A 72089-nucleotide genomic window follows, 5' to 3' on the forward strand; every position below is an offset into this window, starting at 1 on the left:
TCATTGTAAATGATCCGGAGCTGCTCCAAACTTTAATGTAATGGAATTGGGTTCTACCCCATCCTTCCACCAAGATTGGTGCAAATCGCTTCAGTAATTTTTGCGTAATCCTGCCAACAAATAAACAGACATGGGTGAAAACATAAACTCCTTGGCAGAGGTGAAAATAAAATATTGCATTTGAATTTAAAGTATAAACTAAAAACACAGTTAAAAACAAATGCCAATAATAAACATGTAAAAAAAACATTACAATTGCAAATTAATTCTTGTATTTTTCGCATTCTATTTTTGATTGATAGAAATGTATTACTGACCAGCTGCTGACCTCATACCCTGTGAATCCTGCCATCTGTTCCTGCTTCAAGCAGAAAGCGACAACTGGCCAATCAGAACTCCTATTACTGCTTTGTTGGTCAGACCTCATTTAATGTTTTGAAACTGCAAACATGTCTTTGAAGTTAACACAAATTAAATGGAAACTAGAAAGGTTAAAGCAGGGGGCACATTAACTGTGAGATATAAAATGATGAAACGTTTTAAAATTAACTGTGCAATTCAATTTTTAAAAAATACTATTAGTACTCTAAAGGCAATAAGAGAATATGATTCTTATTTGCCAAATTTAACGATATTTTGAATAAGTCATGTGTCATTGTTAAATTGATTGTAATTCAATTTAAAATACATCGGTGCCACAATCAAGACTCCATAATCATCCAAGTGTAAACATTCAGATGGTGACTAATTAAAGTAAAAATCATCATAAAGTTTGTTAATAAGATCCACCATGAGCTTCCAGAACAGCGTCATTGCTCCTTGTCACAGATACTCCAAGTGTGGAACTCTGTTACATGGATAAACAGCATTCTAATACATAGACATAGGTTCAGTTAAGTTGAGATGTGGGGAGTGTGAAGGCCATAACATTTGATACATGTCATTCTCATACTCAACAAACCATTCAGTGAGTTTGTATTACTTGTATGGAAACATCTGACCTGTTGACTTGTTGTTTTTCCACTCCTCTAATGAGGATTTTCCTTTACTTGTCACCATCTGTTTGTTATCTACTATTAATCTCTCTGATTTTCCTAACAACAGGTTTATGCCTTGCACATTTGGTTGAAAAGGATCTTGACTGAATTGTAAAAAACTCCATGCCAGTCTTGCGTCAAAGTTGATTTCCCCTTTAAATAGTGTTTCCCCTTGCAGTGTTGAAAAGTACTTTTAATGAAGTACTGCACTACCTTGACCAGCTACACTGATGCATTAATAATAATGATTCAATAAAATATATTGTATGAGGTAACACACTTTTAAGTGGTCGTTCTGCATAATAGGTGCTTTTACTTTATATACTTAGTGGTAATTAGTTGTGCTAATACTTAAGTACTTTTACTTCGGTATCATTTTGAATGCAGGACCTTTCTTTTAATATTTTTAGATTGTGGTATTTCTACATTTACTTAAGAAAAGAGTTTCTCCTGCCACCTCTGTCTCATAGTGCTGGCTGGGATTAGGCCTTCATTTAGATCAACATAAGGGATAGGTGTTGCAGCTACCACTAGTTGAGGTGAACAAAAAATACAGCTCACCAAAAGCTACATCTTTTTGCATGTGTCTACAAGTAAGGGGTTATGTTAAAACAAGAAGTGGTATCAATACAGATTTGGAAGAAGGTTTGTTACTGCAAAGAAAGAGGAGGAAACATTGTTTCATAATCCATTCATGTGCTATGGAGTTTCTGTTCTCTCAACAGGAATTGAAATGTGAGGGTAAGAACTGCCAAAACTAAAATGTAGCGCTAAAGTTAGTGATGCAAATGAAGCCCTATGCCAGCTGTTGACAACTACATTCAACAAAGGGATAGTTTTTTTCAGCATTGTTTATTTTAAAGTGTGGTGGAAACACAAACCTATATGTTTTCCACATTTTTTGTTTGTTTATTTCTTTCCATTCATTTCAGAGTAAAATATAAATAGTGTTATAACACTAGTTAATGATCATTTTTCTCAACAGGAAGTGAGAGATAGATAACAGAGTCACAGCAGCTAATGTTAATACTTATTTGGCAAAAAATGACACATATGTGAAAGTATGTTGTTGAAGATTATCCACAAATGATATACAGTGGACTTTTTCATTTATAGCTGATTGAAAGTTGTGTTACTGTGGTCATCAAAAGCCATTTCTGTAGACTGCCACCTATGTGTGTTTGTGAGAAACAGATCCGTTCTGGTGAAAATGCTGCAAATTACGGTATTTGTTCATTTAAATGAATTTGATTATTTACCTGCGTTGTTTATCTGGTAGGTTTATCATGCTTCTTGTTAGCACCGTGCACTGTATAAATAGTCTGCTGCCTGAATGATGATTAGTAGTCTTGATCACTAATATGGTTTAACTGAAGTCAACTAGACCGTGCCACTTTAATTGAAAATCTAACTGACATGATAGGGGTCTTGAGGTGGGTCCTGCTTAATGAGCTAGTATTGACGCTCTGTATTGAAGAGGGCCCTTGTGTTAAAACCTAGGTTTAAGATCTCCACTATTTCTGTACTTTCTGTACTGTACTGTACTGTACTGCAAAGTTCCTTTATGTAAACAATGTTGGTCAAAATGTTTAGATGTTTTGTCTGTATGGCAGTGGACCCTGAAAATTTTCCTTATATCCACATTTCAGTTTTATCATACATTTTCTCTGAAGCTGAATGTTTACTGTACTAGAGTATTATTTTAGTCTAGCTAACTGAATGCTATTGTGTATCAAACTGAATTCTATTCAGATGTAGATTTCAACAGTACAAGGTTTTACATTACACATTGCACTCACATTTCCAAAGAAATTGTTACTTTAGTTTTATTTCAGTAAAGTAACTATTTTACACCACAGTAAACAGAAAATTTACACAGCACTATAATATAATACAATATGATACAAAAATACATCAGGACAAAAAAGGAAAATAATGTATACCCTAACACTGTGACACAGTAAACCTGGAACGCTACACTAAAGACTCCAACTCACTGGATGTCCTGTTGCTTCTGTCTGTCTGACCACAGATTTTCATTGACATCAATCTGATATTTCCCTTTATGCCACCATCATCCCCTGCAATGTTTTGCTTTGATGTCATCACAAGTATCATCCATTGCAGCAAGCAGAGACATTTGGTCTTGAGATTTGTGATCATCATCATCCACTGTGGCCTGGTGGCCAATAGCATTTCAGCCACATCTCCTGCCATTGGACAGATTGAAACCAGCCTCATCCACACACACAAGGGTGCAGGATTTCACTTCCTTCCAGCTCCTTTATTCTCTATAATACATAAACAAAATATCAAGTCCGTTTTACTGTAGAATCATACAGTTCTGTGTTCTTTGTTCTTCTCTGCGATTTCAGTAAGTATATACAGGCCATAATGAAGGAAAACCCATAACACTGCACAAAATACTGGCTGTAGTCCACACCACTGATTTACCTGTACATACTGATATCACATCTCCTTCACTCTGTCACAGTTTCTCTCAAATGGTACCTTGTACAATTGTTTCATCGTCATCTGATGTCTTTTCAACACTAACATCTATTGTAGAGTTTGGTTACAGTTGATATTTTGAAAGTCTCCATTGTCCTCTGTTAGCTAACAGACAGCTGTATGCTAACGTTACTCTTTGTTAACATCAATTCTTTTTTCATCTCAGTGGGTATTTGCCAGTTAAACGATGTGTGAAATGTCTGCATTTACAGTTTAAGTTAGTTAACCTAGTCATTAAAGTCATAGCTGTAATGGCTGTACTTATTTTGATAAGTATTTTTCATGTCCTGCTCTGCTCTCTAGGTCATGTTTTTCTTAGTTTTGTCATTTGTTGCAGTGTTTCCTGTTTTATTTTGGTGTCACTAACTGCTCCTCTCGTTTCAGATCCCCACTTCCAGCCCTTGTGTGTTTTTCACCTTTGTGATTGTCTGCCCTCTCCTAGTGTATTTAGTCCCCGTGCTCTCTTCCCTCTGCGCCAGTTCGTCTTCATCCTTTTTGAAAAGGGTTCAAGCTTTCTAGTGCTAGTGTTCCCGGATTTTGTTTGTTCATAGCCTGGGGTATACCTTGGCTATTGCCCAGCCCTTTTTGGATTTTTTTGCCTGGCTAGTCCTGCATGCCTGAACTGTGTCCTGAGTCATGTGTTTGAGTCCTCCTACAATGTGTCTCAGTAAAAACTGGACACGAAGGACTCAGCTGACTCTGCCTCTATGCAAGCTTACCTCAGTTTGTTGTGGAGTGAGGGAGATTGATGAAGGCCACAAGGGCTTTCAGTCCTCCATTAGCAGGCAGGTGAGCCATCTCAACGATAAGATGCAAAAGCTGAGCGCCTGCCTTTATTCCCTGGATTCCATTGCTCCTGCTGTCGTGCCATCTCATGCTCCTGTTTCTGCTCCTGTTTTTGAGCCACCACAAGCTCCTGTATCTGCTCCCCTGCCATTTTCTGTTCATTATCTGTCCAGACCGGAGAGGTTTTCTGGTGACACTGACAACTGCCTCTCTTGTACAGTGTGGGCTGCACTTTGAAATGCAGGTCGCTGCATTTCCCACTGAATGAGCTAAGATGGTATGCCATGTTTTTCCCCTTTCAGTTGTCAGATTGTCTTCACACTATTAGTAAGGCAAGCTTTCCAATCAGTCCTATTTAAGTATTCCATGTGTATGATTTTTTTTTTTTGGGCTGTTCCTTGCTTGTATTGTTTGCTACACTAACTGAGTCTGTTCCTTGGTTCAAGTCTGTTACAAGGAGTGAATATAACTAAATATATGTCAATTTTCAATGCTATAATTGTTTTCCTTTTAGATTTTCTTTTTCAAGAGTAAAGAAATAAGTGTTATTTTTCTCTTTACACTAGTCATTTTGTCCTTGCTCTAATAAAGGCCCCTTTCACAAGATCTACAGTACTCTATTTGCTTTTTCCAAATAAACTTAAATAAAAGCGAATTGCACATGGTCTATTATCAACATGCAAAGACAGGGCTGGATAAAGTAAACTAAAATCCCGCAGCTTTGGAAAGAAGGTATCTACTTTGAATTAAAACTTGTTTTACTTTTCCAATTTTAGGAGAGAAGTTATTTTTAATTTTACCAGGTGCCAATTTACATAAAAGATTTGACAGATTATTTTAAATTAAAAGCACAAGTACTGGGGACAGAATTTGCTGAATAATGTATGTTGTTTTTGTTTGACTTTATCCTGAGGTCCAAGGTTTTGAAAAGATTTTCAAGATGTAAAATTTTGGGAACCTGTGCAGGATTTAAAAAATATGAAGAGTATTGTCGCTTCACAACCTTGTCTTAATCCATTGTTAAAGACAAATCTGAGAATGGTGCAACCCTGATAAGGAGATATTACTATTGATATTATTGTAAAATGTACTAAATGTGTTCTGAAATTGTGACCAAAACCAAAGTAATGACTCTTATAAATAAAAGACTGTTTTAAAGTATAAAGGCCCTCTAAAAATCAAGGGACAGGATAAAGGCCTCTTCATTAACAAAATAAGAGTAATCCAGTAAATCTAAAACAAGGCAAAAATGATAAGAAATGTGCGGATTTTTCAGATATCCTGATTGCGTAATATAGATTGTCATTTAAAGATTTTTTTAATCTACTAGGATATAGAGATTACAATTTATAATCTCATTTCAACAATGTGATTGTTGCCAATTATCTAAGTACAAGTTCTTTATTAGGTCTGGGAATTAAAATAATGACTCCTTTTTTTCATTGAGTGTGTCTTGCAGAGAGGCAGGCGAGATCAGCACTTGCTATGTGTCTGTTAAGACAAAATACAGCCAACAGCCGGTTAATTTAGCCTAGTATTAAGACTGGAAACTGGAAACACTAGATTTACCCTTTCCCAAAGGTAACAAAACCCACTTACCAGAACCTCTGAAGCCCTCAGCGAAAAAGCAAATTAACTATTAACACAGAATCTTTTGGTAGTATTTGAGTTTAGTAGAATTGTGTCTTTGTAAAAGATAGAGCTTGATTGTATATGATACTTTAGGCATAACAACAAGGAAGTTGCATCCTTAGGCGTATATTCCTGTGTATCGCATCAGCAGGCCAAGGAACAGGATCAACATTTTTTTCTTAGGCATTACCTTAATGTTATAACAGGAAAGGGGGTTCTATCAATTAACAAATAACTGCTGTTTTCTACTTACCAAAAACACTCTTTTTTCACAGTTACCCTCAGTTATTCAAATTCAATTCCTTACAGATAATCTTTTCAATTGCAGCTCCAAAGTAATGACTGAATTTTGTTTAATGTCTGAATGATTAGGAGAGACCTGTCTGGGAGGTGTCTGTTGTATGCCACAACATGTCAGCTGATGAGAAGTCAGTCTTAATGGTGTCTGCAGGTTCACCCTGCTGCAAATGTTACTGTTGAGTGGGGGGGGTTCCTCTGGCAGCTCCACCAGTAAGCTTTGGAGATGTACTCTTCTCTGCTGTTCTCAAGTCCACACAATTTGTCCTATACAGAGTCCCATCCACATTGATGAGATATGACCTAGAAGCCACTTGTTGAATCACACCCCTCTCCTCCACCTTCTGGTTTTATCTCCTGGAAAAGGCTTCATCCTAATGTCCTGTCCAATGGAAAGCTCTTCAAGGGCTCTGGTCTAGGACCTGTCGTACCAGAGCTTGGCTGTTTTACGTCTGAGTCTCAGCTTCTCTGACACAGATGTGATTACCTCAGGCTCTGGTAGTTTATCAGATACAATGAGCAGGAAGTACTTTTCCTGCATATTTGAATAAGCCCATACTTAATATCTGCCATGGTCATGTGGGTTGATGTGTTTGACATCAGTGTTTCTTTTTGTTGTCAATCCATTCCAGTTTCATCCATTAGCAATACTGCTTATCCTTGAGGGTCAAGGTGGAGGCTGGTGCCAATCCCAGCTGACATTGGCTGACAGGTGGGGTACAGGTTGCCTGTCAAACACAGGGCTGACACATAGAGACAGATAACCATTCATGCTAACATTTACACCTATGGGCAATTTAGAGATACCAGTTAACCTAACTTTCCTCCTTTTAACTCATTTCTGTGTCTGTGGGGTGACACATATACTGCATTGCCCTCACCTCCTCTAGGTCAGGTCTCAGCCCCTATGCTGTCAAATTGTGTCCATGAAATCTGACTTCTTTAGCTCTAAACTGCAGTTTTTGAGGCTAGGTCTCTGTGTGACCTCTCTGCAGCTCTCCATAAGTGCAATAAGATGTGTTATTATCCTGTATGGCTTTGCCATCCATTTCTCCAAAGCCTGCTATGGGTTCCACCCCACTGAGGCCTGACAACAGCTCATGCTGTGTCCACTTATATATTTCTAGGGCCACAGATACCTGAAAGGGCAGCTTCAGCCATTGCTTCCTGCCCAAGGTGTCCAGAATGTGATAAGGAGGCTGCTCTCACTGTCCAGTTTGTACTGCAAAAATGCATTATGGGTCTCTACAAGGGTGAAGAAGCGAGCTTTTGGCAGTTTGTAGAGCACATCAAGGGTGGGCAGTATGTAATGGGACCTCTTTAGTGCATGGTTGAGGGGCTTGGGGTCAATGCAATCAGTAGGTTTTGAGACAGGGACTAAATAGCCATCTCTTTCATGTACTGTATATATAGTTGCGCCTTCACAGCTTCCTCAAAACTGGAAGCCTTCTATCCCCAGTGACACGAGCGTGTACTGAATTACAAGCATGCTCCTTCCGCTGCTAGAACAGTGTATTTCTCTTGCTTAATCCTTACCAATATACACAGTCCTAAATTTATTTCTGACACTGTAGCCAAACTTTCTCAAAATCACCCATCTCTTAACTGTTTGCCCTTTACCGCCCATGATTTTTTTTTAAGATTTATTCCCCAGTAAAATTGATCAGATTAGATACAGAATTAGTTCCTCATCTCCAACTTCTGCAGAACCAGGTTCTCAGTTTCAATTTGCTCAGTCATCCTGTCATCCATTCAGTCCAGTTATTTGTTCATACATGTTCTAATTCTCCTGTCATTTTAGATCCTGCCGCTCCCACCTGCCTGTCTTTCCTGCAGCAGAATCACCTGACCTACTCACCCTCCCCACTCACCCACTCACCTGTTCCCAATTCCCTCATTAGATCCCTAGTATATGCACCAGTCTGTTTATATTTGCTCTCTGCCAGATTGCCTTGTGCCATGTGCCTTAGCTTTCCAGTGCTGTTCTTTGCCTGCCTGTTATGATCATGATCGTGCTTTTGACAATGCCTGTGGGTTTTATTTTATTAGATTTTATTTTGCCTCAACCCAACCCTTTGTACTTTGTTTGGATGCTTGTGTAGCAAGGGCGGTAAGGGGAGAACAGGGGAAAGACTAACAAGGCCACCTGGGGAATTACACCTTGGGAAATATTGCCTCACAAACATTGAATATTGTTTTGAAAATTGATGATAAGGCAGACAGACTCATTGTTGACACAAGAGAGAGACATGTTTTCACAATAAACCAAATATTTTATTGAAATAATCCAAATAATCAAATAGGCAGTGACTGAAAGCTTTTTGGGAGGAAGGAATAGTAATAACCAAATGAAAGTTACTAAGATCCAATAAGGAGAATAAAAATAGTGCTTTATTACAATTGTAGCTAAAAGGGCCCTAATACAAAATCTGGAACCACAAATGAACACTAAAGTATCTAAAACTGTCAGTTCAACATAAACTGAGCAAAACTGGGGAAAATGAGGTGAGGCCACTTGTGGAGATGCGCTCTACATTGAGGAGTGCTCAGGGTACTACCGCTTACTCACCTCAAGTGCAACACAACAATCTTCACAGCAAAAAATGGTGCAATCTACATTTCTGTCCAAGTGCTTTTACTCACTTGCATAAAATGTAGGAACTATGCCATGGGTGCCTAAACTCCCAACAATATGGCACTCTGCTTCACTGACAGAGAGGAAACTAATAGAAAAGAATCACAAATAAACAGCAAAGTTGGTTTGACAATACAGGCAAAAGGATGACAACTCAAGCAAAACAAACCATAAGGCCAAACAAAACAATAAGGAGCAAAACAGCAGCACCTAAAACTACAAAGGGAGAACAGGAATTACCTGGGCTCACCATGCCTCATACTAAGATGATACATTTTGATGTTGTGACCCTACTCACCACCTCTTGTATGGGGCATTAACACATGGGATCACTCAAAAATGGTGGGCTGGACAACTATGGATTCAGATTCCTTCTCTTGCACAAACTCAGTGTGGCTTTTGACACAATAGATCATTAAATACTCCTAGACCGATTGGAAAACCAATTTGGCATCTCTAGCCTAGCTCTCACATGGCTAAAATCTTGTTTCAAAGAACACAGTGTGTTTCCTATAATAATACTACAGCTAATATTTTCTGATGCGGCATTATTAAGTACCTAAGGGCTCTGTCCTTGGCCCTCTGCTTTTCTCCTTATATTTCACCTCTTGGCCAAATTATACACAGTCATAGAAATTAATTTCACTACTATGCCTATGATACTCAGCTGTATGTGCCTGTAAAGCAGATACCCCTTCTCAAATCATTAAATTAGAGGCCTGCCTGCCTGCTCTGACAAGCTGGATGTCACATGATTTTTAATAGCAGGAAATTCATTCTTTTGATGAGCACTTTAAAGACCAAGACCACCTTTCTTCACCTATGTAACATTGCTAAAATTCAGTCTTTTCTGTCCATGGCAGATGCCGGGAACCTAATTCAGACATTTGTGTAATCTGGATTTATTTATTGTCACATTTTGTTTTCAGGACTGCCACATGCTAAAAGTACTAAAAGTCTTCAAATTGAATGACTTAATGGCTCAATTTTGGACCCAAAATTGTAGAACTCCGAAGCAGAAGCAATTTTCAAAGAGGATGTATTGTTAACAGTTAGATGTTTGAAAGATGGTTTGTTTTTACCAGAGTCCTTTGTAGGTGAGTGGCTGGTTCACAGGTGGAGCATTTGGAACAGAACTGGTGAGTGGTTAAGGAGAGCTGGAGCAGGTAGAAGAATGGGATTAGTGGCAGAGCTCGGCAGGCGGAGATACAACCATTCACCGTGGAGTGCAGGAAGCCAGAGCATGTAACAGAGCTTGAGCGAAAGTGGAAGTGATGATCCAAACAAAGTTGGAGACCAGGACAGAATTTGTAGCAGAGCCAGACTTGAGGGGAAGCAAGGAGAAGCTTGTCTCCCCAAGGGGAGACAGGCAACAAGACCAAAGCTGGATGTGGCAGGAAACTGTGTGAGAATGGAGAGGTTAACCTGGAGCAAAGGGGGACGCAGGATCAGTATCATGCAAACAAACACAAGGGACAAGCTCACAGGGCATGTGGAGGCTGCAGTTGTAACATAGCTACTTCTTAATCTCCTTCACAAAAATTCCTGTGTACTGTGTCCTTCCTACTGCTTCAAAGCACATTAATTGTGCATTATTGCTGCTCATTTCAGCCAGTTGTTGCAAGTTTTGGGGCAGCAGGGGGGCGTGAATAAGATAATGCCCCCCCAAAACAAACTTTTTGTGCCGCTAATCCAGAGGGCATACTCAGCTGGGTGCAATCAATGCTGACGCGTAAAGAGGTGTGTTCAGTTAAGCTCATGATATATCAATAGGAACTGTCGGCGTAAGCGTCAGCCCTCGTGTGCAGCCCTTCTGCAGCCTTTTTCCTATCATACCCCCTTCCTGTGGAATAATCTCCCTACTGACATCAGACTGTCTGACTCCGCTGAGGCCATTAAATCCAAACTTAAAACTCATCTTTAACTTTCAGTTAGTGTTTTATTCTGGGATTACTTCAGGCATTGTACCTGTTACCATTCTCTTGCCGGCAGATCGCTCTCAGGCTCAATGAATCTGTTAAATCTGTTAGTACATACAGTAGAATCCATGTGGTCCTGTAAACTTTCTGAAGAACCACTGCATCTTTATAACAATTTGTTTGATATTCCCTCAAGCATCCTGTGAGGTGTCCTTGCTATGTTTTGGATTTGGATACAGATTTCGTCCCCCTGGAATACCTGTCTCCTCCTTGTCTCTCTCTGTTCGTGTTTTTGTTTCATTCTCCTCAATAAGTGAATGGTGAGCTTGGTTTTGCCTCTTGTGTGTTGGGTAGTCGGTCCTCTTTCCAGGTCTTCATAGTGGAGAGGAGGTTGTGTGGCTCAGGTTCTATCTGCTGGCGGCACCTGGAAATTGCTTGATGTCATCCTGGATCATTTTCTTCATATATGTTTAGAATCTACAATTTTGTTATCCTGATAGTTCATTCCATTAATCCACTTTGTTGCTCTATTCTGTATCCAGTACAGAGTATTGTCAGTATTGTACATGTGTGTTTGTCCTAGAAGAGTGATTCCTCAGTTGCTCATCCTGAGGTTTCTTCCTTTTTTTTTTTTCCCTTCAATTATAAAACTTGACCCCTTTACAAATTGTAAAGTCCCTTGGAACAAATTTGAGATTTGTGATATTGGGCTATATAAATTGAATTTGACTTAACTTGACATAAGAGCCCCAGGATGTTGGGAGGGCAAGAGTGCACTGGTGCCACACTGTCATCTAGGTCAAAGTGGACCTCCCCAGGCAGAGCTTCAATAGGACCATTGAAGATGTAATCATGTTTGGATCTTGGTGAAAGGCTTTGGTTTGTTATGGGCCATTTTTAGACTTTTGTGAGGGATTGTGAAGTGCATCAATCCAAGACGTTCACTAGTTGAGCTAGAGAGGAGGGGTCTTTGTTTGCTTTTAACCATCTCAAATTCAAGTTTATGTGTCTTCCCCCTAACCTCTTACGCTGTCCTGAATATGCCAATGGAGCATAAAGTCTCAACAGTAAAGAATGAGTTTTGTATTGCTTGGCGAGAGTTTTTTACATTGGGCACCAGTCTTACTTACTACCACATTTAGATGTTGTGTGGCTCCATGTTGGTGATTTTGTGGCCTGCTAGGGTGAGACTGCCTGGGTGTGATTGTGATGGGTGTGATTGTGAATGTGCCCATGTGGCGTTGATGTTTTCCTCTAGTCTGTTCTGCATTATAGCTTTAATCCATATATTTTCATTTCTGGTACTCTGCAGATCTCTGTGGCTGAGGAGAGTGTCAAATCCTTTTCTATTCGTTGGCATCTAACACCCTCATTGGAAATGCCAAGAACTATTCTATTCCTTATTAGTTTATCTTTTAGTACACCAAATGGCTGCTCTTTTCCTCAGTCTGGTCACAAAGGTGTCAGTGCTTACACCGTCCTCTTGTTACCTCTTGGCACAAAGCTGTTTTTAACAGAGAGATTACATGAGTACATGACAGAGAAACAACATATGAGTCGCTAACAATAAACAAGGTCTGATAGTACTGTAGGGGTTGCCCTGCCCATAGCCTACATTACCCATAGTTCCCTGCTTAAACTCAAAGATAATCTCCACCCAGTTTATCATCTCTCACTGTAACAGTATTGGGTACAGCTGTACTGCAAGTGGTGATGCAATTTTGCCCTTAAAACTGCAGTGTAATCAAAATTCTTTCTCTCTAGCAGTGCATTCCACATGCATAAGAGATACATTACCCTTCAGGAAGAAGAACAAAGGTCAACAAGGCTATCCATTTGCATGTCCTTCCTCTTGGGCAGTTGCAACTTTTACTCCAAACCGGTTAATTACTCTGCAGCCTATGCAGTTTCACAGAAAGATAAGGCAACCAGATCCCTTTTCATTTCTTAAACATCTACAAACTGTAAGTTAGATTCCTTCAAGATCATCTGACCACCAAGGATCTGCAGTTGATGAGCTGTGGTGGAAAAGAAATGTGCCTGGACCTGTGCACCGCAGTGTTCACCAAACAACAAAAGACGTACCACTAGTCTCTACACAAGAGCGATTCCCAAGTGAGGCTGCAATCTGGCAGTGTAAGTCTCAGTGGTTTATTTAGTTAACACAACGTGTTGTTATTTGAATTAATCTGTGATTTAGGTGTGCACTCTCTGATTCACGTAGAATTTGGTCCTATACTGCTTGCTCTCTCTCATTCACTCCCTTTGTAGTACCTCTGATACTTGTACTACCTCTGATTCCCGTAGAATTTGGTCCTATACTGCTTGCTATCTCTCATTTACTACCTTTGTAGCTAGGTATTGCATACTCGAACTCGCTTTGTTTTAATCTCCCCAACATAGGGACTTCAGTGCTAGTTGGTGGTTGGATGAGATTTGTTGGGTACAGGCGTTTGGAGTAACCCTAAATTCGAAATCCTTTGTCTCTCTAAATCACATTGGCTCTTTCCGTGGGCAACCCAACTCGCTTGCACCTAGCATTTGTGTATTATACTTAGACACACACCTCTCACTTGTGCGCTGGGACACAGCCTCTTTCCCTCTTTCCTTCTCCACCCTTCAGTACGCAGCTGCACACACACACATATCATACGCTCACCTTTAGTGTTAATTTTTGTCAATGAAAACTATGACAAAAAATATTTTGTTGACAACCTTTTTTTTTTTTTTTTGCAACGACTATAACACTAAAATTAAATAAAAAGTAACCTTTGAAAATTAGAACTATGATGAAATGTATTACATTCATTTTATCGTTGCATAAAGACTAAACAATAATGTGAAAGATGAATGAATGGACATTTTAATGCAAAATCTTATTCAACAACTGTAACTTCTGATTAGTAAAACTGTTTCCTCCTGTTAAGAACATTATTCAGCCGCTTTACCAGTTGCACGAACGTAAGAAACACCTTCCGAAGTTATGTCTCTGTCAGTAGACAAACTACAAAAACATGCAGGCAGCAGCACACCAACATTTAGCCTCTGAATGACTCACTGCTCTGCAGTCAACAGCAAAGATAGCGACAGTAAAGCTAGGTTAGCAGGAACAACTGTACTAAAATTAGACTTGAGACAGTGGTTCTGATCAGAGACAGTTTGGGAATGCTAACTGGATTTACTGAGGGGGGTCAGTCTGTGTATTAGTGCAGGGCAGAGTGACATGGACACCTTGTAATAGACACTTGTAACCATGATTACTGTACAAAAAGATGGAAATAGCTGTAGCTTCAAACTGCTTAGAAGACATAATTAAAAATGCATAACGAAAATGAGACTGATGTATCAGTGACAAAAACTAGACTAAAATGTCTTAAGTTTTTGGTGACTAAAACACTTTGTCAAACACTAAGACTAAAACTAAATGAAAATCAGGTGCCAGAATTAACACTAACTCACACACAGACACACACACACTCTCACTCTCTCTCTCCTTTCTCGCTCTAGGATCCACTCTACTCTTACACTCATTTATTCTTTTGCCTACACCAATACTTGCACAAAGCCTCACTACTTCATATCACCATTTGCGCCTTGATTATTTAAACACTAATAATTTAACAGGATTTTCCATTTATTTTGATTATTTTAATTATTTATTAATTAAAATTCCAAAATTTATGGTTAATGATTTGTGAGACTGTTAATTTATTAGACTAATTTTATGAGACAGATTTTACAACCCTCTTGCATCTACGGTGTACAGTACGGAGGATCTGCATGTGGACGATGATGACAGTGACTAATATCTTAATGCTTTATATTCTTTTGTGGAATACCAGGGGTTTTATTGCAAATGGCCAGGAAATAAAGACATTTCTAGACACTTTTAAAGACAAACAATAACTGATGTGTTATAACCAAGAGACTTGGTTAAGAGCCTTGCCTTGATTTTGTAATTCCAGGGTATGAAAGTGCGAGAATACATACAGTAGGTCTGATAGATTAGGTGAGGGGTGTGCAATATTTATTAAATCATGACTTCAGTAAAGGAGAATGATATAAGTTTGAATCTTGAATGTTTGGCTGTGGAAGCTTGGAATAGGGAGGGTTCAATAACAATTATCAATTTTCATAATCTTTGCAAGCATTTGTTATTGTCGAAGTTTGATGAGATTATGGAGAAGGTAAGATGTCCTATTTTATGGGTTGGGGACTTTAATGCTCATAACCCTTTATGGGGCAGTGACAGCAATAGAGCAGTTTTAGCAGAATTCCTGGATATGTAAGATCTGGCAGTGATAAATGTTGGAAGGCTGATCAAGTATCATATTTTAAAGAGTACTTGTAACCATATAGTATTATCAATTGCTTTATCAAATCTCAGCCAGTATTGGAGAGTGGGATGTTATGGACACACATACACTAGGTAGATCTCATTATCCAATTTTATGCAGATTTGGTAGAAATTTGAGAGTAGAAGTGGAGGAGGGACTTCTCAGATATAAATTTTCTCAGGCTAGATGGGGGGAAAGCTATAGCTTTAGTAGAAGAGAGATTGTGTGGGCTCTGAAGATAACTGGAATGCATCCATGAATTCTCATTCATAAAGCAGCCAACTCAACTGTTCCTCTGAAAAAGAATCTCAGGTCCCTTCTGTTGGTTCTCTTGTGGAATAAAGACTGCAATAGCTGTAAGGAACATATAGAAATATATAGCGTATAATAAAATATCCAATCCTGTGTTATGAAGTGCAGTATAAGAGCTTAAAGGCAGTATCAAGAACAGTTTTTCAAATGCTAAAAACAGTTGGAGGAGATTTTGTGAAACGCTGGCCCTGATACTCCTTTAAAGCACCTGTGGTTAGCTATACACAGAATGTAAGGAATCTTAAATGAACTTCTATACCAGTTTTACAGAATGAAGATGTGGAAGCAGTATCCAACAAAGGTATTGTTCAAGCAGTGTACAGTTCTAGGGTCCTGGGAACTGAGAGAGTTATGAAGAGGAGCAAACTGATGTGAATGAGTCAGTGTAAGTTGGACAGGAGTTTAGAAAATGACAACCCAATTAATGTGTTTTTCACTATGAGAGAATTGAGGGTTGCCATCCCTACTGGAGCAGACATTACTCCTGGGAGAGATGGGTTGTCTAATGAATTATTTAAACATTTTGGATTATTTGGTACTGGAAGAAAATCTGTCAACTCAGTTTGGGCAGGGGGTTATCTGCCAGCAAACTGGAAACATGCTGTTATAGTTCCAATCTTGAAACCAGCAAATGATGCATCTAACCCCAGTTCATATCAACCTATAGCTTAAACATCAGTGCTTTGAAAAATCATGGAACCGATGATTACCAACAGGCTTGTTTATTTTTATTTTTTTTTAGAAAGAAAGGTTTTTTTTTTTTGCTGATGATCATAATGGTTTTAGATATGCAAGGTCAACAATGGAATCAGTTGCAGTTTTTAGATCAAGATATTAAAAAGACATTTGTTGATAAAGAAACAGTAGTAAATGTATTTTTAGATATCAAGAAAGCTTATGATTTGTGGAAGTAAAGACTAATCATTAAAATTTATGATTTAGGAATTTGGGGCAGAATATTCAATTGTATTAAAGACTTTCTAATGAAAGGGACAAAAGAAGTACAGGTTGGTGAGATAAGCTCAAAGATTGTTGAAGTAGAAAATGGAACTCCACAATAGAGCATTATTAGCCCAGTCCTATTAAATATCATGATAAATGATAAATTTGGAAATGCTGGAAGAGGATTTGGACAGTCGTTACTTACAGTGAAGGCACCATTTGGAGAAGAGGAATAAATGCATAATTTAGACTAAATCAAGTTCAGAGGCATTAGTTTCTGTAGAGGAAATGGCAGATAAATGTGGCTTTAAAATCTCAGCTGTGGTGTTAAATGGAGTGGCTCAGCAAAGCGGGTCATCCACTAACCAGAAGGTCGGATGTTCGATACTTGGCTTCTCCAGTCCGCATGTTGAAGAGTCCTTGGGCAAGATACTGAACCCCATATTGCCTCCGATGTATGAACTGTGTGAATGTGTGTGTGTGTATAGAAAAGCGCTGTTTGTACAGAAAAAGCATGGTATGAATATGTGTGTGAATGTGGCAGTAATGTAAAGTGCTTTGAGTGGTCAATAAGACTAGAAAAGAGCTATATAAGTGCAGTCCATTTACCATTTACCAAAATACTGAGAAGTCTAGCTGAATGTGACTGGGGGGCAGAGATGGAGACTATGCATTTAATATACCATGCAATGACAAGATCTGTACTTGATTATGGATTTTTTGTCTATGGCTCTGCTGCTAAGACAGTGCTTGGGATATTAGATATTCTGCAGCCAAAGGCACTGAGACTCTGCTGTGGGGCTTTTCTAACTTCTGCAGTTCCTGCGCTGGTTAATGAAATGGGAGAAATGCCCTTAAGCTTGAGGCCGATTAAATTGGGACTGTAGTACTGGGCAAAACTAAGTGGCTACAATAACAGCTTCCAAGCTAAGTGTCTTTTTCAAGGACATGGGATTCTCCTGGCAAGAACGAAAAGAGACCATTTTTCAAATGTATAAATCAGTGGGCCAGAAAACTGATGATAGAGCAGGAAATATAGCAAATCATATGGGTTGGTTATACGTTTTTGGCTAATTCAAGAACTGGACTTTGATTTAACCTTTCTACAAAAGAGGGATAGTATTGTGACAGATTTCAAAATAGTGCAATATCATAACATAGAAATGGGATCTTATTTTAAAATATTCACTGATGGTTCCACGGACCCAGAGAGTGGGACAGGAGGGTCTGGGGTGTATGTGGCACAGCTTGGAATTAAGATTGATCAGCGTGTCACAGATGGAATCTTTGTATTCACAACAGAACTATTAGTAGTTCTTTCGTCATTGTGGTGGACAGAGGACACAAGACCAAGAGAAGTTCTGATTTATTTCGAGTCAGCAGCTGCTTAGAAGGCTTTAAGAGGGGGGAAATCAAAAGCTCAACCTGACCTTACTTATGAGAGTATGTGTTTTGTTTTGTCACCTTGGGCTTTGTCACCTTGGGCTGTCTTTGCTCTTGTTTTTGTGTTTTTTTTATGTTTGCTTATGTGTATCATGTTATACTCGGGAGTTAACTTTATGAAACTGACAATACAACCTTATGACCTTTTTTCCTGGGTTTGGAATCATCCAATCGGCCAAATGAATCTCTGCAAATTTCCATGCTACCGCTGTTCCTAATAGCTGTGGGAATCAACCTGTTCAGAATTGGATCGGATCAGTAATTCAACCCCCCCAGCTTGCCGTTGTCTGGGGAGTTCCTGCTTAAGATGCCCCCAAATTCATCCTTGGGGACTAATCACTGCTCAATGGACAAATTAAGATCTATGCCACATGCATACAAAAGACCCTAGATAAGTGTTATGGTTCAGTTTCTGGAGCCTATAGGTAACCGAGCTGAAGCTCTATCAGTCCTCGCTGGACTAAGGGGTGGTCCCACTGTCATGGCAAACCTCAACCATCATTCCCTTCCCCAAAAAGGACATGGCTTGCTCCCTCAATGACCACAGGCCTATTGCTCTTACATCTCTGGTCATGAAGGTCCTAGAGCAGCTGGTCACATCATGTCTAGTACTGGTGTCATCCTAGACCCTCACCAGTTTGGTTACCATACTAGAAGGGGGATGGATGACGCTAAACTGCTGCTTCTAGACACCATACACAGTCCATTGGAGAAGAGCGTGCCTTAGCAAGACTTGTGCATTTTTCTTCTACTTTAAACACCATGCAACCTGTCATCCTCACCAAGAAACTGGACACTCAGTTAAATCTAGACCAAGGATTTTTTAAACAAACAGACCCCCAGTCCTTACTAATGGCATTTTCTCAAATGCCACTGAATGAGCCTAACCTCTTCCTATGAGCAGCAGGTCAGGTCAAAGGCCCATGCATGTCTATGTATATGTAAGTTCTCTGTCTGTTTTTTATTTATTACCAAAATCAAATTTCCTTTGTGGATTAATAAAGTTGTATTGATTGATTGATTGACTGTGACATTATCCTGTGTTCCTGGTCATGCTAAATAGCAGATTCTATAGCAAATGTCATGTCCTGCTCTGCTCTGCTTCTTAGGCTATGTTTTTCTTTTTTTGTCATTTGTGCAGTGTTTCCTGTTTTATTTTGGTGTCACTAATCTTTCCTCTCATTTCAGATCCCCACTCCCTGCCCTTGTCTATACCACCCCTGTGTCTCATTGTCTCCCGTCTCCTAATATATTTATTCTCTGTGCTCCTTTCCCTCTGTGCCAGTTCATCTTTGTTCTGTGTGATAAGCTTTCAAGCCTTCTTCTAGTGTTAGTGTTCCTGGTTTTTGTTCTTAGCCTACTTTTTCAACCTCTCCTTTTGCCCAGCCCTTTTTGATTTGTTTGCTTGTTCTGTTTAACTGCCTGTGTACCAACCTTTCTCCTAGTAAAGACATTGATCTTTTTGGAACACAGAACTCTCTCCTGAGTCATGCATTTGACTCAGTTTGCCTTGTGGTTACCACTGTCAGGACGAACTGGCCACTATGGACTCAGTGGAGTCTGTGCAAGCTGCCATCAAATCTAAAGGCAGACAGATACAACAGCACAAAGAGCAGCTTACCTCTGGTTGTCATGGTGTGAGGGAGATTAATTTAAATTCATTTCAATTTCAATTTTTATTTATATAGCGCCAAGTCATAACAGCGGTTATCTCAGGGCAATTTTCATATAGAGCAGGTATAACCGTACTCTTTAAAGTTATATTTACAGAGACCAAACATTCCCCCTTAAGCAAGCACTTGGCGACAGCAGCAAGGAAAAACTCTGTAAACTGGCAGAAACCTTGAAGAGAAAGAGAGGGAGAGAGGGTGGGGGGAATAGCACAGTACAGGTACCACGTAAAGAAGTATAGTAATAATGAGACTAATAATTATAATAATAGGGTGAATAATAAGAATAAAACTAAATATAATAATAATAATGATTATCATAATAATCGTAGCAGTGGGTGTTGAGCAGGATCATGGGGGCAGTAGGTGGTTTGCAGTCACAGATCCAGACTCTACAGCACCAGGGGCAGAAATACCTGCAGAAAGCGACAGAAGGAGAGAGGACAGAGACAAGGAAGCAAAAAAATACAGGAGAGAGAAGAAGCTGAGTTAGTAACAAGCATTGACGGGATATGAATGCATATAGATGGACAGTAGGAGAGAGGAGCTTGGTGCATCATGGGAAGTGTAGATGAATGAAAGTGACGAGGGCTTCCAGTCTTCCACCGGCAGCCAAGTTGGCGATCTCGATGATCAGATGCAACAAATGATTGCCTGCTTTGATTCCCTGTGTTCCATTGCTCCAGCTGTCGTGCCATCCCATCCTTCTGTTACTGCTAAGGCTATCGAGCCACCACAAGCTCCCGCTTTAGCCCCCCTGCCATCTTATGTTCCTCATCTGTCCAGAGTGGAGTGGTTTTCTGGAGACAACTGCCGCACCTTCCTGGTACAGTGTGGGTTGCACTTTGAAATGCAGGCCGTTGCATTTCCCACTGAATGAGCTAAGGTGGCATACATCATTACTAACCTGGTCAAGCCGAGGCCTGGGCGACGGTGGGATGAGCCCATAGTGGCCATCACACCTGTCTTTAACTCCCTCCTCAAAGCCGGAGTTATTATGCCATGTGAAACTTCTCCTGTGCGCACACCAATTTTTCCTGTCAAAAAGATTAAAGATGGTGGCCAGCCAGATGAATATCACTTTGTCCAGGACTTATAAGATCTGAATGCTGCAGTTTTAGCACCTGCTCCAAATGTTTCAAATCCACATACAATCCTGTCTCAAATTCCGCCAGAGAGTAAGGGGTTTTCTGTTGTTGATTTGGCAAACGCATTTTTCAGGATTCCATTACACAAAGACAGACAATTCTGGTTGATGTTTTAATTTGAAAGCAAATTATATATGTTCACACGTTTATGTCAAGATTACTGTGAATTTCCAACCATCTTTAATGCAGCATTAAAGGCAAATCTTGAAACTCTCATTTTGCCTATGGGTAGCAACCTACTGCAGTATGTTGATGATTTGTTCACTAACAAAAGAAGTATGCACACAAGACAAATTTGCTCTATTGAAACATTTGGCTGAAAAAGGCCATAAAGCAAGCTTCTCAAAACTACAGATGGTTCAAACACTAGAGTGTTTAATTTTTTTTATTGAGGCACCATGAGCAGCTATTGCCTCATGGCAAATGACGAAGTTGAACTAATACCAGGAGCATCTGATGCATTTTGACGGCCTAAACACAGGGCTGAAAACCACACCAACATTAGGCTTGCCTGACCAGATGAGACCATTTACCCAGACAATCGATGAGAAGATTGCTTATATGATGTCAATACCATTACAAAAAACATGGGGGCGATAAAGACCTGTAGCTTCTTTTTCATCCATACTTGAATCTGTAGCTGCAGGCTTACCCAGATGTCTCAGAGATGTAGCAGCTGATGAGATGGCTGTTTTAGACTCACGCGACACTGTGGGTTACTCTGACTTGACTCTGCTGGTTCCAAATGCTGTCTCACTCATCCTCTTGGAACAAGAAACATCACATTTGTCAGCAGCCAGATGGTTAAGATACAATATTGTTTTATTAGAAATGCCTAACATTACAGTGAGAATATGTACTGTTCTTAACCCTGCTACTCTTCTTCCCACTCCAGGAGATGGTCAGCCACACAAGTGTGTTCACCTAAACCTGATTTGCCTCCCTTGTGAACCCTGACCTGGAACTGTTTGTGGATGGATTGGCTTCCAGTAATCCAGAGACAGGCAAAAATCAAGCAGTTTATGCTGTTGTGAATCTGTTTAGACACTCACATTTCAGAACCATTATCCGCCAACCATTCTGCACAAGCAGCAGAACTGAAAGCATTGATTGAGGAATGCAAACTGGCAACAGGTAAAACAACAATTTACACTGACAGTAGATATGCATTTGGTGTTGTTCATGATTTTGGCACACTGTCGAAACAGAAACTTTTTAACCTCATCTGGCAAACCCATTGCACATCACCAACTTGTCTCTGCATTGCTTGATGCCATCCAGCTCCCAAAACAGTTTGCTGCGTGTAAATGCGAAGTTCACGCTAACTAACCCTTGACTCCCACAGCGGACTTGCAGGAAATACAGTGGAGAGCATCTGCTGATGATAGACACTCTGGAAGAGAAGTAGCTGCACATACACTGATGCCGTATGTTTTGGACCAAACAACAAACCCTGTTTACCTAAATATCTTTTTCCTCACTATGCTAAATTGTGCATGGGAAGGAACATGTGTTGAAAGGGGGGATATAAAATGAGTTTCAAAGATATTGGTTCACAAAAAGATTCTTGAACTTCTCAGAAAAATCATGTCAAAGTTGTGTGATTTGTGCTACTTACAATAAAGGCAGAGGTATCCAGACAGACCAAGCAGCCCACCCACCAACAGATAAACCATTTGACCATCTACAAATGGATTTAATTGAGTTAACACCAAGTGAAGTGAAAAAATATTTTCTTGTCATCGTTGACATTATTTCTAAATGGGTTGAAGCTTTCCCAACAGCTAAAAAGGATGCAGTAGCTAGGATTTTAGTTACTGAGATCATTCCAAGATGGGGAATTCCAGGCAAAATCAGCAGTGATAATGGTACCCCGTTTGTCAGTGCTGCTCTGAAGAGCATTGGTGAGTATTTTGGCATTGACATAAAACAACACTGTGCTTACCATCCAGCCAGTGGTGGTGCTGTTGAGAGAAAATGGTACCCTAAAAAACAAACTTGCAAAACGTTGTGATGACACAGGACTGCCTTGGACAAAAGCATTACCAATTGTTTTGATGCAAATGAGAGCAAGAATAAGACCATGTAATGATTAAGTCCTTTTGAGATACTGTTTGGCCAACTACTCAACACAGGAATTGGATCTGTTCAAAGGCAACTCCCAAGGACAAGCCAATGTGAAGATGAAATGTGTTTTTGTACAAACCTGTCCTCTGTGCTTTGTAATGTTCACAAGCAGGTGAAAGCAGCCCTACCAACGCCAGCTGAAACACCATTGCATGACCTTAAACCTGGCGATTGGATTGTGGTGAAGGACCTGAGGAGGAAGAATTGGAAAGCTCGAAGGTGGAAGGGTCCACTCCAAGTGCTATTGATTGTGTGTTGTGAGGGAGGGAGAGTAACCCTCTAGGGCCCACTTGTCTCCCGAGCTTCAAGAAAAAAACACTTGAGGATTAGGGTGCTAGAGTGTTGAATAGCTGACGGTATGATGGCACCACCTGGGCAGCCAAGGCCGTGGCACCTGTTGAGACAAATGGGATGTGGGCTGCGAGGGGGAATGTGCATTCTCCTCCTCATCGCACTCATCGTTGTCGTTCTTATACTCATCACTGGTGGCATTGCCCGCCAGAAGAACGACACGATGATGTCACCAACAATGCTTCAGCCCCAGCCAACACACCAGCTGCAGTTTCCCAATCATACTGAAGTGGAAAATGACATTCTTCCCTTCTGAGCCTGACCAAGGAATTTAAGGTAAACATGTGGTATGAATGTGAATGATGGCTACTGTTAATGATTTCCAGCTTGCATCATGCATAAGTAATCTATGAAATATTGTGTTACTCATATTACCATTGAAGCATGTCCTTGATACAATCAATGGCTACCTATAACCTGGAGATTTGTAATCTTGCAAAAACATTATCTTGCATTTTATTAACTCTTCTAAATCCTTGGATGAGTCTTTTTGTTGGTGTTATTTTATGTCTTAAATGCTAAACTGACCACAGAGGCTTTAAGGTTGATGTTATTTGTACACCATGTGGCTATTGCTTCATTCTTACATATATCCCATAATTGCTAAGGTTAAAATTTTCTTTTTGCTTTATGCTCACGCAAATGATGAATTAAACTTACGGAAAGACAAGAGTTAACTCTTAGTACTATATAGTACAGAAGAATTGCCACCACAGGAAACACTTATGGTGGGTTGATTCTCCAAAACAACATGTGGTTGAAAACTAGTAACAATGGAGAAGGAACACTGCATTTTCACAAACTCCAGGTTTTAGTGTTTGGGCTGTGGAAGGTGGTGTTCTTTGGGCTAGCAAGCTGCAGGGCTAGGAGTGCTTTCCAGAATGGGTTGGCTGGGCTGCAGTCCAGAGATCAACAGAGTGCGATTGAGTAGAAGCTTGATCCACCTGGTCTCCAATCTGTGCCACGTGTGCTGACAAAGTCCGTTAATTTCCATAACCTCATAGAGAATCTCATAATGCTCATAATGTCCAACGAGTTACTGTCTGCTGGGTTCATTGTGGCCAGATCGTTCTGTCACAATCAGAAGAGGAACCCAAATGCAGGACATAAAACTCAGAGTTTAAATCATCAACAGGGAGTTTTTTTGCTAGCTCAGCTGTGAGATTAGAGGAATGAGTGGGGGTTTTGGGCAAGGGGCTGAGGCAAGTGGACAGCTGGAAGAGATGGAGCTTTGAGGGGATAGATAGATACAGATATCTATATAGAGATAGATGGAGATATCTAGAGAGATATATATATATATATATATATATATATATATATATATATATATATGTGTGTGTGTGTGTGTGTGTGTATATATATATATATATATATATATATATATATATATATATATATATGTGTGTGTGTGTGTGTGTGTGTGTGTGTGTGTGTGTGTGTGTGTGTGTATGTGTGTGTATGTGTATGTATGTATGTGTATGTGTGTGTATGTGTGTGTATGTGTGTATATGTGTACACACACACACACACACACACACACACACACACACACAACATAGATTTACAAATCCCATTAAGTACATCAGAGGTCAACGTAATAGTTTGGAATAAAGCAGTAGAAGAGTGGCAAGGGAAGAGGAACACTGAAACAAGGAATAACTTCAGCAAAATTAATTTAACAATAAAATATTTAGGTAGGTCAAGGAAAGAAGAGGTCATTTGCAACAGAATAAGGCCAGGTCATTCAGACAGCACACTGAGAGTAATAAGAAAGCATCCAACTGGTTTATGGGAGCACTGCCAAGAAAGACAACATATAAAAGGAAGAACTGAGGAAGTCTGGGGCTCAGGAACTCAGCATTAAATCTTTCATGAACCTACCAAGTCGGCTGAGGAGAAGAGTATTCTCTGAGTTTCTTAAACAGATTGGATTAATGGGTAGGATTTAAACGCTGATCCATACTCTGCAGAAGGTGGCGGTAATACACCTACTACCCCGGTTGCCAACTGCCGTTAAAAGCCAAAGAAGAAGAACAGAGCTTAAATGAACTCATCACCAAATCCAAATATTTCAAAGGAATACAAAAGAAATGCATGTTTAATTTTATTAAATACTTTACAGAAATAAAGGAACAAAAACAAAGTCTGACTCTACCTGAGTGATCCAGTAAAGCCAAAATCAAACGGATTATTACTAATGTCCTGTTTTCATGGACCCTGTTTGTTTCACTTTAGTTAACCCCAACCACTGGAGGTCGATTACATTACTTGATTTTCGCTCAAAATTCATTGCGTAGCTAGAGTGCTTTCCAAAAGACTGAAGGAAAAAAAATTAAAGGCTACCATTAAAAAAAACATTCTATGTGACGCCATTGCTGTGCGACGGATTTATAGTTGACATAAGAGCGAAAAATCTTCAGTGATATGGCTCGTAGTATCTCTCGTTTCCGTACAGACTTTTAAAAATCGAAATAAATTCTTCTTGTCAATTTCACGTACCTCGTCGACTGTAATCGAACGTTTCCCTTAAGTATTTGCGTTTTTCTCTGAACCGGAAGACCTAAAAGAAATCAAAGTTCGCAAGGAGGTGACATCTGCCTGCTCCACACCTGACTTCATTGAATGAGGTTTAACACCAATTAGCATTTGTTTTGGTTCAAAACCATACAATACTAAACGCGCCCACCTTTCAGTCAGAAGCAGCTGGACACATACAAATCTGCGGCTTAACGGTAAGCATACAAATGCAACACCTAGCTATGTAAGGAATACATAAGCGGGGCGTTTTATTTTGTTGTTGCTAACATGGTATCTGCCTAACTAATGCTTAGCTAGCTGACGACAACATGGCTAACCAGCTAATGTGTTCAACGGAAAGACAAGAGATCACTGAAGCATTCTGGTTATTCCAGATTGTTCTCAATGGTGATGCTTTGGCTTTCCATAGTTACCAACAGAGGAAGGTTTGCAATCAGTGTGAATTTTCTTTCGGTTTAAGTGGTGAAACTGACGGTGATGTTTGGCTAGCGCTCATTGCACGCAAGATAGCCCTGGTGTGGACTATTTCCTGCATCGAAAATAATTGTTCTTATCATATTGCATTTTTATGAAGGGTCCTCTCTTGCACAGGACAAAGGCCGCATCGAAGTATTCACTTTTATATATGCTAATTTGCCCAGCTTCTCAGTTATTCCCATAGCTGGGCGTTGGTACATTAAATCCAGTCAGTCTAGCTAGCAGGCTAAATTACATACCGCACTCTGACCAGGTGCACATGGTAACAAGAGTCCCGGTGCTGTTCAACTCTATTTTCATTAGCTAGTAATACCATACGTTTTCAACTCCCATTAAAGCAGCTCTTGGTTGTGTGAATTAACATACGTTAATGTTCTGTTTGAAGGTCTTGGGTTATTAACACTGCCTGTTGTATATTTCATTGAAAACTAATGTCAGTTCCGGCTAGTTGTGCCAGTTGCAGCACTGTCATTGGAAGGCATGAGTGGTGCTTTGATGAGGTGTTTTGTATACCAAATGGACTGTGTAGCTCAGTGAGTATTGCAGGATTAGTACCTTGCTACCTTATATCCAGCAGGGGGTTGCATCTTCAAAGGGACTTTGATCTTCTCACAGTTGTTATTGTGTCTTGAGAGTGATTAAAATATTGTCCTGGAGTCAAACAAATGCTTAAATTAATCATTTTCACATACTGTGCCACTTTACTCTTCCTTTTCACTGGATATATGCTAACTCTGTAGTTCTAACCTGTGGCAGGCTAGGGCAGTGGCTGGCACAGTCTGTGGGAATTTTGAATTTAAATGTTGGTTTCAACAGTGGCACACATGTTGTCATTCAGTAGACAGTTGACATCTTTCACATTACAAAATAAATTTGAAGATGCAATTAATTGCTGGATAACAGGTAAAATATTTGGGTCACAATTTCCCCAAGGTTTACATTGGAAGCACTGATTGGAAGCAGTGACTGAATCACGGAGTAACGTCTGGAATGCTGAGGTCATAGATAGGGCAAAAACTTTACTAGTGTTAGGGCCTCACCTATACCATAAATTACTGCAACTTGGAAAATGGTTTACAACGTGACAGTTGAATTTAAATTATTTTCACCTAACCTCTTGCTTTATTAAATTATATTTTGTCAAATTAGGCATGTGATATTTCATTGTACAGAAATGCAGTGATATACATGGTGGATTAGAAATATGGCTCAGTTAAATCTAATGAACTGGAAATGTGACTGGTGTGGAATGAGAGTGGAGCACTGTGGAGCAGCTGTTTTCTAAGTAGTGTTCTCTCTTACTCCAAGATAACTAGCAAGCTGCATTTATATAGAAAGTAATGTGGCTTGCTCTGACCTCTGAGGCAGTTTTCACAACACTGGTAGAGTTCCTGGCTGACCTTGCTGTGACAGCAAGCAGGTACTGTGTGACGCCTCAGACTAATTTCCAAATTTACATCAAAATTCAGTTTCTCAACCCAATGTGAGAGTTGACTATATGGTTACAGCCACACTGAAGACCGTGTTTTTTGTTTGCAGGTGACGACCTGGCGCAGGTTGTGGGTTGTCCGTGGATAATGCGAGACAGTGGCGGTAGCCTGGCCCAGAACTGCTGGCAGGGAGACCTGGGTCTGACTGCTGTGGGGCAGGACGACACAGGAGGAGGTAGTCATATTACTTGTGGTTAATGATATGTTAGGTTTGTATTATTATGAATAATAAGGGTGCTAATGTGACAAGCCTGGTCATAAGTGACCAAGGGTGCCTTCTAATGAAGCATTTTGGCAGCACTTTACAAGCATTTATTTTTTGCAGTTCAATTGTTTGGAGCAGGTACAAGCAATACCAAACTATGTGTTTCCTCTTCCAAGTGAACTGCAGTGCAGTTGGTTGGCAGTAAGTGCATACTGTGATGAAGTAATAGGAAACCACCTTAAAACAACAACATTGTGGGAACAGTTAGAAGGAACAGCATAAGGACATTCTTTATTTTGTAATTTCAGACAGATATCAGTTCATTTCAGTAAATCACCATGATCAGTTCACTTGCACAGGTGAAGAGAATTCGTAAGGTGCTGTTGCATACAATTCAACTATGACACAAGAAGTCACAATGTTGACCAATAGCAAATTGTCTTGGCAGTGCAGACCTTTGAAGGAAAAGAGAGCCAGAGTCCAAAAGCTATCATCATATCAGTGGTGGTCAGGGCCAGAATTAATGATTATTTTATTATAATGAGTAATCTGTAGGCCATTATTTATTTATTTATTTATTTATTTAGTTAGTTAGTTAGTATTCATTTATTCATTGTTTGGTATAAAAAGTGATAGTAAAGAGTGCACAGTGCTCATCACTGTTCCCTAAAGGCCGAGATGATGTCATTAAATTGCTTATGTGGCATATTGAAAAATCACTTAAATGATTAATTGATAGAATTTTTTGATAATGATAATATTCTGTCAGTTTTTCTGTCTGTCAGCTCATCGAAAAATTGGTTCATTGTTCCAGCGCAAGCTTTGTTCTGTAACAATGCTCTTTTAGGTTTGCAGTCAGTCATGAGACAGGAGTGGATGGTGCATTCCCTTTAATTAACTTTGCCCACTCATTGTCTGGTTAGCAATGGGTCATCTTGCTTCCATCACAACCTAGTTTGCAAAAATGCCATAAGAAATTTCACGGGCTCAATTGCTGCTCACATTTATCTGTTTCTTCAGGTTATCGTTACTGGAATGAATATTATAAAATTAAAAGCCCAATCCAGTATCGAATTTGCTTACTGAAGCTGAATGCTTTCAAAGTACTTATCAAATCTAACTAGGCTTCGCTTTCATAATTTTCAAGTAACTGAAGTAAAACTGAAGTGATCAGTAGATTAATCATTTAGTATATCGACAGAATAATTATCAGTAGTTATTTTGATTACTGATTAATTGTTTATGTTGATTAACAAGCAAATATGCCTAAGATTTCCTAATTCCAGTTTTTCAATTATGTGGATTTACTGTTCTTTGATCTATTAACTCTGTTCTGTTGATGTCAACGTGCAACATTCTATTCATTTGTTTTTTAATTAAACAAAGTGCATGTGTTAAGTGAAATAATGAGGTATATATGGTAGTATTTGGTTAAAATTGAAGGCTTTTTGGGTCAAAATTGCACATGTTTGCAGATGATATAGTTAATCACTGCTCGTTTTTGTGTTTAGGTGGGATTCCTGGAGACCACCTCATAGTCCCAGTGTCAGGCAACAGTGTACCCAGTCCCATGCACCTCAGACTGGGACAGAAAGAGAAAGTGTGGACACGGGAGTATTTAGATGAGGAGGAGGAGGATGGGATGGGTGGGATTGAGGCAATAGGTGACGAGGAAGAAACAAACAATCTGGATGGGGAAGAGAAGGGTGAATGTAAGGGCAAGGATTGGGATAAAAATGAGGAGGACGAAGTGGAAGAGGAGGATGAGGTGGAAGACGAAGGAGACCAAGCAGAGGTGGAGTGGGAGATCCCAGACTTCCCCTTCCAGTCTACCCAGCACCCTCATTCACATCATCAACAACATTATGGACCACAACAGAAGGCAGAAGAAGGTGATGATGTTACTGTAGAGGGCAATCTCACCCAGGCCGAAGCAAGGGACTTGTTCAGGTCCCACCTCAGCAGGTACAGGGTTCTGAGGAGGCTCAGGCGCTGGCAGCGTTTGCGATCCCAAGGAGGCCTTGGTTTTCGGCTCACTCAGCACTGGAAGAGCTGGCGCCAGCGGGCCCAGTGGGTATGCTTTCTAGGGCAACGGTGGAGTCGGAGAGGGCAAAGGTATAACCTGTACGGCAAGCAGAGGAGGATAAAAAGATACCAGCAATCACCATACACTGATGGAGAGGATGACAGCAACGATGAGAGGTTCACAGAGTCTGACAGAGGTACTGATGTACACTACATTTACTTCTACAGAAGGCTAGTTGATAAAAATAAAAATGGCACACATATATTTTTTGATTTAAGAAATTATTTAAAAACCCCACAATTACTATAACAAAATCCCATGAAAAGACAAAAACGAATAATGTGTTATTCAGACTTTCAGTATTTTTTTGATTTTTCTACCCTGTCTGTTACTCTATGGCCTACTAGCCTACTTAAAAAAAAAAACAATCATAAATATATAGTTTTATTATTAAAACAGCTGGACACTATAGTCCTGTGTTACTTGAACAGGAAAAAGTTTGAAGACTTTGAATTGGTGAATAAGTTGATATATTGGTGCTCTAGTGAGTATTTCCTCTAGGATGGTGTATGTGGGAGTGAATCAAAATAAACTACACAGTGTGTGTTCATGGTAATGAAGGAACATGCCACTCGGTGCAATAGTGTGTTTCATTGAGGTGTTTCATTTTTGTACAATAATGGAGCTGGCACATACAATACTTGTTAGTAGAATACATTCATTGTTGGTTTGGCTCTGCACATGGGATTTATTTAAAAAAAACAAAACAATATAAATAAATTTTACTTATTTCTTGCCACTTCAGAAATCAACAAAATATGTGATTTGCCCAGCGGTGCCCAAACTTTTGCAAACAACTGTATGTCATGTCTGCTGTTTTACCACAAGTTAGTGCATTCAGTAGAGACAAGTCAGCAAAGTGTTTCCTTTATCTTAGCAAGGAAGTGGAAGCAGAGAAACGTTAGCTGTCACAATGCCTTTTAAACCTTCGAATCTGTCTGACATAAGAAGAAGAATTTGGAGTTAGTTCTTGACCAGTAAAAGAAGAGCATAATCACGACACGCGTGTCTTAAAATCCTGTCATTATTGTGGGGTTGGCAGCTTTGGTAAAGTCATGTCCTCCTTCTCAGACTTCAGTGCTTTCTTTTCACACATTTTAAGTTGGGCTGTCAATATACTGAGCTGCACCTTAGTTGAGTTGAAGTATAAAATTGTACAATATTTTACTTTCATCAGATTGCTTTTTTTTTTTTTTTTTTTTTTGAAATTAAGTGAAAAATATTGATATTAAGTTCAAGAATCTGCAAAAAACGTGTGTATGTGCAATCTCTTTCCTTTTCTCTGGCAGATAAGCAGATAAATGGCTGCTCTCCAGACAAGCAAGAGGACAGAGGGAGACGGGAAGTGGATGTCAAACCAGTGGAGCTGGCCCTTACTGAAGAACACATGAGTTGTGCGACTGGTATGGATCAGAGACTGAGACTAATTAGTTCATGTTCACTTTCAGTCAGATAATTAAAACTGCTATTTTCATGTTTAACAGGATTTTGTCATACCTTTGTCATTCTGTCTGAAATGATTTTTTGCCTTTTTAATTTCATTAGATGCTTGAATTATGCAAAAAAAAAATACAAAAATGTTAAAATGAAAGAGTTGGTCCTCTTGCATGGACACCATAGTATGCTTGTCTGGCTTATTGTGAAGAAAATTATAATGTCTTATGACTTACTTCTGTCTTGAGGTATTCTTGAAGAGTCTCTACAACAGTATGGCAGTTTGATCCCCATCCACGTGGATGACATCGTGGAGAAGCTTCAGGATATCTTCAGTGAGAGCTTCTCACAGCCACACAGGTCAGACACAGTGTTGGGTTCAATTCAATTAAATTTTATTTATATAGCGCCAAATCAAAACAGAGGTTATCTCAGGGCAATTTTCATATAGAGCAGGTCTAGACAGTACTCTTTATAGTTTTATTTACAGAGACCCAACATTCCCCCCTAAGCAAGCACTTGGCGACAGCGGCAAGGAAAAACTCCCTTTTAACAGGTAGAAACCTTGAAAAGAACCCAGCTCATGGTGGGCGGCCGTCTGCCTCGATCCACTGGGTTGAGAGAGAGAGGGCGGGGACATAGCACACTAGAGTTACCACATAAAGATGCATAATAATAATTAGACTTATTATAAAACTAATAACTATAATAACAGGGTGAATAATAATAAAAATAACAATAGTAATGATAATCATAATGATTGCAGCAGTTGGTGTTGAGCAGGATCATGGGGGCAGAAGGTGGTTTGCAGTCACAGATCCAGACTCTCTAGCACCAGGGGCAGAAATACCTGCAAGCAACAGGAAGCAACAGGAAGAGAAAGGAGAGAGAGACGAGAAAGCACAAAACCACAGGAGAGAGAAGACACAGTGTTAGGTTCAATTCAATTCAATTTTATTTATATAGCGCCAAATCAAAACAGAGGTTATCTCAGGGCAATTTTCATATAGAGCAGGTCTAGACAGTACTCTTTATAGTTTTATTTACAGAGACCCAACATTCCCCCCTAAGCAAGCACTTGGCGACAGCGGCAAGGAAAAACTCCCTTTTAACAGGTAGAAACCTTGAAAAGAACCCAGCTCATGGTGGGCGGCCGTCTGCCTCGATCCACTGGGTTGAGAGAGAGAGGGCGGGGACATAGCACACTAGAGTTACCACATAAAGATGCATAATAATAATTAGACTTATTATAAAACTAATAACTATAATAACAGGGTGAATAATAATAAAAATAACAATAGTAATGATAATCATAATGATTGCAGCAGTTGGTGTTGAGCAGGATCATGGGGGCAGAAGGTGGTTTGCAGTCACAGATCCAGACTCTCTAGCACCAGGGGCAGAAATACCTGCAAGCAACAGGAAGCAACAGGAAGAGAAAGGAGAGAGAGACGAGAAAGCACAAAACCACAGGAGAGAGAAGACACAGTGTTAGACCACTTCAGTGTGTGTTCATATGTTTTGTAAGTAATGGAGGAATTGGTTGGATAAAATGATTTACCAAGGTTCGGGAATTGTACCGGCTAGTGCTGGGAAAAAATTAATTAATGGATTAATTCATCTGTTCGTTTTTTGATTAATTACCTTACAATTATATAAAACAGAAAAACTGCCCTCACAAATGGCGAACTATTAGTCCTTTTAAAATATTGTTTCCTTGATTAAATTAATAATAATTCTGGCAATATTATTGGCCATTTATTTAAAAAAAAATGCAAAATTGTTCAACCAGTGTTATACAACTAATGATATATACTGTTACAGAATGAAAATGTATTGCGGTTCGCTGATGTGGTCAGGCCAAAAACGCTATAAAGCTCTATAAACGCGGATGTCTGTGACTGACAGAATGACTGAGTGAGTGATGAAGTTACACCATTGGTCAGCTGAATGCCACGTGACTGAGTGCTGAAGTTACACAATTAGTCGGCCAGCTGAGTGTTGGAGTTTTCCCGATTGGCCTTTGCTCTTTCAAAATAAATTGGTAAAAAACAGTTTCTACCTCATCAGTAGGGTTGTGTTTACAGGCAGTGTTGCCAAATTAGCGCTTTTGTAGCTAGATTTATTGACTCTTATGACCTCTCCAGGAACTTTTTTTCACAAAAGCACTCAGAGACAAATGTAGCAACTTTTTAGACAAACCTTAAGTACTTTCTGTAGAAGAGGATCGCCAGTAATTCCCCACTAGCCCGAGGTTGGGCTTTCCCTTCGCAGGCACACCTCTCCATGCATCTCTTTCAGTTGCCAGCACAGCAGCTGTATTAATGTGAATGACCTTCTGACTTTATCTCTGAGTGATCGTTTTAGAAGTAAATATAGCCATAATCCTCGCACAGCGGTTGTCTCTAGTCTACAGTCCTGGTTGAAATTATTGGCACCCCTGAATTTTAGAAAATAAAACTCACCTGTGCTTAATTTTCAATGTTCACATGACCTGAAATAACCAATGAATGATGGTTTTACTGCATAAAAAGGGGCTGATTGTTTTTCGCAATGGCTAAGAGAGCTGTCTGAGAGCATCAGAAATACTGTTATCAAAAAACACAACAATTCCAAAGGCTACAAGGCAATCGCCAAAGATCTTGAAATCCCAGTTTTCATAACGTTATCGAGAAGTTTAACAGTCATAAGACAGTTAAAACGCTTCCATGATGTGGTGCTAAGAAGAGACTCAGTGAGAAAAGTCTGAAAAGGTTGATGCCGATTGTGGGGAAAAAACACCATGCAACACATCTAAAGAGCTTCAGGCTGACCTGGCGCAATCTGGAGCGGTGGGTTCAGACCGTACCATACACCACACATTAAACCAAGTAGTGCTCAATGGGGAAAGGCCAAGGAGGTCACCACTATTGAAAGGGAGGCACAAAAAGGCAAGACTAATGTTTGCAAAAACTTTCATAGATAAGCCACCGTCTCTCTGGGAAGATGTTCTATTGACAGATGAAACCAAAGTAGAGCTCTTTGGGAATACATCGCATCAGTTTGTTTATAGGCAACGAAATGAAGCTCAAAAGGAAAAGAACACCCTACCTACAGTAAAACATGGTGGAAGTTCTATCATGCTGTGAGGCCGCTTTGCTGTCTCTGGTTCCTTGAGGCACTGAATCTTTTAAATGAATGATGAAATCAGAAGATTACCAAGACCTTTTAGGGAGAAATGTGTTACCCAGTGTCGGAAAACTAGGTTTGAGGCGAAGGTCTTGGGTCTTTCAGCAGGATTACGATCCAAGCACTCATCCAGCAGCACAAAAGCATGGTTGCAAAGGAACAGATGGACTGTTTTAAACGGGCCAATAATGAGTCCAGACCTAAATCCCATTGGAAAACCTTTGGAGAGAGTTGAAATCTGCATGTGCAAAAAGGACTGCTGCAAACTCAAAAGAGCTTGAACGCATAGCGATGGAAGAGTTGCAGAAACTACGAGCAGTCAGGTGCAAGAAGCTTCTAGATGGCTACAACAAACGTTTAGAGGCTGTCATTGTTACCAAAGGTTCTGCAGCCAATGTTTATGAAGGGTGCCAATAAATGTGTCTGGGGTACATTTTGTGTTTGTTATTTCAGTATTATGCAAATTTGTTTTTTTAATTAAATTTGTTCCGTAACCTTGGATATTTTATTAAAATATTTTGATTATACAAAATTGGTTAAATTGCCTTTTATTTCTGAATATATATACACTAAATTCTGTGCTATGCTGATGATTATAAAATCAGGATTTTAGCAGTGCAGAGCAGCAGCTTGGAAATGACTGCTGGATAACATGTAGTCTTAATGGACTATGTTTGATTTGTTCTTCATTAGGAAAGCAGTGGTCCAGCACCTAATACAATCCTTCCAGCGTTCGTCAGGATCAGCCCTGGCTAAAACATTCAGAGTCAACTACAAACGCCATGTTCTGACTATGGATGACCTGGGCACTCTATATGGACAGAACTGGCTCAACGACCAGGTACAACATTACAAACTTCTAACTCTTTGTGCTTAGCACCAAAGACATTTTTCATATATGTCATTTTTACTTATCATAGTAGGAAAAGAACAGGTGAAACAAAATTCTTTAACAATGACTCAGTTCCATCAAGTGGCCAATTAGCATCATGGCTGCAGGATTTTGCATTGTTAAATAATACTAAGGATGTGCATAGAATGAATGTTTTGCCACCTGATCCTCAAGACTTTCAAAAATGTGCTTTGTGCTTGTCTGGAATGCAATAAAGTGCCAAAAGTGTCAGCTCAATAAAAATGTTTTCCTCAAATTAAGAGAGATCCATTGGTAGCTCATAAAACCCAAAACTTGAGAATAAAATACATGTCTCTCTCTCCTTTTAGTAGCAAGAATTGCCGGGGAACATAAAAATTAAGTATGCAGGAAAGCAGTATTAAGTAATTTATGCATATACTTTTAAAATTACCGTTCTTTTGGCTTGTTTTGTGAGTTTGTATTGTATTGAAAGAAAAACTTAATTAAACTTAATTCAGTACATCTTGGTTTACTCCCAAGTCCCTTGTTTGAGTCACCCTTACTTGACCTGGAAATTGTTCTCTTCCATCTTCAGAAGGACTTTTTAGTGCTCTATTTCTGCTCTGAAGAGCGAGAAGCAATCCCTGAGGAAGTTTGGAGTATTTTATTAGAAATGTTTTGGTGATTGTACTACAGAGCTGATCGCTGACTACTCTGACATTGCATTACAACATATGCAGACAAATAACACAACATATTATATTACTCCCAAGTTTTAGATTTTGTTTTCTGATTCTGGGTCAAAAATGGATAACTTTAGGTCTGATTAACAAAAGAACCGCAAACAATTTTCTTCATTCATCAGGAGGATTTTCCTTTCATGACCTGTTCTTTTCCCTCTCAGTCTGTATCATGGATAATGTTATAGACAGGGAGAGGAGGATCTGTTGTCTTTCATCAATAAAAGCATTTTAATTTTCAGTTGTTTTCATTCAGTCACAGGGCTGAAAATCTCTGTGCGTTGAGTAGAAACTTTAGTTTGTTGTGGGATATATTTACATAGTTTTGACTTAAACATTTGTATTCTATTTGTGGTGGTAGCCAGCTTCTGCCCTAGCTGGCTCTACTACAGCAGCATGTTGGCTGCTGTCCTCCTCCTCCTCTCCTACATCTCTCTTCATAAACTACAGCTATCCCTTCCTAGTCCCCTCTTCCTGGTTCAGCATGGGTTTAAGCCTGGTCGGACTGTTAAGCTTTCCCACATGCTTTCTTAAATTTTTAGGTAATCTGTTTTACTAATACCTCTGGCCCAGACTATCTTAGCGCCTCCTCAGGATGAACCCTTTTGAGTCTTTTAAAATTTCAATATTAATCTGGATTGCAAATGCTCACTAATTTGAAAATTCTTGTGTACTTAAAGAGGTTTATTTACATATGGCATCTTCCTTTGTTTCTTTTTCTTTCAGGTTATGAACATGTATGGTGACCTGGTCATGGACTCTGTGCCAGAGAGGGTAAGGGAAAAAAAAAAATCAGATTATTAAAGGGGCTCTTTACTGATTTTTACACATGAAGTTTAGTTAACTCATCCTGTGAAAAAAGTAGTATAATGTTTTTTGTGGCCCTGAAGGGGGCTTTCCAGAGTCTTAAAAAATAACACCAATGATGCCATCAGGGTTCTCCCCACTCAGGCTTGAAGGGGGAGCGGGCTTAAGTTGCATGACAATTCATCGTTTCTTCCAAAATAAACATTAGTGAAACACAGGAGGAGATAGGCAACAAAAGCCTCCTTCAGGTTTTGAACCAATGGCCTTGCATTCACAGGATATGTGTTTTTGACAATGCTCCATTCTTCCTGAACGGTGTTATAAGTAGAAACGTTTTTGATTGCATACCTGCATGACTTTGGTTTGCCATAGAATAAAACATTGCAGCTGTTAAAAGAGCTAAATTCTTGGTTATCTACAAAGATCTTCTAAAATGGCTTGGACAGAATTATTGTTACAAGATAATCTCCAAGCAGTCTGATATTCCTGTGACCACAGTTGCTAATGTTATTAAGAAGACTAAGATCCATGGGACCATAGCCCCCGTACCTGAACGTGGCTGCAGGAGGAAAATTGAGCCCAGATTGGACAGAAGTACAGTTGAAATTGTAGAAAAAGAGCTAAAGAAAACTTCAAAATAGATACAAGTTGACTTCCAAGTACAACAGTGTCTGGTTGCACCATACATAATTTTCTGAATGGAAGTGGGCTCCATGGAAGAAAACCCCACTTTTGAAGGAGAGACATAAAAAAGCCCTACCCAAGTTTGCTAAAATGCATGTTGAAAAGCCACAATGCTTCTGGGAGAATTTCCTGTGGACAGATGAAACAAAATTTTCGTTACTCACATAAGTTCTATGTTCACAGAAGAAAAAATAAAACTTTCAAAGAAAAGACCATCCCTACTGTGAAACATGGAGGAGACTAAGTTATGATATGGAATTACTTTTCTGCATCTGGCACAGGATGCCTTGAATCTGTGCAGGGCACAATGAAATGAGAAGATTAACAAGGCATTCTGGAGCAAAACATACTAGCCAGTGTCAAAGAGCTTTGTGTCAGCTGTAGGTTATGGCTTCTCCAACATAATAATTACCCAAAGCATACAAATATACATCTATAGGCACCCAAGAATGGATGAGAAGAAAAAGTTTGACTGCTCTGAAGTGACTTGCTATGACTCCTGATCTTAATCCAACTGAACATCTATGGAAACAGCTGAAACTCGCAGCTGGGAGTAGACACTCATCAAACCTGAGAGAACTTATAAGTTTGTTCAAGAAGAGTGGGCTAAACTACCAGCAAAGAAGTGTAGAAGTCTCTACGAGCCTAAAAAAGCCATTGATTACAGTAGTGATTATGAAAACCTTTTGCTACAAAATACCAGGTCAAAGGGTCCCATATTTTTGTCCATGTCAATTTGATTTGTTGTATTACATAAAATAACATGTTGCATTGAAAAAGCAACCTGTCTGTTCTATTGAATATGGAATAGAAAATAGTGGATGCCAATTACAATTTTCTCTGAATTAAATTTGAACTTATTTCAGAGAAAATTTGGGTTTTTCTTTTTGAAGAGGAAGGGTTTGTAATTTGTCCACATCTGTATTAATTTCAGTGCAATACTTTATTAATTACCTGTAAAACTTACCATTATGAATTATTTTGCTTGTTTTCAATGTGTTACACTGAGTTCAAAAAAGGTTGAACAATTTTTGGCGCGTTCTATGATTTTACTACCAAGTCGAAGACAGAAACTACAGGAAGTCAGGGGAGACAGAGAGAGCGAATGACATCTAACAAAGGTCCCTCGCTGGATTCAGATCATGTGGTTGATAGCCTTAATCCCTAGATTAACAGGGCTCCTCTCAAACTGGGTGTCTTTGTTTACACAGGCTGAATTGTAAATACAGCAGAGGTCTATGAGAATTAATATAGTGGAATATTTAAATATTCACCAAAATTTAAAATGTACAGGTAAAACTTTGGAAAAAGATCACACAGGATTGTGACCAAAGACAGCAATGTTGTCAAATATTTTCATGATGTTTGACATTTAGCAAATGAGCACATTTGTACAGTATATATTACGCAGAGACATTTAGGGCCCTATTTTTGTGCAATGAAAATTGTGCATATTTTTAGGTCTTGGGCACATGAACTGTGTTGGCCTCTCCAAGCTTATCTGGTACATGTACGTGCAGCAGCAAAAAGTGAAGAAGGGTTGCCTAAAGTTGAATATAGATGGGACGGTATGGAGATTTAATAAAATACCCTCTTAGCCAGGTACGTTGGTTCCATTGCTCTGAAACAACTAATGAAAACTATGGCGAAAAATATTCGTTGACCACTGAATTTTCATGACAAAAACAGGACTAAAACTAAATAAAAAGCAACCTTTGAAAAGGATAACTATGAAGAAATGTATTACTTTTTTCGTCAACGAATAAAAACTAAATGATAATGTGAAAGATGGACGAATGGACAGGATATAATGCAAAGTTTTATTCTATAACCCGCATCTGTGAAATCACACACCGTAGCTCCTGATTAATAAAACTGTTTCCTCTGCTGCCCAAAATATCTCTTGTTCAGAAGATGATTTAGCCACTTGACCTGTTGCACTACCATTAATAAGAAACACCATGCCGAGTTATGTGTCTGTCAGTAACGTTATCTGATGTTACTTGTTCTTGAAAGAAATAGATTTATGGACTAAATTCATCAGCAATCCACTGAGAATTAGACAAGAGGTGGCAACAAAACAGCTGAGACAAACTACAATGCAGGCAGCACACCGACGTTTATAAAAAGGTAAGCTAATGTAACTATCAAGTACTGTGGATGTGGCGGTAACATAAACGTTACTTTCAGTCAGCTATCTTTAGTGTTGCTATCAGGAGGAGTGAGTAAATTCCAGGATTAATGTTGGCGGTCCATTTAAACCCTCGTCTAGATGTTCGCTAAACAAAGTTCACAGTTTTATTGTTATCCGATATGGCGTCTCCTCTCAGACTAAACCCAGAAAATGAACAGTATTTTGGTGAACAAGTGAGTGAATCCAGCTTCGGAACGACTCACTGCTCTGCAGTAAACAGCACAGGTAGCTGCAGTGTTGCTAGGTTAGCAGGAGAGTAGATTAGGGAGAGCAGTGCTGTTCAAGCAGACAGTGTTTGGAAATGCTAACTTGATTTACTGAAGTGAATCAGTCTGTGTATTACTGCAAAGCAGAGGGACATTGACACCTTTCGAGAGAGACCTGTAACCATGGTAACATGTCACTGACGAAAACTAGACTAAAATTTCTTTAGTTTTTGTTGACTAAAACTAGAACAAAACTGACAAAAATCAGATGAATAAAATTTGTCTATAACCAGTACACATTTTTGTCTAAAGACAAAATCAAAAACAGCTGCCAAAATAATACTGGTGGATGGTGCAGGATGGCATGACTTGAACTCTTTCTGTAGAAGAGTCGCCAGTATTGGTTGGGCCTTCTGTCGGGCCTTCCCTCCGCAGGCACACCTCTTTGTCTCATTCAACTGACCGCGTGGCAGCTGCATAGACGTGAATGAACTAACTTTCTCTCTGCGTGATCATTTTACAAGGGATACAGCTACACACGTGTACTCAACACTACAGAGGACATTACACATTACACGTTACATTACATTCACTGTCATTGTTTATTCATGTCCTGGAGACTCATCTTAACCTTGACCATTGTCACTGCAGGTATCATGGCCTTGTTAATGTCATTAGTAGTAACACCTGTTTTGATCTGCCTTAAAGTTGCTGTTTGATATGTCCTGCTAGGAGAGGACAACATGGCTGACAATGGCTAAGAGTTAATCAGTCTAATTAGGGAGAGGGGGGAAATACACAAACCACTCTGTATCTCTGGACAAACAACCGCTTATAAGCCCAAACATGTTATTGAAAATGCCCCTTACAGCACGAAAACTACAAGTCCTATGGACACATTTTCTTCCCTGTGAACGTCACAAGGCTTCAACAAAAACATGAATGTATGTGTACCTACTGTTTGCGGTATAGGAGCTCTTGCAGTTTTAAAACTGCCATGATCTCTGTTTTTTGGCTGGACCACAACAGTCGGGCCAGCCCTATAAATGCGAATGTCTGTGACTGACTGACTGACTCAGTTATTGATAAAGTTACACCACTGGTCAGCCAAATGCCATGTGACTGAGTGCTGACTTCCCCGATTGGCCATTGCTCTTTCATATGAATTAGCGCAGACAGTTTCTATGCATCATGAGGGATGCGTTTACAGGCGGTGTTGCCAACTTAACGCCGTTGTCACTAGATTTACCAACTTTTCACACCCCTTTCGCAAGTTTGTTTTCACAAGAGCCGCTAGTGACAAAATCTAGCAACTTTTTGGACGAACCTTACCTACGTTCGTTAGAAGAGAGTCGCTAGTATTGCCTGGCGAGCACGAGGTCTAGCCTTCCCTCCGCAGGCACACCTCTCTGTGTGTCTCATTCAACTGACTGCCCTGGCAGCTGTATAGACATTAATCAACTTCTAACTTTCTCTCTGAGTGATCAATTTACAAGTAAATATAGCCAAAATCACAGCACAGCCGTTGTCTTAAACTTATGTGTATACTGATTTTGTCAGACAACGTTGCGGTTCTAAAATCAGGATTTTAGCAGTGCAGAGCAGCAGCTTGGAAATGGCTTGGAAGTGACTGTTTCTAAACAGTGTAGTATTAATGGGCTGCGTTTCAATCACTATTTCATACTTATTCTGTTGTCTGACAACAGAAACAGAAAAACATGCAAATGAGAACAATTTTATTAGGAATTTGGATTTATTAAGCTACTGTATATGTGAGCACTGAGAGTAGGAGAGAAGCAAAAAGATAACCGGTGGTCCAGCCATATACTAAGTTTTTATCTAGTTTTGACAAAAACTTCAGAGCTCAGTTTAACATGGCAGTCTAGGGGACTGTCAGCACTTTCTGTCCTCACAGGCAATTTTATCGAAAACAGTAAGTCATGTCAGAATAAGAATAACACTAGGTGAGATAGTACACATTTCTCAACGTTTTTATATAGCAATTGTCCATGAAGTTTAGAAATTGCGGGAATTGAAAGAGGCTTATTGAAAATTTTCAGGGATGGCATGTAGAGTGTGGGTGTAATGTCATGCACTCTAGCTCTGAACATTCTGCGTAATACACCCATTATAAAATCTGAAAAGGCCTTTAGGGAAAAAAAAAATACAGCCAACAAAAAAATAAAACCTAAACTGCTATTTCATAAAAAATGTAATAGCTATAACAATACAAATTTAAACCTAAAAAGTCTGAGGTGTTGTGACCCATTTAAAATTTCAGCCATGTTTCTACCCATGTGAAGTAATGTGGCTTCACACATAAGGCCCATTTCAGCGCACACCAGGGCCATACCGATAATTAGTACAGTGATGATAGAAATGAATTTTAGAAAAAATAGTTGAACCTATTTATATGACTGTATCAGCGGCGTTTAATTCGTAAAAGAATAAAACAAGAACTGCTAAATTGTTATTTTTGTGGGCTTTTCCTTTTTCTTTTTTTTTTTTTTTTAATCTATTTTTTATATTAAGGTCAACACAGTGGACAGCAGCACATAATAGCACTGAGCTCTCCTGTGGTAATTCTCAAATTGGAGGCTGCAGATTTATCTATGTGTTCTGCTGCCTTCTGAAGACTGCAGGCATTTAATGAACTCAATGAGAAGCTTTCATACTGCAAAAGCAGTCATGGAAAACAGATACTGTAAGAATCACCCATATTAATTTATAGATAAATGCAGACTGATTTACTGACGGTCCTGCAGTAACCACATTAAAAATGATATTTTGATGCCAATGTAAGCACATGTAGTGGCTGTAGAGAGTTACATTTAAAAAGTTTTATTTACATTTTTAGCATTGTAATGGATTGTATGGATTGTTATAGCATTTGTTCCCAGTAGTTTGTATGCTGCCGTTTATAATATAACCTGATTGGCAGCAGATTGACGTTGCACCAGAAACCGAGGTGGTTCTGAGACATCTATTCTCAGTCCATGAAAATAAGAACCTTATTGTCACTTTGTCCCAATTTTGGACATATTTTAAAACATTTCACAACATTTCCTCTCCAGGACGTAAATCAATGATGGTATCATTCTAACTCCCTGAACTTTGATGAGTTTTACTAAAAACTAAATTTCTGCAAATTTTTTAAATTATAGAGTGATCAACTTAATAAGTCAAATTTTATGGTCCAGCACAAAAACCCTGAGAGAAGAGAGAGGACAGGGAGGAGAACAAGGGGGGGGGGGGAGAGAAGCCCACAACCTGGACGCTCATGTGCTTGATGGAACAAACAAGAGTGTTAGAAAAATGTAGTAGTTTTTAGAAAGTTACAGTAATCTCATCAGCAGGACCACATGGACTCCCCTGTATACAATTCAATTCAATTTCAATTTTATTTATTTAGCGCAAAATCATAATAGAGGTTATCTCAGGTCACTTTTTATGTAGAGCAGGTCTAGACCATACTCTTTATAGTTATATTTACAGAGACCCAGCATTCGAACATGAGCAAGCACTTGGCGACAGCAGCAAGGAAAAACTCCCTTTTAACAGGTAGAAACCTTGAATAGAACCCAGCTCATGGTGGGCGGCCGTCTGCCCCGACCGACCGGGTTGAGAGAGCGACAGAAAGGGGAAAAGGGGGGGGGGGGATAGCACAGTAGACGTATAAAATAAAGATGTGTAACAATAATGAGACTAATGAGTGTGGGGTGATGGGGTGAATACTAGTACTAATAAAACTAAATATAATAATAGATAATCATAATATTTGAAGCAGTGGGTGTTGAGCAGGATCATTGGGGCAGAGCGTGGTTTGCAGTCACAGATTCAGACTCTTTAGCACCAGAGGCAGAAATACCTGCAAAAAGCAACAGGAAGAGAGAGGAGAGAGACGACAAAGCACAAAACTACGGGAGAAAGACGAAGTCAAGTTAGCATTGATGCCATGTGAATGCGTATGGATGGAGGGGAAAAGGAGGAGAGAGGAGATTAGTGCATCATGGGAAGTCACCTGGCAGTCTAGGCCTATAGCAGCATAACTACGGAATGGTTCAAGACAAGCCTGAGCCAACCCTAACTATAAGCCTCATCAAAATGAAAGGTTTTAAGCCTACTCTTAAATTTGGAGAGGGTGTCTGCCTCCCAGACCAAAACTGGAAAATGGTTTCACATTAGAGGAGCCTGATAACTGAAGGCTCTGCCTCCTATTGTACTTTTGGAGACTCTAGGAACCACAAGTAAGACTGCATAATGGGAGCTCAGTGTTCTACTGGGGTAATAGGGTACTATGAGCTCTTTCAGATATGATGGTGCCTGACCATTAAGGGCTTTGTAGGTGAGGAGTATTTTAAATTCTATTCTGAATTTTACAGGGAGACAATGCAGAGAAGCTAATACAGGAGAAATGTGATCTCTTTTCCTAGTTCCTGTCAGTACTCGCACTGCAGCATTCTGGATCAGCTGGATTAGTATTTAAAGATTTGTTGGGACAGCCTGATAATAAGGAATTACAATAATCCAGCCTAGAGGTAACAAAAGCATGGACTAGTCTTCTGCCTCTTTTTGAGAAAGGATGTGCCATATTTTTGCAATGTGATGTAGGTGGAAAATGGAAGGCCTCGAAGTTTGATTTATGTGAACATTAAAGGACATGTCCTGATCAAAGGGAACTCAGAGATTCCTAACAGTGGTGCTGGAGGCCAGGGCAAAGCCATCCAGAGTAACTTTATCATTAGATAAGGTGCTTCTGAGGTGTTGGGGGCCAAGTCGCTAAACTTCAACTTCAGAAAGTTGCCTTTCATCCAGGTCTTTATGTCCTTAAGGCATGCTTGAACTTTAGCTAACTGATTAGTTTTCATTGACAAATACAATTGGGTATCATCAGCATAGCAATGGAAGTTTTTGGAGTGTTTCCTAATAATATTGCATAAAGGAAGCATATATAAGGTGAATAGAACTGGTCCAAGCACAGAACCTTGTGGAACTCCATGACTAATTTTTGAGTATATGGAGGATTTATAGTTCACATGTACACACTGAAATCGATCTGATAAATAGGACCTAAACCAGCTTAAAGTGGTTCCTTTAACGCCAATTAAATGTTCCAATCTCTGTAATAGGATATGATGGTCAATGGTATCAAATGCAGCAATAAGGTCTAACAAGACAAGTACACAGACAAGTCCTTTGTTCAATGCAGTAAGAAGGTAATTTGTAACTTCAAACAACTGGTTGGCGACAGCTTTCTCAAGGATCATAGAGAGAAAGGGAAGGTAAGATATGGGTCAATAGTTGGCTAAAACATACGGATCAAGAGTAGGTTTATTAAGAAAAGGTTTAATTACAGCTATTTTAAAGGACTGCGGTACATAGCCTGTTACTAAAGACATATTGATTAGATCTAGTAAAGAGGTGCTAACTAAGGGTAAAACTTCCTTAAGGAGCCTAGTTTGGATGGGGTTAAGCGACAAGTTGATGGTTTAGATGAAGACATTATTGAAGTTAGTTGGCAAAGGTCGATGGCAGAGAAACTGTAAGTATACATCAGGTTGCACAGCTGCTTCTAAGGTGCCTGTGTTTGAAGATAAGTCGATGCCGGTTGAGGGCATGAGGTGGTGAATTTTGTCTACTAGATAGAATTTTGTCATTTTATCATTAAAGAAGCTCATGAAATCGTCAGTACTGAGAGCTATAGGAATACATGGATCAATAGAGCTATGACTCTCTGTCAGCCTGGCCACAGTGCTGAAAAGAAACAGAGGGTTGTTTTTTTATTTTCCTCTACTAGAGATGCTCTGGCATTACAGAGGGCCTTCCTATATGTTTTAAGACTATCATGCCAGGCTAAGCGGCATTCTTCCATTTTAGTAGAACGCCATATCCTTTCAGATTTTCATGCAGTTTGCTTTAATATATGCGTTTGGGAGTTAAACCATGGAGCTAACCTCCTTTGTTTTGTTATCTTCTTTTTTAGAGGGGCAATAGAGTCGAGTGTCATTCTCATTGAGCCTGCAGCACTATCAACAGGAAGGTCAATTTGGGAGGGATCAAAGCTAGCATATGAGTCCTCTGTTATATTGTAACAAAGCGGAGAATTAAGTGCTGATGGAATTAGTTCCTTAAATTTAGCTACAGCACTATCACACATCTAGAAAAGACATTTTTGCTTAATAGTATTTAGTCCAGTAACAAGAATTCAAAAGTTATTAAATAATGGTCTGATAAAGGAGGATTCTGGGATAAGACTATTAAATGTTCAATTTCGACACCATAGAGTTAGAACGAGGTCCAGGGTGTGGTTAAAACAATGAGTGGGTTTATTTACATCCTGAGCGAAGCCAATTGAGTCTAACAATGAGTTAAACGCAGTTCTAAGGCTATCATTATCAGCATCCATTAGAATATTGAAATCACCTACTATAACAACTTTATCTGTACTAAGGACTAAACTTGATTAAAATCTCTGAGAATTCAGATAAAAATTCAGAGTATTGGCCAGGATAGCATTAGACTGTAACAAATAGAATAGGCTTTAAAGTTTTCCATGATGGATGTTTAAGACGAAGAACCAGGCTTTCGAAATTAGTTATACTTGAGTTTAGGTTTAGGGTTAATTATTAGGCTAGAGTTGAAAATGGCTGCAACTCCACCTCCTTGGCCAGTGCATCGAGGAATGTGAGTATTAATACGACTGGGGGGAGTGGATTCATTTAGGTTAAGGCTGTCATGACACAGCCAGGTTTCAGTGAGACTAAATATGTCCATATAATGATCTGATATTAGATCATTTACTAATACGGCTTTGGATTGGAGCGATCTAATGTTTAAGAGTCCACATTTAATTCTCCTATTTTGTTGTACTTTTGCAGTGGTGGTCTTAATTTTTATTAGGTTTATATCTACTACAACTCTTGTTTTATTTATGAGTTAATTAATTTAGGTGGTCGGGGGGGAGACACAGTCTCAATGGGGGTTTGGGTGGGTGACTGCTGTACTGGAAGCACAGAGAGGCGTGTAAGACTTCAACTCTGCCTCCTGGTCTCAACTCTGGGTTGTCATGGTTTTGGTCTATTAAGAATCTCAGATTTCTAGATATGACAGATGTATGCCGTCTCTCCTGATCAGACCAGTTCTTCCCCAAAAAGTGCGCCAGTTATCTACAAAGCCCACGTCGTTTGCTGGACACTACCTCGGCAGTCAGCGGTTGAATGATGACATGCAGCTATACATGTCATCGCTGGTCAGATTAGGCAGGGGCCCAGAGAAAACTACGGAGTCTGACATTGTCTTTGCATATGTACACACCGACTCAACATTAATTTTTGCAAACTCCAGTTGGCGTAATCGGGTGTCGTTACCGCCGATGAGAATAACAGTCTCACTATATTTACGTTTATCCTTAGCCAGCAGTTTTAAATAGGATTCAACGTCGCCCGCCGGGGCCCCAGGAATGCATTTGACTATGGTCACCGATGTCGCTAACTGGGGACAGACAGTAGCTTTGTATTCTAAGAATGAATTACAGGATAGGGGCCAGTGAAGGGGAGCTAAAATTGGTGTAATGTGGTCAAATTTTCTGGATTTAGTTAAACTTCTAGCTACAACATTCTGAACAATTTGAAGACTTTTAGTACTAGGACACGGCAGGCCAGGAAACAATAATTGTTACAATAATCAAATCTTGATGACAAAGGCATGAATTAGGGTCATCTTCCATGGACAGAAAATACTGAATGTAGTCATGTTATGTAGGTGAAAAAAGGAGCTCTTGGTGATGTCTTAAATGTGCTGATCTAAAGAGACTGTGGCCTCAAATGTAACACACAGATTATTGGCTGTCAAACATTCAGAAATCACAATGGCTGAGAGTTACTGGCCAATGACCAACTTCTCAGATTTATCAAAATTAGGTAACATCCAGCTCTCCACAGCAGACAAGCAGACCTCTAAATTAATGATTTGAGAAGAGTCATCTGCTTTTACAGGGACGTACAGCTAAGTATCGTCATCTTAGCAGTGGAAATTAATGTGACTGTGTATAATTTGGCCAAGAGGTGAAAGATCAAGAGAGAAAAATCAGAGGGCCAAGAACAGAGCTCTAAGGTACTCCATATATCACAACAGAAAATATTGATTTAGTATTAGTATAGGAAACACAGTGTTGTCGATACAATGATATGCAATGATCTATAGTTTCAAAAGCCGCCCTGAGATTGAATAAGAGAAGGACAGCAGCGGAATCTGAATCCAGGGTAAGCTGCAGATCAGGCCCTGAAAACAGACTGAAAAGGTTTTTCTAGTACTTTGGAAAAGAATGGAAGGTTAGAGATTATTCATTAATCATTAGCGCGCTCTGGATCAAGGTGTGGTTTCATAAGTAGAGGTTAAACCACAGCAGTTTTAAAGCTAGCAGGGACAATGCCAGTTGAATATGATAAAGAACAATATTCAGCATTTGTCCTAAAACTGAACAGTGATTAACTGTTTAGGAATGACAACCATTTTTATACATAGTCCCTGAATTTCAGAGGCTCAAAAGTAATTGGATAATTGACGGACAATCAGTTTCATGGCCAGGTGTGGCCTGTTCCCTCGTTATTTCATGACAAATTAGACCAATAAAAGGTCTGGAGTTGACTATGTATAAAAATGGCTGTAATTCCTAAATGGTTACCGTGATATTTTTAAGCCCCTTGAATTAAAGCACAAAATCTACACTTCAATCACATCTTGATGGCTTTGTTTTCATATCCATCATTGTGGTGTACAGAAGCAAAATTACAAAAATTGTGCCACTGTCCAAATACTTATGGACCTAACTGTATGTGGGCCTGTCGCTGGAGCCAGGACCACCAGCAATCACGCATCAAGAGCAGTTAAATCTGATGGGCCAGTAGATTGAATGGTAATGCACCAAGTTTCAAGGACAGTCTAGTATCGCTTCAAATTTGATAAAGTGATCTGACATAATGGATGGATGGCGGCAACATTCAGATCAAAAACCACTATCCCGCACGATCAAATCAGGTCACGGATGTTACTACTGCAATGAGTAGGTTCACGCATAAACTTGTTAAAACCAAAACCATCAAGAAGTGCCCAAAAGGCTTTACTTAGAGAATAACAGGCTTACAATTAACTATAATTAAAATCCCATCAGAGTGAGTAGCAAGGTCTGTGAATAAGGGCCAGGTGGTCTATAGAGTACCACAAGGTGGAATGGTTGGAGTCCATTTTCCTGGACATAGCAATTCACAACTGATGGAGATGGTTTTAATACAAGAGCCTCAGAAGAGTTAAATTTAATATGAACTTTTGAGATTAAATTGAAAATGGACTTGTATATTCGGGCAACATCCCCACCTTATTTAGTAGCCTGAGCAACATGGGCATTGGTTGCTTCATTTAATAGCAAGAAAATATTTGGTTTACGCCATGTTTCACATAATAATATCCAGATGATGCTGAAGAATTAAATCATTTATCAGGCTTCACTAGACAGTGATCTAATATTAATTAAACCAAATTTGAGTTTTGTTGAGACTGGAGCCTTAAGTAATAGGCCAGTCTGTACGGCTGTTAGTAGATTATGTATTAATTAGAAGACATTTTATAGCCCCTTTTCATATGCTAGCCAGTCTCAGCTGAAATTAAATGGAAATTTGAATGAATCAAAACAATGCTTACAACCTAATTTCTATTTTGTTGGTTTTATATGGAAACATAACTTTTTTTGGTATAAATTTCTAAAATAACACAATTTGAATACAATAACACAAAAACATTTGAAACACTAAGTAGGGTGGGTGGAAAAGGAGTGACACACAATTGGGACATCACGTTTAATAACTGGAGCATGCAACCCTGCTTGTGTCAAAAACTAGGCCATGCACAACTCACAAAGTAGATTTTAAAATAATGGAGAAACAGAAGGACATTTAAATGACAATGGCTTTATTAAGCTATATTGAAACCCAAAACAAGTGATTATAAAGCAAGGTAAAGTCAGGTCTGTGTGTTATCTTTTGAAGGAAAGCCAATTTTTAAAAATATGTTCTAATTTCTGTTGCAAGAAAAATCATATATAACTGAAGTATTTAGACTAAATTTCATGGAAACAAGTCTATAAATTTAGACTTAGCAAAGGCCACACTTTTAAATTTTCCTCGTAAAAGGGCACCACCTGCTTTTGCAGGAAATTAATCAAATTAATAAAACGAATCAAGTTAATCAGTCTTAAATCAGAAGTAGCAAACTCTTTCTGCCTTAAAAGAACACACAACAATGACTTAATGATAAATGAATATATTGTCACTAAATTTTATTAAGCAACTGAATAAATGCAACATTAGTAATGAATACAGAGTAATGTGGTCAGAATCAAACGGATGAAATAAATAGATCTTTGAACTCTGATAGTTTCACTGTCCCTAACTAGACTCGTTAAATAGTCTTAGATTCACTTAGTTTAGAATGAAGTTGCAAACCGAGGCTGATTTCAGATAAAAATAAAAATGTGTAAGCAGCTTCATAAAGATTTTTTTTTTTTTTTTTTAAACATTGCTGGAATGCCGGTCTAGAAGAGGGAAATTGACTGGAGATGAGGCTTGGTGAGCAGTTACAAGAAAAATGTTGAAGGAAGAAAAGCAAATAGGGAAAATTGAAGAAGAGCCAAAAGTGAAGTCAGACAAAGACAGAACTGCAAAGAGTTTAGGTACAAAAGGAGGAGCTGATTTAGCAGTTACTTACTATGGGGAGATTAATTAAATTTGAGTCCTGTGTGCCAAGATCACACACTTAAGCTTTTCACAATGGTCAATCAATAATGATAAGCACAGTGCAGGAGGGAGATTTATTTAGAATGGTATTAGGACAAGTTAACTGTCATAGTGATCTTCAGTACTGTTAATATAGGAACAAGGGTTAAACAACACTAATTTGATTAACAATGTAATGAAGTAAAGTCTTAGTCTAGTCTAATAACTATATTAAAAATCACCAAAACCACAGAGGGCTGCTATGCACTAAAGGGTACACATTCAATATTGCATTAAATTCTAGACTTTATAACATTTTGCATCATAGAAACAACATTTGCTTAGTAATTTATGTGTTACTGAATAGTTAAACAACAGATTCATGTTAATTGAAACCCTGCCTTAAATCCAATTCCTGATTGTTGTGTTCATGTAAATTAGAAATTAAAAGTAATGCATCAGGTTTCATTTATTTCAAAACACCATCTTCAAACATTGTTCACCTTTTTACTTTTAATTTTAAAATGCTCAGTATTGACATGTTATATCATGACATGTTATATCACATAATGCACAAGTCTGTGATTATGATATATTTTGTCACATAATTTAAAGTGAGCAACATGAGCATCGTCCCTCATGACTATTTTTTGTTATCTGTATAATTCTTACTTTTCTGCATTTTCTTCCTCAGGTTCACTTTTTCAACAGCTTCTTTTATGATAAGCTAAGGACAAAAGGCTATGAAGGAGTCAAACGGTGGACAAAAAATGTAAGTGGGTGTCATAACTTTCCCACTCTTTGAACTGTTTTTCAGTTAAGTTGACAGGCAAGCTTTTCAAGGTCATTTCCAAGGTATTTGCAAGGTAAGGTTGTGCTAGACAAGTTTTTAATGAAAAAACTTAGCCATCTTGCCATTTTAAATAAAATAGTAGGGCTAAAAAAGCAGAAGAGTGTTTGCTAAGCAATCAAATCTGGTACCAGTTGTTAGCTTTTTGTCCAGGCATTAAAATTACTATGTAACTGTTTGTATCTTGCTCCAAGCACCTCTTTCCATGCACACAATTCACGTACACACACGGACAGAAGGATAGTCACAGGGTTGCACCTTGACTCTTCCTTCATTCTCCTTTATGCCAATATCACCCAGGGGCTTTAGTAAGAAAATAAGAATTTTTTCCATGCAGTACATCCATTTTCTGGCACTTATCTGGGTGTGGGTTACTGTAGCAGCAGGCTAAAGCAAGGTAACCCAGATGTCCTTCTCCCCAGCCATATCTTCCATTTTCTTCTCGGGGATTCCTGAGGCGTTACAATGTTAGATGGGATAATCCCTCCAGCAGTTTTTGGGTCTGCCCCAGGGTCTCGTCAAAGTTAGATGTGAATATCTCCACAGAGAGGCATCCAGGATGCATCTTAATCATCAGAGGCCCAAACCACCTCAGCAGACTTGTTTCAATGTGTGGAAGCAGCGGTTCTACTCCAATTCCTTCTTGAGCTCCACACTCCTCACCCCATGTCCAGCCCTGCAAAGAAACATGTTTTTGCCATATTTTGGTGATGCCCACCTGTGATATCAGTGCTATGTCTGATGTGAAAAATTCCTTTTTAAGACCACAAAGCACACCTTTAGTTGTCAGCCATCCACTCAAAAAACAACCTTTTTACCCAGGGATTCCCAGGTGTATAGTTTAAGTATAGAGATATCAGCTGATAACATCATGATTAATTGTCACATTTACCTCGGTACATTGAATGAAATCTTTTTAAAACACATCTTAGCTCAAGATTTTCTGTCCTCATGGTGTACCACTCATTAGTTATTTGTACTAAACAACAAACAAATGCATGGGTAAAATGTGTAAATTTATTGTTTACTTATTTATAATTATATCTGAATATCATTTTTATGGCTTGTTATTTCAGGGCTTTTTAGGGTATGGAGCAATATTTTAGCATTTACATTCTGTATAGGGATGGTTCCTGATAGCCAGCTCTGTTTTGGATCTGGTTCCAGGTTGGATATTTTAAGGTCCATGGGCAATTAATCCCTTATCAAGTATTTCAGTCAAAATTCTCTTAGTCTCTTTAGCCTCTTTCTCACACTACATGCATCTCCAATGAGAAAAATCTGGTGACGTATACAAATGTGCTAACCCATAACTCAGCAACACAGTTGTTAACAAGACTCACTGACTGACCATGGCGGGCTGCCTTAACTTAAACATTCCAAAGTGCGGATACTCCACTGAAGTCAACATAACTGTGAAATGCAATATTTGCAGGGGGGTACTCATGACAAAGGGGAGGAGGTCAAGTCCCTGATTGCATATTTATCAACTGTCCATTGATGTAAAGCAAGAACTTGTGCAATTTTTGATAACTTGTGAAGGACAAGTGCTCCTCCTCAGTTTAGCCCCGGTGTTTCACAGTATTCTGTGACCCATCAGATTCTGTGACCTGTAGCAGTGCAACAACCACTTTGCCTTCAGGTAACGTAAAGTGCATCATGCGTGCAGTTGATTTCTGCTTAATGATGAAGTAGAATTAATATTACTTCCACAGTGTTGCTTCTACTATACAGACCCAGAGTTAGGGGCAAACACTGTTTCCCCTCTGACTAACTGACTAAGCCACTCTGCAATTTTCCAACAGTAGTTACATTTGGCTTTGTTTTGTTCTGTATTGTTGGCTGAGGCCAAAGTGTGCCGACATGACCAACATGGCATCTGTATTAGCTCTTTCTCATCTGCATGGTTAATAAGATTGCTCACAACTGCTGGGCAGAACAATGCAGACTCCACTTACTCTGTTCTTTCGAGCAGTAGGAGACAGCCTGGAATAAATTTATTGAACATACCAGTGTCCTAAAGTATTACATAACAAAATTATATTCACATCTGTTCTCTCTCCTTTTACTACTTTATCCCCTCTTCCTCTCTTCTCACCTTACTTGACATATCAGGTTGACATCTTTCAGAAGGATCTGTTGTTGATCCCCATCCACCTAGAGGTTCATTGGTCGCTGGTCAGTGTCGACATTCCTCGTCGAGCCATCACTTACTTTGACTCTCAGCGGACCCTCAACAGACGCTGCCCAAAGGTAAGACTAGACAGCAACACCAAGCCCATACACTAGTAGATTATTTGTGTGTGTGTGTGTGTGTGTGTGTGTGTGTGTGTGTGTGTGTGTGTGTGTGTGTGTGTGTGTGTGTGTACAGCCTTTGTTTGCTTTATCCCTGTAGTCTTTTATTGAATTTTTTGTTGTTTCCAGCACATTTTTAAATATCTGCAAGCAGAGGCCATCAAAAAAGGCCGACAAGACTTTTTGCCGGGATGGAAAGGCTTTTTTAAAATGGTGAGATGCTTTATAATTTATATATTTATTTATTTATTTGACTTCACCAAGCACCCTAAACTAAATTAAAAATTCATGATCACGGGGGGGGGGGCATGGGTTGTTTTTGCTGCTAGTCATGCATAACATTACTATGGCTTTGTTATGCATTTCAACAACTGTACTTCGTTTTGCTAATGTATTGTGAATTGTATGTTGCAGAATGTGGGTCGTCAGAACAATGACAGCGACTGTGGGGCTTTTGTGCTACAGGTGAGTTTCTCATGTTTTAGCCCATATCCACATATGCAGATGAATGTGAAATCATGTCTTGTAACCTTAAAGTTACAATAATACCATGTTAGGGGATGCACAATTAATCATATATGTATCTCAGTTTTGATTCAGGCCTATATGCTATCTCATTTCCCGTTGCCCTACCACACAAACATTTGTCTATCCGTTGCGGGAGCCCTAAAAAGACCTCAAAGCCATAGCTTCTGAAATTGATGATGGTGACTTTAGATAACTCTACCAACCCTGATGTGCCAAATTGAGGAAGTAGGCTCTCCACTCCCTGAAGGACTGCCATGTTTCTATCATGCTTAGTGTTTTTGTTGTATATATCAGCTCGTCTGTTTCAGTGAGTTGCTAGAAACAGCTGCTTTGCAGTAACTTGAACATCGATGGAGATGTTCGCTCAGCACCATAAGAACACACGTACTGGCTTATGTTGCGTGCAGTGTGAATGCACTATTACGAATGTATGAATCTGTTGTTCCTGAGAGTCAATAACTTGTTTTTTTTTCCCTCACTTCCTGCAGTACTGCAAGTGTCTGGCACTAGGGCAGCCATTCAGCTTCGGCCAGCAGGACATGCCCCGGCTGAGGAGGCAAATGTACAAAGAACTATGTCACTGCAAACTCATCCTGTGACCAACTACCCCAACCTAAGCCCACCATCTCCACCTGCTGCCACGCCTAACCCCAACAAGATGGAGGGACAATGATATAACAAAGAGGACAAGGGGAGCAAATGATTGACTGGAAAAACAGAAGGAACTTTTCAAAAACTTTATTTTTCTCTGCCAATATCCAGAGAAATTACTTCTACTGTAGGTGTTGTCATTGTTTCACTTTGTTTTGTCTCTTTGCTTCCCTCTCTCCACCCTTTGAAAACTCTGATTTAATGTCCATGTTCTCATTATTCCTTTGTGACTGACAGAGGGCAAGACTAGCTTCTGTTTTGGAAATGTGCTAATCTTCCATCTTTATTGTGGTGCATTTGTTTTCCATTCTGAATGGGAGCATGAAAAAGATCATGGAGATATCTAAAGAATCCAGTCCAGATAGAGGGCTGGACCACAGTTAGTCCAACGTGACTACCATTTTAACATAGGATGCCTGAATAGTGAGTGCAGACGTGCCATGAGTTCAAAACAATTTGAACCACTCTGTGTATGCTTGTGGTTAAATATTACAAATTGATTTTCATGCCTTCCTTCCATCCAGTCCATGCATTAAGTTGTGTTCCATTCCAAAGGTCAAAAGTGTTAAAGTCTTAGCTGAAGTCTTTGAAAATCAAGGTAAAACATCCACACCCAACGTAAAATACACTCCCCCTTGCTATAGTCAATGTTATGTTGATGATGCTCTCTATCTAGTCAGCACATGTTTACCACTGTAGTACAAGGTGACATCTCCGATGTATATTATTTGTTTGATAATTTCCAACAAGATGTTTAGATGAATTTAAACTGATGCTGAAAATGGAACTGAGACTGCATAGTTGATGCCATGCTGACATCAGAAAACACAGCATGTGAAGAGATATTCTAGTGCATTTTTCTGAGGGAAATCATAAATTACACAGCATACATGGAACACACCACATATTGACCCCTGTGCAAGAAACTTCCTCTGCCTACATCACTATTCAGTCATACAAATAAAACATCTTCACATCAGAGTGTGGCTCTGCATCTGTCAATTGCCCTATAAACAAGCCAGAATGACATATTGGACTAAAGAAGGGGTAGCTTTACATTGCATTTATCTTTTTCTGTGTTTTTGCTCTGTCAGTAAATGTGTTGATATGCTTATGGCTTTAAACAAATGGTGTTAAAAGGAGGACTACTAAATTTTGTTATTTTCAGTGTAGGTACAAAAGAGATCCTCTGGTTAGTATTTCTTTCAAAGTCTAAGAGCCATTTTGGTGAGGACCACAACAGCTACACAATAGATTAAGCATGTCCACAATGGAGTTACAGTACCCTCCAATTCTTTTTATAACGAAAGACAAATTTGTTGATAGCTGTGTTTTTTTTTTTTTGTTTTTTTTTTTGTTTTGTTTTTTTTCGAACAGGAGTTGATGCAACAGAGTTGACAGTTTTATATATCTTCTACAATGCATTATGGTTGCTAAAAATAAAAATACATGGCAAACAAGGTTGTGCATTTTATTGGTAGTACTGCATAGGCATAAAATGGGTACGCCTTCATAATCTACTTGTTATCCTGAGTCCAGTGCTGGAATGTAATTACTAGTCAAGTACTGTACTTAAATGCAAAATTGGGATAGCTGTACTTGTGAATTTTTATATCATGCCACTTAATACTCCACTACGTTCAGAGGTAAATATTAAACTTCTTACTCACTACATTTATTTCACAGCTATAGTTACAACAATCTTTGTAAATAAAGATTTTTGGAAAAAAAAACTGGACTTTTAAGCTACCCAACAAATATAATATATATTATTTATATTCGATAACATTAGCTCAACCTTTGTTGTATATCATTGAGAATGTTTGTATTGCTACTTTTATATTAGTAAAGGAACTGAATATTTCCTCCACCACTGCCTGTGTCCTAACTTCATGTTTTTATTAATAGCCATTTTGCCTTTATTTTTATAGTTTGACATAGAGAAATGGGAAATACAGGAAAAGAGGTAAATGATAAATTAATGATAAATGCAACAAAGGTTTGCAACTGTGATCAAACTGGGAATCTGGTGATTATACGATATGCATTATAATTCTTTGTGGCATGGATTCCACAAGATGCTGGAAACATTCCTTTGAGATTCTGGTCCATGTTAACATGATTGCCTCATCATTTCTGCAGATTTGTCAGCTGCATATTCATCCTGCCAATCTCTAACACATCCCAATGGTGTTCTATTGGAACTACATTGAACTCATTATCTTGTTCATGATACCAGTTTCAGTTGTTTCATGCTGGAAGTAGACATTAGAAGATGGTAAATTGTGGCCATAAAGGGATGCACATGGTTATCAACAATACTCATATAGGCTGTGGCATTCACCCCATGATTGACTGGTATTGAGGGGCCCAAAGTGTCCCAAGAAAACTTTCCCCACACCATTACGTCAACAGCAGCAGTCTGGACTTTTGACACAAGGCAGGTTGGATCCATGGATTCATGCTGTTGACAACAAATCCCAACCCTACCATCTACATACTTCACCAGAAAGAGAGATTCATCAGACCACGCCACGTTTTTCCAGTCTTCAACTGTCCAGTCTTGGTGAACCTGTGCCCCAAACAGCCTCAGATTTCTTTTCTCGACTGACAGGAGTGGAACCCGACAGGGTCTTCTGCTGCTGCAGCCCATTTGCCTCAAGGTTCGATGTGTTTTGCAATTCTGAGATGCTTTTCTGGTCACCACAGTTGTAAAGCTTGGTTATCTAAATTCTGCCGCTCATTATTAAGTTGCATTTAGTTGCTCATTCTGCCGATGTTTCTGTTTTTCCCACCATTCTGAGTAAACTCTAGAGACTGCTATGTATGAAAATCCCAGGAGATCAAATACTGGCACCAACAATCATGCTAAGATCAAAGTCACTGAAATCACATTTTTCCCCATTCTGATGTTTGATGTGAACATTAACTCAAGCTCTTGACCTGTATCTGCATGATTTTATGCATTGCACTGCTGCCACATGATTGGCTGATTAGGTAATTGTATGAATAAGCAAAGCGTACAGGTGTTCCTAATAAAGTGCTCGGTGAGTGTTTACCAGGACTATACAGTATATACACATGAGACAATAATAAATGCAGATCCATCCATACACAACACTAAATTTGTATTTCCCAGCACCATGGTACATGATATGCAGGATATTATGTTGTCATACTAGCCTCTGTGACTGTTGTCAACATGATAACTCAAGAAATAGTAGTTACTGGGTAACTGCAGTTCTGTAAGTATGTGTGTAGCCCTCTAATGAGCTCACTATTGGTTTATCCATTCAAGGTTCCTGAGACATATCTTTGCACCCGTCACCCAAATAGGTGGCACACACCATAGAACTCACCATAAAACCCCATCGTGCCCACTGCTCGTCTACCTTGGGAACTCAGCAATGGGAACCATAAGCAGGCCAGCTGGACCTGTGGTTAGAGTGCTTTGTTAAGTGCCTTTGCAGGACATTATGTCCCGCAAATCCCAATGTTATGTTGTCATGCTGGATGTTCTGTCGTCATAGAACTGGTGTCACATCCAGAAAACTACTTTTCTATGTTGCTTGCTGTTTGGTCCCTGTTAACAGCAGAGAATGTGCACAGGACACAGGGTGTGGAGGGCTAGGGGTTATGCAGGATGTTATGTCCCACAAATCCCAGTGTTATGTCTTCATGCTGGACGTTATGTCGTGCTGTTGAAGATTATCTACAAAGGACTGAACACAATTGAACACACCGAGACACTGATAGGGCTAAAGTGAAATATCTTGTAAGTTACAATATAGGAGACAAACAAATCTTTTCACAAAAAGCCAAAGGAGAGTTTCAATAGAAAAGTCTTAAAATCAAGACAAAGAACTTATTATCCAATTGGTTATCTTTATTTCTACCCAAACTCATAATCCAGTAGGATAGAAACATATAATGTTCATGTGCTGTCCATGCACTGATCATAAATTAAAGATGAGACAAGCATAGCTTGTCTTGTTTCCATTTATGGTAAAACTGCAGGCTGCTCCATATGTAGGCCCCCCCATGACTCAAAAACCTCTGTCCCCTTAGAGAAACTTGAAACTTCTATAGGAGCATCACTAAAAGTGAATAAATGATAAACCAACTTTTCTTTCCCATTTTTGTATCATTTATTAAACTTAATTCATGGATTAGGACTTCAATATAGTCAAAAGAAAAAGGTAGAAAAACAACTGATAATAGGAAACTACACTCGTTACATAATACATGAGGATAAAAAACCAAATAACTACTTGTGATATATATATATGTATGTATGTCAAACATCATTAAATGACAAAGAGGGTAAATACACACATCAAACTTAAGTACTACAAATAAAAAAACAAACCATAAGCACTTGAATATTGAACAAACCATTCATCAAAAAACTTCTCTACCCATGACACCAAATTCTGTCAAACTGCTGAGTAACACACTTGAGCAAAATAAAGATGACCATAAAACATGGATATCATCTTGAAGGAGGTCTAGTATCACAGTTGCATACCCTGGAAAACATCTTTTCCCTAATTGGCAGGGAGGGAGTAAAAGCCAAGTTATACCTATCTACCCTGACTGAGCCATGAGACAAAAACCTCTATGATCTTGTTTGAGGAAAAAAGTCCCACAGCATCAGCTTTTCAATATAATTCACTCCAAATCGGTACATTTTAAAACCTTTAAAAAATAAAGTTACAGATACATATCATGTCAGCATAATTCTAATTGTAATGCATAGTAACAATGATTTTATTTCACACTGCAATTGTCCATTGGTCCCACGATCAAACGCTTCCAGCACGTTAAACCATACTTAGATGTCCTCATCCAAGTACAGTTGCAGTTGTTGAAAATAACTTTCATCATCAATATTCCCATATTTATCACTAATTTTCACATCAGGCTGAATTGCTACATTAGTTAATGAGGAGTTAACAAGTCTACATATCATGGCTTTAGCTCAACTCAGAAAAAACATAATGATCAAGAAAAACAACAATATGGTCCCAATAACAGGCAGGATTAGCTGTAAAATGCCAGCTCCCCATGATCCATAAATAATAGTTAACAGGCTCCAATAAGGGTCAGTAGGACTGGATCTGTCCCCCAAAACAGATTGAAATGGTTTAAAGCAGAAATAACATCTGTTAAGTTATCTGTGGCATCTGGAGTCAAAGTCATACATGATCCACCAGTCAAATTTAATGTTGCAACATAAACCCCCAGTCCTGACAAACAAAAAGTCTAAAGCTTACTGATGCTTCAAGAAAGTCATTCTGTGAGATTTCAAAGTATCTCTGATAAGCATAAAACTGTTAGTAGTTGCATTTGCAAAGCCCCACATAGTATATGATAAACTATCCACATGTTGGGCTTGTGTGGTCACTCCTGTCTTGTATAGTCTTCAGTTAGCATTGGCTCTGGTAATGCAAGTCAAAAGATTATATTAGTGAAGTGTTTTCTGTCTGTGTTGGCTCCACTAAATCAGTCCTATTAACTTTCCGGGTAACATTGGAGGTTGATGACCATCCAACAGGTGTTAAGAGATATACCAACATGGCCAAGATCAGAGGCTCCATTTTGGCCACTTCCTTCTTACAGTATTGGTGCATTTTTACAATATGATGCATCGATCCCCGTTGTCCTCCCCTTCACTTTAACTATCGTTGGTGTAGTGAGCAGGACCTGGTATGGACCTCTCCAATGTGGTGAGGGCCAATGTTGCCTCCTCAAATCTTTCACCAGAACCCAGTCCAGGCTGGAAAGAATGTGCTGTTTCTCCCTCTCTCAGAGGCGATGGAAGGGCTGCTTTCACCTGTGCAAAGATAGAGGTCACAATACGGGTTAACTGCGTACAGTAGGACACTAATGGCTCATCTACAAGAATCTGATCACTAGGCACCCCCCTTTCCAGGTTCTGACCCATTGGCATAACTCTACCTGTCAAAACTTTATGTGGCGACAGACCTGTAGTAGAATGACATCTTCCCCTTATATACATCTCTTCCATCATTTTTGTTAGCTTATTTTTCAACACACTATTAGCTCTTTCAATAGCACCCCCACTCTGAGGATGATAAGCACAATGCTGCTTAAAATCAATGCCTAATTTTTCTGCCAAAAATTAGACAGTATTATTGACAAAATGACACTTTTTCTGGAATTCCCCATCTTGGAAGAATTTACTGCAGCAAATATTTACCAGTTGATTTTTAATTTGCCTGTCTACAAGGGAAGGCCTCTATCCACTTAGAGAACATATCTACAACAACTAAGCAGTATTTATATCCTCTAGCTGGAGTTAGCTCAATAAAATCCATCATCAAATGCTGAAATGTTAGGAATAGGAAATGCTGATTGTGTTGTGTTGTGGAACTTACCAATATTATGTTGAGCACAAATAGACATGTCGTTTTCGGCCACTGCGCTAAACCCAATGGAATCCCAGTTCTGAGCAATGAAATCAATCATACCTCCTTTCAAAACATGGTCTAATCCATATGAGAGCTTAGCCATGTAAGGAAAGAGTTGCTTAGGTAACCAAGGCTTACCCTTTGGTCCTCTCTAGACACCCTCTGAATGACAATGACCATTTTTCTTCCATGCAGACTTTTCTGCAGGACTTACCACAGACCGAATGTCTTTAATAGACGTGTGGTTCAAAAGATGTTCAAGCCACAGCAGAATCAAGATACATCTGAAGTGAATGTGACTCAGAGGATATAACAGCAGACTGAATTGGCAAAAGAGTTTCCTTTTGACACAGTGTCTGAAACCTTAACATGTGCTTGGCACGTACAAAGAGCCACCTAAGATGGAAGTAGGATGGCTTCAAGAAGGTTGTTGACAAGCTGATGATGTTGAATGGATGTTCCTTGTGATGCAAGCTAGCCATAGTGTCCCAAAGTCATGTACAACTCCAAAAGCATCCCTACTGTCAATGTAGATATTGACAGATTTTCCAGCTGCAAGAATTCATGCCCATGCTAGAGCAAATAATTCAGCCACCTGAGCAGAAAGCTGAGTTAGGAATCTTGCAGATTTCACCACGTCATTATCAGTGACAATACCATAACCAACAGCTCCAACTCCGTCTACTCTTTGAGCTGATCCATCCAAATAATAGCAGTACTTTTTACCTTAAAAGGTAAACAGTATTGCGATGCTGGATCAACTGGAACATTAGAGAAAGCAATGCCAAATCTATCACAGGGAACCATTTTGCATTGCCAGGCACAAAGGATAAAATTGTGGCTGGGTTGGGTACAACCGGTGCTTGAGCAAACACAGCCTCATTTACAGTGCGCAGGTCACTAACAAGTCGCCAGGATTTGCCATCAGCCTTTTTTACTGGATATACTGTGGGGGTTAGAGGGTGATGTTGGGGCTGAAACAATGATTCCATTCTTTAAAAGTTGCTCAATGATAGGAGTCATGCCTTCCTCTACATCAGGTCTCAAAAGATGCTGTCGCTTATTGGGCCAAAAATCAGATTTAGGAACCACAGTGGCATCGTTGATCAGATCCACATTATACTTATGAGTTGGGCACAGCTGGCTAGGAACTCCTTCCAATGCTGGATAAGCTTTTTTAGACTCAAGACTGTCCAAAACAAAATTATGGACAATGGAAGATGGATCAAAATCTGACAATAGAACTGTTCTGTGGGCACTGAATGTGCAGCAGAAAGGAACGCAGTGGTTCCCGTCTTGCAGTTCACGTTTTGGCTTGTAACTACACCGGTGTCATAACAAGATACATCAACGGCTTGCAATGCTACTTCCACATCATGATCTGAAAATGCTAATTATCCAGCAAGAACAACATGAGGGACGTCAGGCCTTACAGAACACTTTCCTCTGCATCTCATTTAAATCAACAAGCAAAGAAACAAAATCCTCTGCGACCATGATGCCATTACCTTGTAACTGTTCTTCATCTTTGTTTATCCCATTCTTTTTAAAACTGTTCATCTGCACTTCATGTACTTCATGAGACATGCACTTAGAAGTGCATGGATCATGTCACACAAATGCTTCACCACTATGTGCTTCAACAAAATCACACAACTCATGTGCAACTAAAGAGGGATCAATGTTCCAACAATGACCCTATCTCTGAGGTGTTGAGGAGTGGCATACTATAACAGCCGAATATTCATCAGAAGGGTCAGACATTCTTAATACCAAACTATTCTCGGTCCAAACAATAGTCAAGCCCAACATACAACAAATTCTACCCGCCGAATTCACTGGACAGTCTGGGACAATGCGAAATGAATGATGTATATTTGGGACATCAAAGTCTTCACATTCAACCACTCACTCTCAGTCACTTCAAACTTTAAAGGCGTTCCTGAAGCCCAGATGCAAGTCTTTGTTTTCTGAGACATCTGAAAACTCTTCTGTTGTTGACCTCAATGTCGACTCAGTGGCTCCTATGTCAGCTAGCATTTCATAGGTAGTACCATGAACTCTGATCTTAAACATTAGGAGATCTTCAGACTTACAGTGGAGAGAAAGAACAATTCAGTATCTTCAGAATCACTTGTTTAAGGCTTTTCAATCTCCACCAAACAAGTGGTATCAGGAGCTGAGACCTGACAATTGTCATGTCAATTGTGATGGTTGATTACTGTCTCCAAATGGTCTTTTCACGGACACATTGCAAGATGGTGGAAGCGACATTCCTCGTTCGCAGGGCCAGTTGAGTTAAATTGCACTTTTTTTCCTGCATAGTTATTGGGCTCCATGGCGTCTCTTGTGGTATTTGTGTATATATCTTTAAGGCTTGGTCCAACAATCCAGTATATGGTGGTGGTGTATGGCTAACGGGTGGCGTTGCATTAGCAACTTTGCTTTCTTCCCCTGCAGTTCTTTTTCAGTCCTCTCTCTATTATCTTCTTCTGTCTCCCACAATTTCAAGCTTTCAAGTTGTTTTGTCACTTTAGCATTAACTTTCTTACAAGCACGTGCTTTAAACTTTCTAATTTTAACCTCAATTCTCTTTGCCATTTTTTTCTCAAAGTTCTAAGAGAGGCATGCTGAAAACTCCAACACTAAGGAAATCCTAATGTTTATACCATTTTGACAAGAACTGTATGGCAGTAGAGCCATATTTATCATACATAACTTTAGCTCATGTTAGATAAAAGGTATAATAGGCTTATTATTATTATTATTATTATTATTTAATCATCCTAAAACATAAACAGGCTGATTATTCTATTTTCAATTAAAAGGAAATGGAGAAAAGGAAAAAGGAAAGTGGAAAGCCAAGAATATGATTCTAAAGTAAAAATGAAAAAAACAAAATAAAAACTGAGTCATGGAATAAATCTAAAACACTATAAAATTATTATTATATTTTGTTTTTCCTTCAAAAAGGCAAAAAAAAAAAAAAAAAAGGATCATTCAACTCAAATAATTTATCACTTTTAAATAAGGGGAGTTCATTTCAACACCACAGACATGGCTACACAATTTTAATAATCTATTTACCCATTCTTATAGATTCAACATACACACAAACCACCAAGTGAAGTGAAAAATCCCAACAATCGTCAATCTCGCGCGCACACAGAGACACATAGTAACTTAAAACTAAACAGCTGCTGATTTCTCTCTCCTCCTTCTCTCAGTCACATGCACACATAAGGCTCACACACACACACACACACACACACACACACACACACACACACACACACACACACACACACACACACACAAAGAAAAGAGACAAAAAAAGATGGTCTGGAGGCCTCACATACACACACACACACACACACACACACACACACACACACACACACACACACACAAAGAAAAGAGACAAAAAAAGATGGTCTGGAGGCCTCACATACACACACACACACACACACACACACACACACACACACACACACACACACACACACACACACACACACAAACACACACATGCAGCTCACAAACACAGACACTGACCAGGTCACAAATTTCCATACCGGCGACCGGCACCAGTCAACCCAACAAGATACGTATCTCTAGGCGGGAATCGCTCTTCCCCCAATTTTATGCGCGCTTTATTGGCTTCACCGGAGGGACCCATATAGGCGGGTATCCCCCTATTTTCCGTGCACTTTAAGGCCAGAGAACCCCAAGTTGCTCTCCCTTTTTCATGCGAATCCCCTCAATGAATTCCCTGTTCCAAGCTTGGAATCAACAAACAATAAAACTTCAACCACAATCAGTGTGTGTTTTAAACCTAAACATAAACTTTCGAATTCAAGAAAGAGTAAAACACAAAATCTTCACACAAACAATAAATGCCAAATAATTCTTTATACCCCAATAAGCATTATATATATTGATCATAAATTGAACATGAGGCAAGCATAGCTTGGCTTGTTTCCATTTATGGTAAAACTGCAGGTTGTTCCATATTTAAGCCTCTAATAAATCAAATACCTCTGTCTAGGGCCGCTGAGAGAAACTTGAAACTTCTAAAGGAGCATCAACAAAAGTGAATAAATGGTAAATCAACTTTTCTTTAACAGTTGTCAGGAACTGGTGTTACATCCAGATAACTACTGTTTCTATTTTGCTTGTTGTTTGCCCCATGTAACAGCAGAGCACATGCACGGGGAACAGGGTATGGATCGCTGGGGTGTAACACATCTGTCGGCATCTGTATCTGTATTTGTCAACCTCACAGTAATATCTGTATTAGTATCTGTATTCAGACCTTCAGTCCACGGGCCCTGAACCAAACGTAGTTGGAAATTGGCCATATTTGCCTATTTTCTGTGTTGTTTTACATTGCCATTAATACTCTCCTTACATATTGCATGTATGAGTTAATGGTTCAAAAACTATACTAATTAACAAAATTCTTACTTGTGAAAAAAAGTTTTTATTTTTCAAATGTAAAGTTTAATTTTAAGGACTCTTTTATATTTAATGTGAAAATCAAGAAAAATAAATATAATAATATAGGGAGGGAGAATTTGAAGGGAAGCTGTGTTATTTTGGAATGGTCTATGTGATAATGAATGGTGGAAATATAATTGGAGGATTCCACTGTGGTTTATCTTTAACAAAGTATGGAAAGGTGATAATATAAATCAGCTAGCTCCTCAGACTTAGCTGCTCTATGAGGTTAAAACTCAAAACTAAATACAACTCATTCAGGGAGTGATGCTGGAAAACCAAGGTGTGGCATTGCAAGAAAGCTTTTAAAGTAAATCTCTGTGCAAAATAATGAGTGCATTACTGAATACTGATATTACCGATTTGGGTGTTAGCAGACTTAACTGCCATATGTGTTCCAGTAGCTTAAGAGAGAGCTATTGGAAGAAGTGAGAAGGTGCTAGAGGATTGCAGCCCTTAATTCTCTGGTATGTGTTATTTTATTTATCTGTTTCCAACTTTTCTTACCTAGCCTACTCTTGTTGGAGTCTTGACTTTGTATATTTAATTAACAACATACCTATACTTTTGCATTTTGTTTCCCTCTTCAGACCCATAACATACTTTTCTCTGAAAACATTTCATTGACCCATGGGTTGACGGCAGGTCTATGCCACAACCTCTCGTTTGAAGCGGGTTGCTCAATCTTATACTGAAGATCTCCAACTCCTGAATTCCTTCAGTGGAACGCTCATATTATATTTACTTTTATAGTTATGCAACCTTCGAAGCTGTCTTTGTATATTAAGAGTTATAGAATTATTGTCCATACAAAATCCAGGAAGTATTTATTTCAATTTAGTGTGCTTGTTTTGCATCTTTTAAAGACACGTCTAACATTATCCCAGTAAATCTTTTCCAACTATTATAAACACCTTAGGTGGTCGCAAATACAATGTAATGCATTATAACAGTAAATGAAAGGTTTATGTAAAAACTGACCATTTTAAGTAGTACTTACCTCACATCTAGCCTCTGCTTATGAAAAGAATCTATAGCAATTACTCTTTATGGTTGTGATGCTACTATAATTATATTAACCTGGCCATATGACTGAACAATTTCTTTGCACATGAAGTTTTTTTAATTAACTATATTGACTTCATTCCATCCTTTTTTCCAGCTTATTCTTGGACTTAGTCCAGGGTGCCAACCAGAGCAGGAATAATGCAGCATTCAAGATCTGCCCCAGAATTTAATGGGCTCTTTTCCTGGCCCATACCCCATCCCTCCACCATGTTCAGTGCAAATCAATTCAGGAGTTTTTGCGTAATCCTGCTGACTAACAAGCAGACAAGGTTGAAAACATAATCTCCGTGCCGAGGTAAAAAAATATTGCAGTTATACGGTAATTACAGATTGCCGAATCAAAAGCGTGATCTATGTTTGCATTCCTGTCTGCTGAGACAACATGGCAGGAGTACACATTGAAATCCCTCCCCAATCGTTATGCACAATTGACATAGTGTTTGGGCAGTAGGCTGCTTTGATTAATTATTTAAACCCTTTGAAACTTAACAGTAAATGACCTTGCTGCTTTCAGTGAACGTATTCCAAAAAGATTCCAAATTCATACGAATTCTGGATTTCGAGTAGACTAGCAGCTGACCTTTTTCATTTAGGGTAAACAGATCTCCAAATCCCATTTGGAAAGTTAATTAGCTGGACCATTGGTTTTCCCACTGATAGTTAGAATTCATAAAATTAAACCCCTAAAGATGAACTTACAAAAACACGGTTTTACAGCACCAGATATGATTTATTTTTCGTTTTTTTCCTCTTTACTGTTTTCACCTGTGGACCCACAATCACTTTTAGCGGGTAAACTAGTGCTGTCCTGTGCCATAGACTGTTACTGTTTAGAGAGGCATTGAGGAAATTTAGGACATACTATCTGCAGCATTGTAGTCCAGCGGTTTTCTGCTTGCGATTAAGGGAGAGCATGAGGAATATACAGACGGGCGACAAACTAAAGGAAAACCTGAATAAATGAGTGAAGAAACATAACAAATACAGATGCTTCCACTAAGATACACTGCATGGTACAATTAAGCACTTAACATCCAGTCATGTTGGGGCACTGATGGCATGATCTTCAGTCTCAAGGAATGCTCAACTGGTGTAATGGAAAATTTTAATACTAATCACCTTTTATGCTGTAGTTATATTATCTATGGAATGCACTGATTGCTACTGTTCCGTTGAAAAGAGCCTGACCTTCAGGGATAAAACAAACCAGTTGGTGCCAGGTAGCCGTCCTTCGGCCCTGCAGCTGCATGGATTAATTATGGAACAATTCCTATATATGTGTCTTATCTCTTTGACCAGTTACACAGCAACCGTTCCCTTCTGTACTCACTAAAGGGTATAAAAGCAATACTAATTTTTCGTACTTTTGCTCATTGCCATACACTGCTCATTGCTGTGACCTTTGATCTCTGTATGCTTGAGACCATCTGCAGATGCCGACTTAAACTTACAGAAAGACAAGAGTTGACTCTAAGTACTTTATGGAACAGAAAATTGCCACCATACTGGCTAGTGTTTCAATAGGAACAGTCAAGTGACATCTGCATTTTTATCTATGGGAAGTTTTTCCCATAGATCTAAAAAATGGTCAGTAAATACGGTTGATAGGTTAAATAGGGTTGGAAATTGTGGTTGTCAGTACATATTTGATGACCGTGATGCTTGTGTGTTAGTGCAATATGTAAGGAAAAACAAAAGAACTTCTGATGATGGTATTGTTTGGGTCCACTCATCCACATAGAGGGAAGGATCACTGAAAATCAACAACCTGATGGCAGAGGTCTCTTCCAGGAAGATAATACCTCCATCCATAGGGCATAAGGGATTACTGAATGGTTTGATGAATATGAAAATGATATGAATCGTATGCTATGGCCTTCATAGTCACCAGATTTCAACCCAACTGAGCACATATGGGATATTTTGGGCTGAAGTGTTAGACAATGCTCTCCACCACCATCATCAAAACACTAAATGAGGGAATATCTTTTTGAAGAATGGTGTTCCATCCCATCAGTAGAGTTCCAGAGACTTGTAGAATGAATGTCAAGGCACACTGAAATTGTTCTGGTGGCACGTGGTGACCCTTACTAAGACACTATATGTTGCCTTAATTTGTCACCTATTAAGGCAACATAAAGTGAAAGAGTAGTGCAGGTAATTGTCAGTGATGTGATAAGGTGCCCCCTCATGTATAGATACTGTGTATATCTATACATCAGGGGGCAACTTATCACATCTCTGACACTTACCTGCACTAATCTCACACCTCAGTGGTCTCATCTTAGGTACTTCCCCACTCTTCAGGGTATGATTTACACAAAGCTGTATGTTTCAGAAAGTTTAAATGAAAATTTACAGGATACTGGGCCACTTTAGGCTCTCTTTCGATCTCTGACCCTTCTTCTTGTTCAGATAAATCAATAGATGTCAATCTAAATTCAGGAGGAACTGTGGCCAGCGTTCTGAGATTCTTCAGAATCATTATAAGAACCTTTTGATATATTATAAACTCTACCAGAACGAAAAGGTCAAAACAAACATGCAACCATCTCAGCTAAAAATCAAAGAGTAGATACCTTTGTACATTAGTCAAATCTTCTTTCCCGTTTAAAGGTGAAAGAGGTTTAATAGGTAGTGGATTCTTTGACTCTTTTCCCCTTTTAAATGGATGCCCACATTTTTACACCACTACTGTCCAATAATATGTTGCCAAACCACATGGGTAAATCACACCCATACACTCATATTTAATTACTCCATAAGGCATAGGGAGGTGATGGTAAACGTCTCCCTTTTCTAAATCTTCTACCACTATTTCTTCTATGCACCATCCCTCTTTATCAGAGAAAGTCATATTCTACCTAGTCTCCATTATCCAAAATGGATCACTTCCTTCCAATGCCCAACCAATTAAAGCTGCTTTCCCCTTCTCGGCACTAATAGTAGGACAATATCACACCCTGAGCCTAGAGATTACTACGTGTAGGGACACGTAGTAATCTCTAGAGTCCTATTGTGTGACTCATAGGTGGGTTTCTCCTATTCTGTCCTACTCCTCCTCCTATCTCTAAAAAGGTTAAGTGGTATAGCATTATATCTAACTGGACTAGGATATGTAAATTTCTGTGTCTGTGATCTGAGTGAGCTAGAGATTAGATCCCTAACTCCTGTTCCTGCAGTGGTTGTTGCTTTGATGTTAATGTAGAGGAGGGAATATCAGGTAGACAGCTGGTCTTTCCTTATGGTGCAGATCTTTCATATACTAAAGCCATCAGGATTCCCTCAACATTCAGACACCAGAAACAGCAAGCAACCACATCCTGGTACATTTTCCCAGGACTGCCTACCTCTCAACATGTGGTAGAGTGGGTAAAAACCCTCTCTGAGGAAACAGCAGGCAATGGGTTGTATAGATCCAGGTGTCTCTCTCCGCCACCTGAACAGATTTTGAGCTCATGACTAGGACCAAAGACGGACCAGACCACCTGGGCTGATGCCAATTTCCTTCTCAGGTCCTTAACCAGGACACAGTCCCCCAGTTGCAACTGATGTAGGAACCCTTGGCCAGCTCTGGCAGGGCAATGCTGACCTTATAGAAAATGTTTTTGAGAGCATTACAATAAACCAACATCTCATTCTCTAAACTCTGCAATGTTAACCTATTCTGAGAAAAAATTCATGTTAGTCATCCTCATGGAGCTGCCTCTCAACAATTTATGAGGTGCCCTCATGTACGTAAGAGTTAGAGGCAAACATTTCACCCATGACAGCTGTTTTACAGCCATTAGTTTAGAGAGCTTTATTTTCAAAGTTTGATTTGCTTGCTCTACAGTACCATCACTTGCTCAACTAGATATCGCTTCTCTAAGAAATGCTTTTTCTAGTGAAACTGCAGTACCATACCTACAAGAAAAGCTTCAATTATATTGAGAACATATCCACCATTACCAGGCAATACTGATATCACTGGCATGGAGAAAGTTCTATAAAGTCCATCATCAAATGTTCAGCGGGTACTTTTGGCTTTGGATGGGCAGATATTGGCATATTAAATCCTTCCCCCTACATTATTTTGAGCACAGATTACACCTTTTTTTTTTATAAAACTGATCAGCAAAAGTAAAAGATCCTAGTGTACATCATAAATTATTTGCAAATGTTACCATTCATCTTTTGTAGATAGGATCTTGGCCATGGGCCAACTTGGCGAGGAATAGAAAAACAGATTTTGAGAGGGCCCAACCGCTCTCTGAGCTCACCCACACACACCTGTGGGTGAAAGTGTACACCCATGCTTCTTCCACTGTTCTTTCTCTCTACTATCAGCTCGAGATTGCAACTGTATCAGGATGTCTCTGAGCCTATCCGTCTACAAAAAAGATGAGATCAGGGTTAGATAAAGGTGTATCATACAGAACAAGACGTGGTTTCAAGACCAGTTCTATGACCGCAGTACAAGAATGAGGTTCTCCCTCTTCTGCTGTAGGAAGAGGGAGATGGATGCATACCAGGACAGGTTTATGGCCGTCCGGATTAAATAATTTGGCACAGGTATTTCGCGGACTGAAAACCAATCTTAATTTGTTTTGTGAAACCTTGTGCCCATTTTCTTAAAAGTAACAGTGTCAGTTTCACAGGCCTGCTTTGAAGTTGAACAAAAGCAAAAGGTCATTGATGTAATGCAAGAGTACACTACTGCACCTAGCCTGGGAGACTCAAGAAATTTCCACAGCAAAAATAGTAGGACTGCTTGATAGGCCTTGCGGAAATACATGCTACATGTACCTTTTCCCCTCAAAGGTGAAAGAAAACCAAAACTGAGAGTCCGGATCAACATGGATGTAGTAGAAGGCGTTTGCTAGATCTATAAAAGAGAAATAATAGTTAGCTGGAATTTGTGTCATCAGAGTAGCTACATTGGGAACAGTAGGGGCTGGATGGTGTACTGCATCATTTATCAGT

General features: G+C 39.2%; 1 protein-coding gene across 3 annotated transcripts; it reads left to right on the forward strand.

Moving 5' to 3' along the window:
- The first annotated feature begins 25398 nt into the window (after positions 1–25398).
- Positions 25399–56101, forward strand: senp3b (SUMO specific peptidase 3b). Of its 3 annotated transcripts, XM_040141083.1 has the most exons (13): positions 25399–25882; positions 27474–27585; positions 27705–27830; positions 29372–30082; positions 31236–31349; positions 31629–31740; positions 35242–35389; positions 36868–36915; positions 51493–51570; positions 53764–53901; positions 54073–54156; positions 54358–54408; positions 54960–56101. In XM_040141083.1, exons 3-13 carry the CDS (start codon positions 27743–27745, stop codon positions 55068–55070), a joined length of 1683 nt encoding a protein of 560 aa, XP_039997017.1. In that variant the 5' UTR covers positions 25399–25882; positions 27474–27585; positions 27705–27742; the 3' UTR covers positions 55071–56101. The 3 variants fall into 3 exon arrangements, with proteins under 3 accessions (XP_039997017.1, XP_039997018.1, XP_039997016.1); XM_040141082.1 differs by lacking the exon at positions 27474–27585 and having other exon boundaries at positions 25400–25882; XM_040141084.1 differs by lacking the exons at positions 27474–27585; positions 27705–27830.
- The last annotated feature ends 15988 nt before the right edge of the window (positions 56102–72089 follow it).

This window comes from Xiphias gladius, chromosome 12 (assembly GCF_016859285.1).
Source record: "Xiphias gladius isolate SHS-SW01 ecotype Sanya breed wild chromosome 12, ASM1685928v1, whole genome shotgun sequence".
Classification (NCBI taxonomy): Eukaryota; Metazoa; Chordata; class Actinopteri; order Istiophoriformes; family Xiphiidae; genus Xiphias; species Xiphias gladius.

What these genes read in the sequence shown, in the direction of transcription:
- senp3b (XM_040141083.1), top strand. Translation starts at nt 27,743, where the DNA reads ATGCGAGACAGTGGCGGTAGCCTGGCCCAGAACTGCTGGCAGGGAGAC. An exon ending in AGCTTCTCACAGCCACACAG is followed by an intron (nt 31,741 to 35,241) that starts GTCAGACACAGT and finishes GTTCTTCATTAG; the next exon opens with GAAAGCAGTGGTCCAGCACC. An exon ending in TGGACTCTGTGCCAGAGAGG is followed by an intron (nt 36,916 to 51,492) that starts GTAAGGGAAAAA and finishes TTTCTTCCTCAG; the next exon opens with GTTCACTTTTTCAACAGCTT.